Here is a 72,089-nt window from a genome sequence, read left to right as displayed (position 1 = left end):
CAACTGGCCGTGCTCTACATTATCCTGCTGCAACATCATCATCAGTAGGGGGACCTTGCGGGATTCCTTCCTTCGTGGGGACTTCGTAGAGGCATGTGGATTGCACGCACTTCGTCACTTCCCAGAACCATAACCCCTTTTGTTGCACAACTCCTTGTGCAAAAGGCCTACGATTTGGTGCAGAATACGACGAACATGAAGATGGCAGGAAAGCAACACGAAGCTTCATGTGCATGCATAATATGTTATTTCTTATTAAACAACAACACATGCCTGTGGATATTAATTTAAAATATGGCATTCAATATCGGTCGCACATGCGGGACGAGCAGATGTCGGGAGGATCAGAACGCCTCGAACGATTGGCTACCGGACAGCGTATATATTGTTTCGTGTTGCTGGTGAAAGGTGAAAGATTAAACTTTCACTAACTGCTGTGAGTGTGTGTGCGTATCGGTTCAAGAGGGGTATTTGCTCTAGATGTCTTTGGAGGCAGTAGTAAGCTGCTTGGAAAACGATACGAGAGCTTTTGTGGTTGGTAAATACTGAGTCGTGTAAGTGATATTTGATTTAAAATTACTCATCGGTGGTATTCATAAAAATTCTTGCTTTCAATCCAATGCTTACGTTAAGTTATTTTTATTATTTTATTTTGACTTATTTTGTTCACAGCCTTCTACAATGAATCCTACGATAATTCCCATAGGTAGTAGGCTAACAAATCTAGTTGGCATTGGTGTTGGAAAGCTAATTGTAAAATGAATTAATCGAATCTTCCAGTTGTGGGGCTTTATTCGCATTTCGATTTGTTGTGTCATTTGCATTAAGCTTGAGGCCAACGAGCCAAACAACTTCACTTCCGGGAACGCTGCAATCGTCAGCTCAAAATTTTCACCCTGAAAATGCCACCCACCAACGGAAAGAAGCCAACGAAACTGTGCCGCCGCACTTTTTTCCTGCAAACCGGTACGGCTCCAACAATTGCAGAAATACGTTCCGAGCTTGGGCCCGACCTGGCGGACATCATAATCAACACGCTGGAACCAAGCCAACGGTCGGCAGTGCAACCGGAGCGTTTAGTGCTCGCCCACGGCGATATCAAACCCACAGGACACGATCCTGAGACCGGTCGCGAGCAAATTCATGAGCACATCCTACAGCTTGGCGGTGGCATTTCGAAGCGTGTCGATTGCTATTGGAGAGACCGCTTGAGGCAGGTCGCGTCGGCTGGAGCTAGCGCTGACGAGATGTCCTTTTTGCGCTTTGAATGTCAGCAGAAAATCAGCATCGCTCGCGAGGAAGAACGTAAGCGATACGATGCCCTGCTGGAGCGGTTGCAGTTGAACCTGGCGCAACATTTCTGGGAAGAAAAAGGAGATCTTCACCGTTCGTACGCGAAAGCCCGCGCATTGTGGGGTGAGTTTGTGTGCCGGAAGGTTCGAAAACAGGCCAAGGATATGCTGCGGAAGATCGCTGTCCACTACAGGGCCGAACTCGAGCGAGAAGTCGAGATTAGGACGCAAATCGAAAAGGACCGGATTTCGGCGGAGATGGAACGAATTGTTAAAGCCGCAGTAGAGTAAGTGTGCGTGCTCGTCGGTCGTATGATTTTTGTTCGTTAACCCACGTTCAATTTCCATTGCAGCCAACAAAAGCGAGTAGACGAACGAGCGATACAATGGCTGTTTTATCAGTATGAAGAGTTGTTCAAGTTTACTAGCGAGTACCACGAATGCCTCCAGACAGTGGAAATGATTCGCGAACTTTGTAAGTTGCATTCCGATCAGCTGGAATGTCGCTCAACGCAGCTTTCGGGCCATTCGTTGTCATTTGAGCAACCAATTGTTGAGCAGTCGGAATCAAGCTCCAGCAGTGTGTCGTTGACGGATCTCAAGGATGGCGTTGTTATGCCATCATGCAGCTTATCCAAGTACAACGTGTTCGTAGTGAGCCAATGCTTGCCTGAGCCTGAATGCGAATCGATTGAATTGGAAAGAGAAAGTGTGATCGAGTCCTCAGCAGAAGAATCTTTGGAAGCTATAAGCACCTCTGAAAGTGAATACACTCCAAGTGAGGATGAGAGTGCTCGATCTTCGATCGAGAAAATAATCATCGGAGGATTGACTTATGCTCAGCCCAAGGTAAGTTGCTCTTTATTAGCTTATTATGCATTTTTTTTCAGGTTTAATAACTTAATTTTTTGTAATTATAGTACTATACAAAAGTGTACAACGAACTTTTTCGGGATGTTGTCATGAGCTGGCAAAAAACGGAATCAACGGAAACAGCAGACGTTCCAAATGATGTTTGTTGTGATGGGGGTTTATCTTCCAGTACAACTACTGCTAGTTCAGAAAAATCATCCTCCAGTACGACACTTAAAAGTGAACCGAGCTATCGGGAGAGCTACGACGCTGCGGCTGAAATTCAGCTAATTTTAGGACCTACGGAAATTATTCCATCGCTTGATCCGTGTGCGCACGAGCAGTTTGGTGGACTGTTTGATCTCTCGAAATCCGAAGAAGAGCTCTCTTTGATCTCTGATAGCATAACGGCACAATATATTCGTGCTACAAGTGAGGATTATGAATCTTTGTTTCAAAATTGTAACGACTTTGAAGAGCTAAAATAGAAATCAAATCAAATAATTATAGTGTTTTCAAATGCAACAGTATTTGGCAAACAATTTCCACTACAATATGGAGGAGAATATCGCTATCATATTGAATAGGATACACATTGCTACTTTCTTGTGTTATGGGTACAAAAAGTTTACTTAAAAATATACTCTGAAGAGTAATACGTACTTCTTTTGAAAGGCAAATATGTTATTTAAGGAACTACAATAGCGTGGAAATGCAAAATAACTTCTTTCTTTCTTTTTTAAGTAACGACTTATGAGTTGTTCTAGGCTTTGAAGCCGAAAATAGATTAATGTCCTGTATATTTGTTCCTTTGGACTATTCTTCTTCACATGTGGTGATATTAGATGTAGAAAAGCTTATACGAAAAAAAGTTATCGGTTAACAATACACAAGAGTAAAGTGAACGTAAGAGAAGCACAAGATGTCAACATAGCACAAATAGAAAATATTTGGGCTCGATGGTATCCGGAATACCTACAGCAGTTACAGACTCGGGCCAAACATTGCAATGGCGAAAAGGTATAATTAAAGGAAAATCAACTTTAATCATCGAAGGGGAATGAACTGGATATATTTATGGGCAGTAGGAAGCTGCATGGAAAACGATACGAGAGCTTTTGTGGTTGGTAAATACTGAGTCGTAAGTGATATTTGATTTAACACTTTGTCTGCCAAGTGTTATTTAAGGAAATACCATTCAACGCCACGATTCAAGCGTTTCTTGCTCATATTATCATCATTGCTGTTAGCAAAAGTTGCGACCCGACTGTCATTTTTTACATTCTAGGTTTGTGATAAACTTTTCGTATTCCTGTTTGGTCATAAATTTTATACTTGTGAATAATAGCTGTTCTAAATAACTCGAAATTGCATTTCAAAATCAAGTGTTTTTGCCATCATTCAAAGGTGGGTGCCGTGGGTTCATCGAAAAAAACGTGTTAGAAACATCGTTTCAAATCATTGTATCGATTATTAGAAAAAAAGAAAACAATTGTTAAACACTTGTCTAGCGACAAGAGCCAAAATGCCTTCATCGCTTTTCCTAAGAGCAATGAAAATCTGAGAAGATGCGCCTCCCACTATTATAGCATATTTTGTCTACAAACAGCGGTGATTCCCGCACTTGCATTGGCCCGCACCGAGAACTAGGCCGGTATAATTCAACGTCGGCAATATTGCAGCTCATAGCTTCCAATCATAACCGATCCTCGGTGAAGTGTTGTTTCCCTACGCGGTTCCCCTTCACAAAATTGCATTCGATTACGATTCGTGCTGCACACGATGCAGTGCGTGCAATTGTGTCTCCACCAGCGGACCTTGCGATGCCATTCCCCGGGGACAGCGATAATTATTGGTGTCAACATTTTCTACTCCTCCCCCACGTTGGGGTGGCGCATTTTTCCCAACACCCTGCCATTTGTTCGGGCGCGTTCCACCCAACACAAAACGCAGCACCATGAGCGGTCCTTTTGATGGCGCTGATGTACCTTTTAACCGAGCGCTTTGGGCAACAACATCCCCGAACCCGGGCCAGTAATGGGCGTTTGGTTCGCAACGGCGCACCCCGGGAACGCAACATTGCCGCCAGCGACAAATGCAATTATGCTGGGGTCTTGTTTTACTTGCATCGCCTGCATCCGGTTCGCTGCGGTGCCACACCGATCGACCGGCGTCGACCAGTGGGCTTTGTCTGGAGACTGGCGCTTCATCCAATTATTTGCTCATTTGCAGATCTTCCATAAATGCGTTCGCTCTGTGCGGTGCGATGCACCGGACAGGCCCAATGATGCAGTGTTTGCGATGATGCACTTGCACGCAGGCTGCAAGGATTCGGGAGGATTCGATTTAAGGCACGGTCATCCGGTGCATTTCAGGGTCAAAACGTTACGGTTGCAGCTGAGCCTGGCTGGCTGGGTGTGCGAAAAGAATAGCGCCAAGCTGGGAATTTATTCATTAGATAAATCTTCATACGCGTCCCATTTATCGCGGGCGAACAATCGTCGGCTTGGGGCTGGGATGGCGTTCGTTTCGCCGCAGCCACGCTCGTTTGATGGTTTTCTAGCATCAAATGTAATATGCCGTGCGGCAGTTGGGGCTGCATGCATGAAGCATAATCAGCGTTCAACGCGCGAAATATATGGAACCCCGCTGTAACCGGAGGGTGATTTGGGGATTCCGGCCATGGGCAATCCTTCGGAAGCTTTCCCGGGAAGAATTTTCCCGGGAGAAATATTTTCAATAACAAAAGCTCCGCGATTCATGCACACAGCAATAACGAGGGAGCGATTGGAACCGTTCGAATCACCGGCACAATGGGTCCACGTCCTTTGATTTCGTCCTGCAACGAGAACCCGGCTCGAACCGCACACACGTCGTTGCAACTGATTCTATCGCAAATTATAATTTTCCGCTTGGATGCACCCGATGGCAAATGGCGCTCATTGAGGCGTTGGAGTTTTTGTTTGGGTTTTTTGCTTCCAAAACTGTTTCATTGGTTAATTTGTTGAGCACGGTTAAAATTACGGATGTTCATCTCGTTTACGGATCGGTTTAACCGGTGCTGCGATTGACGGTTCGACCGATGTTCACAGATGTCCGAAACATGTAGTCGCTTTCATTTTACGGCACAGCAGAAAATGATAAATTGGTTCAATGCGTAAAAGTACAGTTCAGAAATTTAAACGCTATTAAATGGATAAGGATTTTCAAAGTTAATTTACGCACTTAAGGAAGCCTTTCATGGTGAACACAAATTAATAAAGGGAAACGTATTTGATGTGTACTTTTTTATTAAAGGGAATAAATATTTTATTATTTTTTTACAATGGAAACATAACACATTTTTGATCATTATTGTGCTTTCGTTTTCAATTTCAGCTACAAATTTAAAATTTTTACGCTGCTTAAATGTCATTAACATAACTATAAACATAACCCCATAAGAAATAAATGTAGAATGTCTTTAAATATCTGCATGTTAACTGTTACGTCCTGCATTTACGTGTGAAATGAGATCGACCTTGTTTGTGATATGGTTGATATTGACTAAGAAAAAGGTGAAAGGTCACAAAACAAGGAATCAATGCGTTAGGAAAACTCACATAAAGCACATGCAAACAGGGGAGGAATATTGGTTTAAAGGAAATTTAATTTTCTCCTACGCCCCCACGTCGTACGCCTTTTTTTATGATGTATTCATGCAATTCAATTATAGTAAGTTCGAAAAATGGCTCAGTTGTAGTACTTCCACTGCTGTTGCGTGTCTAGGATACAATGTTACAAAATTTTTTACAGATTGATTGGATCGGTGTTGTGTTTTGTTTGAGCCGGATGTTCATGGAATTGGGATCATTTCTATGGATGTTTTGCGTTGTTTTGCACATACTACGGGAAGCAGAATAATTTCGAAGATAAGTTATTTTGATAGAATTGAACGAAATTGCTGACTATTTATTAGTTTTGTTCTCATGATAGTAAATTGTTTATGCTTTTAATTAGTTGCTTGTATTTTATAACTTCATTTTGAAGCAAATAACAACTGTTTCCCCTATTGTAGGATCGAGGTATTCAGCGATTCGATGCAGTTCGATGAAATATAAGCAACATCTATAAAACTTTGGAAAACACTATTCATGCTAAAGTAACACTACACTTTACAGTGTCTTCGAACAAATCCTTTCTGCCTAACGATTTTATTACCTGACTTTGCCGTACTGTGCCTGAGAGTGGTATGGTTATTTTTCCAGCCGCTGTGATTAGGTAGTACGAGAAGTGGAAAATATTAGTATGCAAGAATAATATGCGCTCATAATGTGCTGGTCCAACATCATCATCGCCAGCCATCGACGGCAGCGGGCGGAACAACATCGATGAACGTAGGGTCAATTTTTCACCTTCGTTCGAGCTGAGCGTCACCTAAATTCCTCACGGCGGCACATGGTAATAGATATGTCGATGAATGCTGGTTTTTCAATGCGTAGCTTTGGGGGCGAAATATTGGACCGAGGCAGGTTCTAGCGACGGTACTAGCCTTTTATGAGCCGTTTTGTGAAAACACCATGACATGAGACATGTTTTCTTGTAAAACAACATCGTACATAGCAGGGCAAATGTTAATTTTTGCGTAACCCATGTCGATGCTGCATAGGTCGCATGTAGGTGCCCATATAGGTGAGCTTTTTGGAAAAGTATTTTATCACTTATCAGTTATCATTTTGTGAAGTAATACAAAATATGGGAATTTTATTGCCTTAATTGGAGTGTAGGTTCTAGTAAGTTAATATACTGTTTAAGTTCATTTAACAGTTGCATCTCATTTTTGTTAGCACATATATTGCATTTTGTAACTCTGCTTTCTTTTAAAAACGTGTGCCTGTTTCGAGGCATCGGTGCTTGGCATCGGTACACTAGAGTAGCAGAATAATTTCCCCCGGTTCGTTTATTATTCATGCAAACTTTAGCTTCTCGTTTTGGCGCTCGGACCACTGGCTTTCACTTACCGACTTGGCGACATTCTGACACTTGCAAATGGCCCACCCAGCAACCGGTGGACGAATTTTCGCACCAAAGTGAAAGTGCAGTAAAAAAAAAGGAAGGAAACAGCATCCCAGACGGGGAAACCGTCATCACGAGACACGGGTTTATTTATTCAGCGCAAATGTTGCTCCCTTGCGGACTGACTGCACGTGAATGGAACGCGCGAGCCAGGGTGAGTGGATCACTTTGGTTGATTTCATAATGATAATGACCGTCCGGGAAGGCGTTTTACGGATTCGCTCAAATTAAAAGCGTATTATTTTAACACGATTTATACTCGTCACCAAGCGAAAGCCAAGCGAAAGCGTAGAATGGTAGCACCAGTCTACCTGGCAATCCCGATCCGAACACTGGACCATGTCGCCGCATGACTCGTCAATGTGATCCACTTTGGCGGAGGAAGGTGAACTGTGAACTCATTATTGCTGGCTTGGTGCGTGGGATCAAGTGAACCGGCAAAGGTGATATAATTTATTGCAAACGAGAGCATTTAACCGTTCGCATGCTCACTTATTTGGTTGCGTTACTTTTCGTACCATTTTCATGTCACGTCACAATTTGCCGTAGGCTGGAGCGATGGTGCGTGTGTTTTTTTCACAACAACTCCAACGTGAATGCAGCATGAAAAAGGCGAATAATCAATCGGTTTAAAGATTACGAAGTCAAAAAAACAAATAATATCAAGCACTTTCGAAACATTTCATAACGATCAACAGTAGTGCAACAAAATGGAGAGGTTGATTACAAGACTTAACTTTTGTTAGCTGAAAACTTATAATATTGCAATTTTTACGTGTCCGTTCAATGCCAAATACCGTGAGTTCTCATCTCCTGACGATATGAACAGTAAAAAAAAACTGACTCCGTTTATTTATGATAACAATACAAAATGTGTAAACTGTACCGCTGCTTTAACGTTCGTATTATGCTGTCGAGTTGCCCTACACGACCGTTAACACGACGGTACGGCGATGGCGTGCTTCCTCTCGACGAGACCTCAGTTTAACGGCCCTTCCCCATGCAAACACCATATCGTTTGGGTTTTGTGGCAACGATCAGCACGGATAGCACCAATGCACCGTTGCGGAAACTGCCGATTGGAAGGATGCGAACGCCGACGAGCCACCGTTGACGTTTGACCCAACGGTTAAACGCTGGTCATTTTTCCATCCTGCTGCCTTTGCGGGGCAATTAAATTTCATTTTCAGGCTTCCACACACACCCACACGCACGCACACACGCACACAACCGATGCAGTGCATGCAGGCGGAGGTCCTGCGAGGCGTGACTCTTTTCCATGCGCAACCTTTTCACCATGCAGCTCAGCTATTTTTCCAACTGATTGTGTTCGGGTTTTTTTTTTCGGCTGCCATAAAAAACGAGAACAATACATGTGTGTGTGCGCTGTTTTTTCTTCTGTTTTCATTAAAGGTGCACGCGTGGCGGCTTTTGTTGGTGCGTTTTTCGCATTGTTGCGTTGTGAGCCGGTAACCAGGCGACAGAATGCGCTTAGTGTTTTTTTTCGTTTGGCGTGCCGCGGGTTTGCGTGTATCGGGCCGGGGCGAGAATCAATTTAAAACGCGCATGTGGTGCGAGATTTTAAATAAACTCACTCGATTGTTTTGCGCACTCGGCGTGTGAGAGTCGAGCGCAACCGTTATAGTTTATGTTATTCCTTATTGATTGAAAAGGACACTGGCGACAAGTGTGCGCCATTGAACGGGCTCTGCTACTCCAGCGAATGGTTGCGCTGCTCGATTTGCAAAAGGGCGCGAGGTCAAGCCGGCACGAGCCGGGGCGTTGTTTAACCGGAAACCAGCGACACTAGTGTTGCCACCGGTTAGGTGTGATATGAGCCCAAACGGGTACCGCACCCGTGCGCGTGTGCTAAAACAGCGAAGCACGATGAAACGAGCGATAGTGGCACGGGCAGAGTGGTAAATAGTTTTGAGGTTTCGAAATTAAACCAAAATAACGTCGGTTTGCGTATGGAAAGTGTTTTAGCCGGGTGATGGCGGGCGTTGAGGGTGTTTGCGTGTGGTTTGTAGTGGGTGGCAGCGTGCAGTGCGTGGGGGAGGGATTTGTATCCTGCTTGGAGCCAGCACGGTACGAAACGCTCGACGAATGCAAAATCATCGTGAGCGAGCGGGCCCATGTGTGAGTGGGCGTATGTGTCGTTTGACGGGTCGAGTATGGGTGTTCTTTGGTACCTATTCTCGTCCATTTGAACGGTTTGCCGTCCATCGGTGCATACGAGGGACTGGGCGCCTCCATCCGACTGAGTGTTGAGGCCATTAAAAAGAAGGGGCTTTTCGTTTCGATGTTTTTTTTTGTCTGCATTCGGTTTAACTTGACATTTCCCGAGAATGCCGCAAGAGGGCGCTATTTGTGTGATTTCTCGTGTGAGATCGAGCAGCAGAATTTTTACGATCAATTTGTCGCGAAAGTAATGCGGCTCGAAGCCTTTCCGATGCTTTACGGAGATGCTCCATTAGGCAATGTCGCTTTGAGTTACGATTGATGCGGTGAACGGTGTTAAAACTCTGTTGCGAGCCTTGGCAAGTGAATGTCTTATTGTAATGGGCACTCAATCGCGAGTGTGATTGACTTGTGGTGAATCCCTGCCGGCAGCAAAGTGAAAGCATTGCGTTTGGTAATGTGCTGTTAATGGGTGTTTTGGTAATGTGAATGCTGCACATTTTTCTATCTTCGTTTTTGCTGTATTACTTAATCAAATTTATAGTTGCATAATCATCATTTGAGCATTAAAGTTGCTTTGCCAAAAAAGATGTTTGCTAAGTTTGATATTATTGCTATTAAAAATGGAAATCGACATCTTTCATTTGTGGTTATTTTTATCTTTTACTGCATTTATTAATACGTAATTCAACATATCCATATAGTCCTGCAATGTTGCTGTTATCTAACTGATTAAGTCAAAAAGCTCTGCGTGTGCATTAGCCTTATGAAAAGCTCGCCCAACTTACATGTCATGTTTGTCGTAAGCCGCATTAGTAGAACTAGATTATCACGTAACATTCACAGTCCTCACCAAAGTACCTGCATTTCGGCGAAAGGCTTAATAGCTTTCTGACACCATTATACCATAAATACCCACACTGATATTCAGCGCGATGTCAGGTGTAAGTCAAATTACTAGCCTTGGTTTAGTTGAGTGGATTCATAAAGGATTTGTGGCAAGAGTGGCCTATCTTCGTCGATAGAAGCTTATCGGTGGGTGAAAAAAAAGTTTCTGACAGAGTCTGCAGGGTGTTCATGAAGCTTAGATTTGAAGTTGTAACAAAAAAGCTGTTATTGCAACATATTGCTGAACATAATATTCGACTAAATGGTCAAGCTTTTATTTTGTTTACGCTATCCATAGGTTTCCATTTCTCAATATGTACTTAAATGATCCCATTTTCGCTTCCCAACTTTATTTTATCTTTAGGAAGTTAACGTCTAATAGTTCCTTTTGGAGCAGTTTAAGCATTTAGCTTTGAAAACACTTTAATTTCCCTTTGATTTTAAGAATTCGTAACATACGAAATTGTTTTTGGTTTCGTATAAAAAATAATCAGCATTATTAAACAATCCCATTTGGTATTCTAACATGTTTGTGCTTTCTTTCACCACTCATTCTTTGTTGGACAGAACAGCCGTTTCGTTTAGAGATAAAATGATGTGTTTTATGTATTTTAACTGGCGCAATAGCATGAACGTAAAGTCACATAAAATATTGTTCTCGATTGATTTTTGAGTAACTCACGTTTGTTTAGAAACAGTAAAACTTACAATAGCTAAACATAACAGTTAAAAAGTTTATTTAAGGGAGGCTTACGACGTAGGAATGTAAATTGTAAATTTGTAAAGCATATTATATTGATCATCTTGAGAAAAAAAACCATCCATCTCGAAAAAACTAGCTAACAGAAAGGCTCGTTTTAAGTTCTAAGTTGTATTCGAACAGGTGCTTAAATGCTACTTAAATTGACAATAACTTATCAAAAAAGACATGTTGTACCACTAATACCACTTACGTAGCAAAAGATACTTACCTACTGGTCACATTATTAGCTCAACGACATAGCGTTTCGGATATTTATCGCATGCATGCAAAACACGTAGCAGTCATTGTAGATAGCCGTATTTTACTCAAAGCTTGAATTGGTTTGTGTTTTTATTTGATCAGATCTGTTTGATAGCAATGCTCTAATGATATCATTGTTTGACAAAGTAGAGCCTTTTTTTGTTGCTTTGGAACATGGGGTACTATTACAGAGATTTTTTCTTTACATTTTGCATACTATCAATATATCTTTTACCCCCGTTAGGGAACATTTAGCCGTTTAATTTTCTTTAGCACATTGAGTTCTCGTAAGTTGTTAAATAGTAACTGTACAAACAATACTTGTGCCATTTGTTTGTTTGTTTGTTTTTTTTTAAGTCAAACTCAAGTTATTAGCTACTATGGTCCTACCGTAGGCTCTTATCTTGGTTTACATACACCGTAGGTTAAATTCATGTTGTACGTATATCTCGTTGTTGGACTTAACTGTCGCTCGCTAGCGGTAACGCCGTCGGTCACTAAAATGTCTTTTTGTCCATATTAACACACGCCAAATAGTTAGTTTGCTCCACTCCGCCGAAGATCACTACCCCGATTGAATGAGATTATTTATACAATTCTCCTAAGATTCCAGAATTTTGGTTCGCTACAGCCACTTACAGTCTAACAACGTAACAATTAAAAGTGACGACCACCGAAGCGTTGCAACGTTCAAACCATCTTTGAAAAAGCCTGCGTTAGCGCATCAGGCGCATTTTGGCACAGTGTCAGGATGCGTTTGCACATCTCTCTCTCTCTCTCTCTCTCTATATTTCTCTCTGACGCGAGGCTATGATTATGATTGTTTTGTAATTGTAAGCAATTCTGTGCAAGTCATACAAACTCGGTTGGTCTTCGTTTCGAACGAATGTCCACATGCAATCATGCCTAGCTTTGTGTCTAATTTTTTTCTTCCTCTCTCTCTGACCTTTAGCATACTTTGTTACTGGGTTAATTGCGAAACGAAATCATCTTGTAATGGGGTCGTTTATTTTTTATTTTTCATATTTTTAATTTCTCTAAGATTATGCTCAAAAGATTCCGCGGACAAAACATGGAACGAATCGGTCCCTCGTAGTTGTGGAAATTTTTGCTATCAAGCAGAAAACGAAGAAGCAAAACAAAAAAAATACGAACCAAGTTCCCTTCTGAACATGACGGTTTTCCGAGCATCTCAAAAACCGCGCCGTGCAAAAGTTTTCCGTTCGCAAAAGTTCGCGCCCACGAATGGGCGAATGGTGCAGGGATGATTTAGCACCGCACAACTGAAGAAACCGGGGCATTAGTTTTGGGGACCAGCTTTTTTTTTCCTTTCCCCAAACTCGTTTGTGTGCGTGTGTTGGGGGAGGAGAAATCGGAGGCCAAATTGTGGTCGACAATCGCAGCGCATTTGCAAAAAGAAATCCAATTATCGTCCAACGAGTAATTTCGGCTGCACCATTTGGAAGCGCCGCGAAGCATGAGCCGAAGGGCTTCGCATGGAATGGAAATCACATTCAATTTGTTTCACAAGTGCATTTACGGGAAGGAAAACTTAGCTGGCGCCCAAAACGAAAACTGGGCCGATAGACGGATTCCGTGCGTTTTTATACGAAGCTCAAGAGGAATAATGTGCGGTGAATGGTGCGTTTTCGTTTTCTTTTCTATTCTATTCGAAGTCAAACGTATTGTGAGGTTTTTTGGCACAACTCAATTTAACAACAATTATGCTACTGGAGGTCTTTATGGGATTGAATGTCGGTACAACAGGAGAGCGCGCAGTATACAAAACGATGTTCATCATGAATACTATAAACTACATTTTCTCTCTAACAGTAGGTGATCATCATCATCATCATCATCATCATCGTCACCGTCACCTTCACGGTCACTGATATGTGGGCATAAATATGGTTTTCGAGTGCGTTTTTACTACTCATTTTTTTGTTATTCACTGGGGTGGTTAAATAAGCCGCTAGGAGTATGCACATTCATAGCTCACCGTTTGCCACTAGAGCATATATAGATCAGGATCGCGAATAAAATATTATGTCTAAACGTCTTCGCCATTTTCCCTGACGCAAGTGAGCCGGCGTGTTGTTGATGGGTTTTTCGAATGTCCCTCTCTCGCTTGGAGATCGTGGCTTCGAGCTTTCGCTCGCGAACAATTTTAACCTACTCAAGGTGATTAGTTGTGAGTTGAGGAACTCGCCAACACTCGCCTGCAACGACTACTCCGCGAAAAACAGAAGCAACCTCAACACTGAAACCGAAGGGAAAAACATAAGCTCAACAAGTTTTAGCTCGACCGCCAGACCTGCCGAGACCAATCGATGAGAGTTAAATGGGTTGCACCAATGGGCTGCTAATTGTGTGTTTGTGGGTACATTCTTGAAGCATTCCGCTGGGTTAGCTAAATCGCGTTCACTGTGCGCCTTCCAGCTTGGTATACACGTTGTTTGTTACGATGTGGGCTTCGTACACCTTCAGCCGTTCTGTCGAATGTAGGAATGTGGCGTACGCCAGTACTGCTGCAGTTGACAACTAAGATATGCTCGTAATCAGGACTGATTTTTTTCTCTTCTTAACCTGTCGTTCATTTCACCACCATCCAGATGGATTGTGCTGCTCGTTTGGCTATATGCTGCGCGTGTAAATGATTTCATTGATTCCTTCATTATAGTATAGTTGTATAATTAGTATATGTTTTCTTGTATATGTATATATATATATTTGTTATTAAGTATATATGTTTATAAACCCTGCATTCAGTTATACATGTTGAAATAGTTTCCTTTGTTGTGTTGGCTGCGAGTGCAACTGCTCTTGCTTTTGCAAACTAACTTCACTACGCTTATCAAACCCTTTAACCCCCTGCAACCATGCCAGTACACATTGTTTTCTATCACTTTGCTGTGCTATCGGTTTGTGGAGAGGAGCCTTTATGTTTCGCTTACGTTTGATGCGCTCCGTGCTTGAATTTACATTATAGCGCGCACCGGTGCAGCTTCCTTTACAGTATAAATTTTGATTTTCTAGTTACTGTAAGCTAAATCTTGCTAAAAATAGCAAACCTGTGCTAAAAACAATGGACAGAATATTGCGGGTAGTAGCTGTGGCACCTGTGGAATGATTGGGAAGCATAGAAGCACAGTTTGCATTATGTGGATGATTAAAATTCATTTATGGGTAGCGTAAAATCTACTCATAAACATATGTATTTAATACAGTAAACTGTTAAATGATGGGTTTGAAACGTGCACTTGCTAAACATCTTAAACACGGAAGGTTCCGTTTTATGAGGTGCTTACCTTGATTGTTCCGATTAGTTTCTGGTGGCCAATAAATGTGATTGGTATCGAAGGACTTTTGTTCCGAGCGATCGATTTCATTTAGATTGGAAGAGTACTTAGAGTCTGTATGAACCAGAAGAAGAAAAAACCACACCCATGTGAGAAAGATGCAGCGAGTTTAGTATTATTTTTTTGCCAGGCTTTAGAAAGCACATCGAGACCTCACATCGCAAATTAGGGTGAGATTTAATTCAATTACTCGCTCAACACCCTCAAGAACGCTTGAAACCCGGCAGGAATAAAAAAAACGCCAGAGAACGCAAGAGCCTACACCGACAAAGGCCTCCACTCCTAATGATGATACACTTTGCACATACTTACTTTTATCAACCGCGTGCACGGAATAGGAATTCGGATGCTGCTGACCGTGCTGGTGACCGTGCAGTCCTCCAGCGGTGGAATCATTCGTGTTCCGGTTGGCCCAGTGGTCGGCGTAGAATTCGGTCGTCGGCGGTCCGGGTGATGTCGTGGGTGGCGTGGATGCTGTGGGGACGTTAAGCGAACACACACACAAAAGGTTTGTGAGATGCGTGGCGTGCGCATGTGGGTGGAAGGATATGCCGAATAAAAAAGATAAATTGAACGGATGGAGAAAATACGCAACTTGTTGGTGTGCGGTGTCGGGAGTCAAGTGTAAAGGTATATTTCATCTGCTCAAGTACGGACCGTAAGATAGTGGTGGGTGCACTTGTGCGTTCCGGTTGGTCGTTTCGACCACTAGCGGTTTTTTGTTCGTTATTGAAAGTCCACTGGGAAAACTTGAGGCAACATATTGTGTTGCGCCATTGTTGTGCGTTGGTGTGGAAGCGGCCGCTCTCCAGGATCCTCTTCAATCCCTACCAATACTATTAGCGGGCAAGTGTGCTCGTTAGGGGCAAAAAGTTTTCGTATTTCGCATCTTGGCAGTGAAAGTGCTTTAAAATTGAGAGTTACGGAGCTAGACCGTTGGGCACGTGAAGAGTCGAGGAGTTTGAAGACATTTTGTCAACGGGTTTTTCAACTTAGAAGCGGAAAAACATCAATTACGAAAATGATGAGTTCGCAAGTTTGGGATGGATACAAATTTAATAAAAAATAGTGCATTAGGGAAATTGATTCAAATATTAGTGAATCATCTTAAAATGAGGAAAATATAATTACCAGCTCAAGCTCTACTTAAAGCTTTTAATTTTCACATTATATAGGTTCTATTCAGACGTTTATTAGAAATATTTTGTAAAGAGTGTTGAGGTTTGTTTTAAAACAATAAACACCACTTTATATTATTTTTATTATTTCTGTTTTGTAATGGGTTGTTTACAAACAGAAATTGATGATGATTGATGTTTGATAGAAAACCTTAACAAAGCAGGCCTTGATTAAACAAATGGTTGTTGGGCGTTATATCAAGAATAAGAAATTGATCGTACAGGATATGTTTTTATAAAAAATACTACAAAAACAAGCAATTTATCCCTCATAATATGTATAATAAGAAGTTTTATTTTTGTTGAGCTAAGCTTGAAATGTTAAGTAGCTTTCGTATGCGGTTCGTTTGCTCAGAGATTTTGCGTTGTTGAAATGCACAAGTCAGTGATACAACCGTTGTGCGCTTTGCTCGAGCCCTACAAACGGAAAGGGCCATTTTTTTGTTATACACCCGTACCCTGGCCATAACTGTATTACGAAGGTATTAGTGACGGGTCATTTCCTCTCTCTGCAGGTTATGCTGTCTCAGTGCCGGATTAGGTAGCATTATAATGTTTATTTTTTGCCCAAGACGCTGCGCTTTACAATGCGTTTGTGCGGGCCGAAGGAAAAATTTCAAAATTTGTGGACGAAACAGAGCGATCGTGAAATCGGAGGGATTTCCTACGGGCGCACCGAAACACGTTTTCCTCTCCAGCGAACGGGACAAAGTTCAGCGGAAATACAAATGATCCATCCATCCGTCCCGTACGCTTTGTCGGTGGTGGTAGCATCATTTGAATTTCCGCTTACGACGATATCCTGGTCCGGAGATTTGTTACGGCTCACCGGTATGATATCTTATTTTATTTATGATTGGTTTTTGGGGAGGCTACAGCGAAGTATTTGCCAATGCTTGCTGGTTGTTTTTTTTTTTTTTGGGATTCATTTCTTGTCTCTCCCTCCGTAGGTGGGTGGGTGAGTTTTGGGGTGGAATTTTAAAATAACTTCTACTCCAGTCAAGACGATACTCCAGCCACGAATAGCGCTCATTTCGCGGATCCGCTCTAGGTACAGTGGTACGAATTTTCGCGGGACCCAAGCGTGTTAGATAATTTGTAGCGCCAGTGTCAACGCCCATCAATAGCGACGAAAGCAGCGAAAACGCCAAACGCCGGTAGTGTGGGAACGGTTCAATTATTTTGCCATTTTCGCTAATAAATCAGCCACCGGTGACTTGCCGCTTTCTTAGTGCGATTTGACACTGTCTCGAAAAAATGCTGGCTCTCGCAGCAACTGTCGCAATAGCACGGTGATGATGACGATGACGAGGCTGATAATGGGTGCCATCTCTTTGGCGATGGTCTAGTAATACGGTGCGCTAGTTCACCTTGTTCCCGCGGCATGTGCGGCATTCGAATTCGTGCTTTTGCGTCCATGGTCCATCTTCTTTCTTCTTCATTTTTTTTTGCCAACCACCCAACATTGCGTAAATCGCTCCCCTTATTTTCGGTTTTGCTGTTTCTTTTTGGCTCTCGGTTTGGTTAGTCTCACCTGCTTGGGGGTGAGTGGGTTGGTTGTGAAAAGCAAAGATGAAAATCCAACGCTTTCCCGTGCAGGATGGTGGTGCCTCAAAGAAAATCCTGACCGGAACTGAAGCTGCTCCGTGACAACGTCACCAACCACCCTACTCTAGGTTCAATGATCGTGCAAAGGTGGAGGAGGTTTCCCTTTTTTTTCATTTGCGAGGGTGAATGGATCTTTTTGGGTATTCGTTTCAAAATTACCCTCCCCCGGTGTAGTAAACGATGGAGGCGGGAGTGTGTTTCTTTCTTTTTTTGCTCACGCTCGCCATTCGTCTGTTCGCCACTCCCGGCAGTTTATCTGCCATCGTCACCCGTCCAGGGTGTGGATGTTTTCGGTGGAATATTTATAAGCCAAACCGAACCCACCGAGGCCGTGGCGCGGTTGGTTGCGCTGCTGAAAATGGATAGTCGAAAATGGAAAGGTACGCCGCACGCTCGATGCCGGGATGCTGCGTCCGGAATATAAATCAACTCAACCATCAAGATGTGACGGTGCCCGAGAGGTGTGTGTGTGTGTGTATGTGTGCTGGGAGCCGGTCGGAAGGATTCCCGGCAGGGGTAGATGCCTTTTTTTGCGGGTTAGTGTAAGCTTCCGCTAATCGCTTCTCCGCGCTCGTGGTTCGTTTGATTGGTGGCCTTATGAGCTCTGACGTGCCATTTACGGTGTAAAGGTTTAGTTGTCAACCGGTAACAGCTCAGGAGGTGTTATAGGTGGTGGAAGTTTTTACTGTTCCATTGGAAATGTTTCCTTTTCATCTCTCGATCACATGTAATAGTGTTTTGTGTTCGTATTTACACGTCTATTTTATGAAGCTTATGTATGAGTTCTATCGGATAGATAGATTATATAATTAAACTGAAACTGATATGATCGGAAATTGGTGCCCGGTTAAGATGAAAAAGGTAAAATGAAGTCAGTAGTTTCTTGAAGTAAGTTCTTCTACCTATATTTTTTAACGATTCATTTATAAACTGGCATTCTCTCTAGGCGGGTAGTCAGTACTTAAATACACCTTTGAAACATGGACTCCGTTCAAAGATCACAAACCTCCTTAACAGCGTTCAAGGGGAAGGTGCATTGAAGGATTTTTGCTCCTGCATATGTGAGGAAGGACTATGAAAGAGCAATCATAAGGACGTGCAATCGGAAAATGTTTCTATTTGTACGATAGCCTTACTGTTTCTTAGTGAATTAGACTCGCTAAAGCTTAAAGGCTTTGTCGGGTAATTAGAGTAGTATCGGCCTCTCCTGAAGGATGTAAAGTCCACTAAGCTGTTGTAGTATTTCATACATGAGTATGTATGCTTCATAAGACCAAATCTTGAGACTTACAAAAGAATCGTTAAATCCGTGATATCACATTAAGGGTATGAATGATATCAATTCTGGTGAAAACTGTTCGATCGTGCCTGAATTTCACTGGATGGTTGTTCATCCAAGGCGTGCCAGCGGTAAAAATTAATGTTTTTCTAAACAGATAGATGACAGGGTGGCTATCCGTTTTCGCAATGGCATATCCACCCGAAACGCTATCCTTCAGCCCGAGCAGCCCGAAGGTTCACCAACGGAAGGACTCCACGCAAGATGACGGCAAAAAAAAAACCTCAAGAAGGGTGGGAAAATCCGCAGCAATCAGCGTCAAAAGGACGACGGGTGCAGACTGGGTGTGCACGAAAAAACCCCAGAAAAGCAGACAGCTGTCGAAACGAGCGGGGATGGGTTCGAAATTATCGACGCCTTGACGTACTAGGGCGTGGGGCGGACTTATAAAAAGAAAAAAGAAAAAGAAAAGAGAAGATCAGATCGCCAGTGACAGCTTGCTGGTTGGAGTGAACTGAAATTATCCTTTCGTTCGTATTGTTGTTGAGCAGAGCGGCGAAAAAGGGATGATAGCTCGTGTTCCATTCACTTGTTTAGCATTTTTCTGCGTTTTTTGTTCGGCATCTTGGCGGTGGGGAGTTTTGGGGAACAATTTGAATGAGAAAAGAAAAATTGTACCCCTTTCGAGCATCTGTGCCTTACGGTGGCTTTTGACCGTAGCTCGAATTACGGCGTAGCTGGGAGATAAGCATCCGACTCAAAACGGCTCTCGTATCCTGTGCGCGTGTGGTGCAAACTTTTCCTCCACGTTTCGTGCTGGGAGCAATGAAAATATCGAAGTTTCTTCACCGCTTCCAAAGAGCGTAGTCCAGACGGGAGTAGCAACGTAAATGGTAGCTGTTATTAGATACTTGGACGTAGGCAATCAAGACCGAAAGTATCCTTACAAAAAAAAAAGCAAATGCATATGCTTTACGGCGTTTGGATGTTGGTTGTAGGAGATGATGAATTTCCGCTCGTAAAATGTTTAGCTTGTACGTAAATGTTCAGTGCTATGACCTTCATAAATCACGAAAGTTTTTTCCCCCGCAATTGCCATGGAATAGATAACAGATTGAGACAGCGGATTTTTAATGACAGTAAATGGAAAACAGCTTAGATTTTGTAGACTTTTAAATACCTCGTGTAGTGAATTTTATAAGGATTGCCGCTGTAAGATATATGGATTTTAAGATATATGGAGATATATGGATAAGAAATAATTTGATTATATTTTAGTAGGTTTAAATTTAGTAAATTTTCTTTTTTATTGTGTACTAAAAGTACTTTGATGAAATATAAGAACCTTACATTTGAATAAATTTCATCAAAGTACTTTTAATACACGATAGAGAAGAAATTTACTAAATTGAAAGCTATTAAAATACAATCAAATTATTTCTTCGAAGAATGAGAGAGATGTTGCTGTTGAATAAGATTAAACTATACGTTCTCTGCAGTCAGCTGTTTAAATCGAGCTGTGTATAACGATGTTTAATTGATGCTAAAACAATCAATATTTATCAAAATTCTGACAGTTATATCAAGAAAATGCGTCCGAATGAATGAGTCAACAACAAATATTGGACGTTCTTAGTTTGTAAATGTGATGGTTTTCTAAATTTTGTTCAATAAATAACATAGTTAAGGCCAGTTCAGGTGAGCCATATTTAATACATATAAGACACATATGTATCACATGGTTCGAAGGAAGACATTTAATGTAGTGCATGAACGATGATTCCCCGTAAGACGCTATTAGATGTTGACTACTTCCGGTTAACATCTTGTGCGCTCTCGAGAGACCGGAAGTTCCATCATATGCGTCATCATCACTGCAGCTTTACGCGTACGTCCATTGCCACACTGCTCGATGATAAATCTAGTAAACACTCAACGTGTAATACTGAGTGCGGTAGCGGTACTCGGTAGACACCACGGAATGTTCATAATAATCATATTACATCGTCTACGAACTCGAACGGCTCGTGGAAGCTGGAAGGATGCTATGTATGTTGATGGCGCATAGCGTTTACTAAAGGCTGCCGCGGTATACGCGATCCAACGCATTTAGCTGCGGGTGCGCTGGATTATGTTATGAGTAAAAATGTAATAAGCTCAATTAAATTGTACCACGCCAGCATGCTAGCTAACGGAGCAGCTTGGTTGTGTTATGATCTCGCAAGAAGCAGCGCGTTACGCGAGAGTTTGCACTCGTGTGGAGCTTGAGCTGGTAGTAAACGCTAAATACCCTCACAAAATCTGATAAAACCATGCTAAACCATGTGCACTAATAATTTGTTGTCTTGTTTCATTCTAAGAAGGATAGGGAAAAATCACGGTGCGCTTGTGTTATAGTTTTAATGACATATTTTCCATGTATAGCTTATAAACTCGAGTCTGCTCAATAAACAAACTTTTGATAAACGAACATTAGTAAAAGTTAAAATGGCTGCTACGATTTCATTCAAAAAGCACAAATGGGCCATAATTTCAAAAAATTGCATGTATTGTTAGACTAACTGGCCTTAAAGTGGCTTCAACACAGTATCATAAACCGTAATTTCCCCAGGCTGTGCGTTTAATTTACACATCTACTCATAAAAAATTACCATTCCAGCTTCGAAGCACACCCCTTAGCGTCTCTCAATTAATGGCTTTTCATATTTGATGACTAAATAACAATATGTTCATTAACATCCCGCCCCGTTCCGTGCGAAGCGAAGAAAACCTCCCGCCAAAAAGAAAAAAGCGGTCTCGAAAGGAAACTTGAAAAATCTCTCAATAGCGGAAGCATCTTTTGTCAATTCAATAGAGAACGCTCGCTGTGTGTGTGGGAGGTCGAGTAAGTCGAGGAGTGATAAATCATAAATAAAGCAGAGCGACGAAAAATGAAGTCGCGCAAGGAAGCGAGATAAAAAATTTAAGGATCGAGGCTGCGAAAGGCGTCACAACAGACTGGCCAACCCCAACGGCCGGAGGTATAAATTTCCGTGGGGATGTTTTTGGGCCGGTGGTCATCAGGAGCTTGGGCAAAGGTGCGCTTCTTGATTATGGGGCCTTAATGATGCAAAATAAGGTGTTCATTCGACCGTCAACGGCGCGGTTTGGCCATAAAAATTGGTTAGAAATGGTGTGGTGGTTTTTGTTGCCCAAAAAAAAGTGAAAAAAGGCAAAAGACATTTCTGATTTTCTAATCAAGAGTTCTCACCAACACACCGTGGTATTTGTCAAATTTGCAAAGCAATCGATCAGACCGGAAGTGGGTGCTTAAAATTGAGCTGACGTTAGTTTAATTTTCACGCCTGCTGGGTTGCTTTAAAGCAAAAAAAAAAGCCCCAAACCACGGAAGCACCACATCGCGCGCGGTTTCGCAATGAATACGAAGTTATGAATTATGTGCACTGTCACGTTCACGAAAGCATCGGAATTATGCTATCAATATGCCAATGGTATTTGCACGAAGCCAAGCGCCACCCTGTGCCAAGCGGAAGGTTTATGCAGGGAACGTTTGAGCCATTTTTCTTAAAACCTTGGCTTGGCCACCGCGATTTCTGGTTGGCCTGAAATTGCTCCCCCAACCAAACGGTGCTGCTACTTTATTCATGTCCTCCAGCGAGCGCGAGCGAGAAGATTGCGATTCCGTCACAGATTGCAGGTTCCTTCCCGGGGCACGGTGCAGCATACCGGAAGCCTGGGTAATGCGCTGGAAAAACATATTTTTATTGAAGCAAACAATGTGCCGCACAATGGTTGAATGAAATATGATTATTAAGAGTAATAATGGACCACCCAGACGACCACGATGACGACGCCAACGCCGCCGGAGACGATGGTGACTGCGATGATGATGATGATGATGATGATGATGGTGATTTTCGGGTACTTGTACGAACAGGCGGCTGAGGACGCCAGGGAAATGGATGGCCGCGTTGGAATAACTAAAGCACGCTTCGTTTGAATTCCGCTCGAAGGCCAACCCCTGGGGAGAAGGGTGCTTGCAAGGGGCCAGCCGGAGCAAGGGAATTTTCCACCACCCATTTTCCGAGCCAAGCAAATCAACGATAAAAAGGCCATCGGATGACATTCTCTCGAAGGTTTTCGCGGTTCGCCAGCGCCGCCGGCGGCATTGTCGAGGTTTCACAAACAATGACTTTCGGTGGGCACCTTTTACTTCTTCTCTCTTTTTTTTATTCGTTTGCCCGCACCGCACGATGTTTTCCTTTGCTTTTCATCCCCCCTCCTCCCCCAGGAGTGGGTGGCACTTTTTCTAAGGTACGCGGCAAGTTGCCCGCTTTGTTGAGAAGTTGTTTGCGAGCGCGAGTTTTAAATTATGTCGCCATAATTAATTGATGCCCCGTCCGAAATGGATTCGATGGCCGATGGCGTTGTGGCAGTGAGCGGAGGTGGAACAGGGTGATTTCCCCCCCATCGGAAGGTAATTATTTATGAATTTTCTACGTTTCGCCAACGGAGGTTTCGCGAAATGAAACGTGAGCAATCATTTAGAAAAGTTTAGCACGGATGATGGTATGAATTTGAGCCGGCTAGTTAATAACTTAGCTGTAGGCCTTCACTCTTGAGCAGTAGGCCTTGATTTTTGTTTGCATTTAAAATGTTGAAATAAACATGTCAAAATTGTATTCACCTTTGCCAGCGTGAGTCAGTGGAAGATTTTTCTAATGCTAATGCGATAATGAAAACAACACATTGCTTAAAGCAACACGTCGTATCGGTAGCATAAAAGTGCACAAAAACCCAACTCACCAGCGGCGGCCGGGGTTGTCAAAAGCAAATTCCATTTTGTTTCCACGCTCGAACGCACTCGAAAGCAACCTGCCACTGCCGGGCAGGTTCACCTTTTCTAATGAATATGCACATGCAGCCCGGCTGCAGCTGAAAGCTAAGGTTTAAGCACTTGCTGTAAGATCTTTGATTCCGGCACCGGTGGCCACCCGGTGGCACAAATCACGCTCGCTCCGGCCGGTTTCGGCATATTTGGCCATAAATAATGATGTACCTTTCGCCGACTCCAGGTGCGTTCCGGCACCAGAAGTGTGCTGCAAACCCCCTAGCGACCTGGGGCAGCCTTTTGTGTTTTTGTGTTGAATAAATAATTACGCCTTTGCCGATGTGGCCAGGAAGCGCTGGCGCAGGCACACGGCAACGGGGTTTTTGATTGTTCTACCGGCCGTTGTGCCGGAGCCAGAAGGTGCGCGTGTCAGAGGGAAGAAGATAATCTAAAGGCTTCGCAGAACACCCGGAAGAAGCCAGAAGGTGTGCTGTTGCACTCGGTGAATCTGGAGTTGACTTGAGCTCTTCCTTGTGGCCCTTGCAAGCATTGCTTTAGGCTCTTGCTTCGAATGGAGCATTCTTCCGGGTGAGATTCATTTAAGAAAACGTTTTCAAAGATTCAAACCACAAAACCATCCCCGTGTATCCGAGGGGTGGGTTGATTTTTCACCGGGAAAATTCGTGCCGCTTCGGAACGGTTTGCATCTGCCGTCGGACGTCGAACGCGACCGATGGCGTTGCGTTGCCGGCAAAAGCGATGGGAAGCGAAACTTAATGAAAACAATCTTCGATAATGGTTCGGTGGCGTTTCCTCACGGCACCACGGAACCCGCTCTTACACACAAACTGCACTCAACCGAAAGATGTCGGGATCTGGGCGCTGGGATTCGTCGGAATGCATTTCATAAAACATAATAGCTTCCATTATTGTGCGCTCAATGACAGGTGTTCGGTGCGGCCCCGTTGCTGGCCGGCTGCCATTGAGTTCAAGTTTTAATTTATGATTTAATAAGTGTAATTAAAACTGTCAGCCAATAAACGGGGGTGTGATTTATGGTGCGGCTCCAGCTCAACATGCAACAATGCATCCGGGGGGGTGCGTTTGGGGTTGGTTTCGGGACCAAAGGTAGAGCGTCGAGTACGGGACCGTTGTGACGTTAAGCATTCGCAGAAATGTTAGGTTATGTTCTCGCAAAGACTGTGTTGGGATTTCTAGAGTAGCTGCCAAGGCAATATGTGGTTGGTTTGTGCGTTTTGAAAGCTGAACGTATGCTCCGCTGAGACGCTTGACAACAAACGAAAACGTGATACGAAACCGTGACTCGCTAAAACACGTGTACCGCTTACGAATTTAGTGCTTAGGACGTTTTGTATGGTTTCGCAAATAAATGCCACGCGAGTTCACGCGCGTGTTGTTAGCCTGCGGTGCGCAATCTACTCACTGTAAAGTCTAATTGTTCCGTCCGTTTCGCCGCGCGGATTCTTGGCGACACACTTGTACGTCCCATAGTCCGTCTGCTGAATGTTGTAGATATGCAGGAGCATGTGCGTCTTGTAGACGGGCATTCCGACGTCAGATTCGGTCCTGGCAAGCGGTGAGATGAGAAAGATAACGAGGCACATTTGCTTGTGTGAGATGAGTGGTGTCGTACAAACCGCTGAGTTTCGTATTCGCAGCCGTTGATTACCTGTACTTCTTGGAGTCATGAATCATGTGTCCGTCATCCCGGGTCCAGTAGTTCAGTGACGTTGGGTGTGCCTCGGTGAAGCATTCCAGTGTCACGTTGAAGTACAGCGGTACTCCGACCAACTGATGCGGTATCCACAGCATCGGAGGAACTGCAAAAACACGTCGAGAATGAAGCAAAAAGTGAGGTTAAAAATAAATCAAGCAAAAGAGAAAATAGAAGAGAAAGAGCGAAGGAAGTGAGACTCCATTTTAATGATCTAAGGATGCCATGAATCATCGCTCATTGCGCTGTTGCTGATCGTTGTCCTGAGTTAAGGTGTATGCATTGCTGTGCCACTGACGGATTTGATTTGAAGGATTAAAAATGTTGGTGAAAAAGAATCACATGATTTTGATTTCTGAAAAACAAAAACAGTCGCGGCAGAAATTTGCTCACGTCCATCCAATACATCAAGCGGTGAAAAACAGAGCTTGGAGGTATTCATGTTTCATGTTTCAGGATATTCATACAATATCACTCATCCATGTTGTGCTTTATATGATTCTTTATTTTGATGAAACTGATAGCAAGTCTCTCAAATTGCGTGCAACTTTGCTGCGGGACGTGGGTTGATTTATCATCAAATTTGTCACGCCACGTTCACTGACTAGATCATAACGTTAATCAAGACTTGAACAAAGTTAGAACATGAATTTATATTTGCAAAAATGTTTGATATAAAATGATAAATGGATTTGCAAAATAAAATAAAATTAAATTAAATAAAGTTTCTAATTCGATTCAAGCGTAATTATATTATCTGCTAGTTCAAGTTGATGAGTTAGATTTTTTCTGTTTGTTCAAGTTGACGATTTATATAATTAAATAAAACTTATTTTAAAGACACGAAATATTCGTTGTAATGCATTGGAAAACAAACGTTGGTAGGTTTATTATTTGCCCAGGATAATTTAAACATAATAATAGACATCAAAATTTGAATTGATAACGCAAAAATGAGCATATCGAACATTAACACCTGATAAACACCGTCGCCGATACTCGATTTGATGACCTGTTAGTCATAAAACAAACAATGCGGAATAATGACACGTTTGAATGGCCTGTTAATGGGCCGCGTTTGACCTCGTAAATAAATAAAAGACCTCGCACTCTCAACCGACTGTTCGTGGTCGGGATAATTGCGTGTAATAAGGCGTGATGATTGATTAATTGTGCCTTCTGTGCTCTCGCTGGGCGCCGAATGCCGAATGTGTCAATTAGTAATCGAAGCGACCATCGTAACGGCGTGTTTCCGGTTCGTGCACCAGACAGCGTCAACATTTTTTCGCCAATTCACGTACAGCATTCGCTGTAAATGGGTCCTTTTCAATGCAACAATCTAGACCGTGCTCAGTGCAAACGCTTGCAAAAAGTCGTATGTACTGATCATCCGGTTGCCTAGGATACCGTTAATCATTCCGGGAACAAGAAGAAGAAGAAAAAAACCTCTCAAAATGAATCATCAGCTAGAAATATAGCACGCTTATGGAATGAACTTCCGGTGGAGATTTTTCCTGCTCGTGGTACAAATCGAGAAAAAAAGAGAAAAAAATAAATTTCCCGAATGAAAATTTTCTTTTTTCTCTCTCATTCTACCCCCGCCTTCTCATGAGCTTTCCCACGGAGCACCAGCTTTAGGGTCGAAACGTTCACCAACACGCTGGGGGCCGCGTTTCGGTAGTCGAATGAATGAATTTTTAATGCCATTCACGTATTTTATTACTTCCGAGCTGGAGCGGAGCGGGCGAGTTGTGAGCCCCACCGGGGGCTGTATGAAAAAAAATGGGGAAAAAAAAACCTTCTGCTACCAACACCGGCAACCCGTTTTTTACACCCCATTCTCTATGGGCTTCGCGCGTCGTGGGGACACTAGACTCCGAAACGAAGAGATGACAGTGTGTTCATGTAATACAGGGCCATGGGTGCTCCTGGGGCGCTGCGGTACATTGCTCATGCAGGAATAAAAAAAAAACATCCGATCTCCAAATAAAATCGGACAAAAAACGCGTTAAAGCATTCGGTTGGGTTTTATATTTCTAGCCACCGGATAGTCAGCGCGTTCTTTATGCTTAGCACCTTTACATTGGATTAGCACTTGAACATCATCAACTCGAGCGCATCGTCAGAGACGTGTTTCCGGTGGGAAATGCCAGTGGCTATACATAATTTAGAGTTTTCACATTATCACAGTTCTCTTTCCAAATCTTATCAAGTTAATTCCAAAGTGTAAATGGAGGTTGTATATCTGCTAATGCAAGTAGTATAATATTTTCGTTGCTGCAATTCGGTGCATTTTAGGAAAATGATTATTCATATATTGACCAGAAATGGCTTTGTTTGTTGTCTAAAGCGATTCCACCCTCTAAAGAGAGTCCATTTATGCCGCGAAATCTACTCGTTCATCTGTCGCGTGACGATTCGCTTCCCCATTTATCCGTAGCTATGACTCCAAAACGGATACTCGCCAGCAAATGAGTAGAATCGACAGACAAACGGCACTAAAACGTTCCACCGTGGGCCGATATTTGTTTAGTGCTGCCGGAAAAAGGGGTTGATTGCCGAGAGCGCACAGATGGAAATTGAATTTAAATAAATCCTTCCAACCTGTGCCCCGGATTGCGGACTCCCTGTGGATGACTAACACCGACTGGGTCCGTTTTCCAACCGGCATTGGAAGGCAGTTAAGGGACGGTAGGAATTTGGTGAAATGTCAGGTACGTAGGGACATGGGCCGAAACCGTGTCTGGCTCGACGTCTGGCAGACGACCGTGAAGCGAAAGGTTAAAACCCGGGGTTTTTGAGTGGCTTTGGAGCTGAACTGATATGGTTGAATTGATTGGAATGTTAATAGTCGGTCGTCTCCAGTGTGTACTGATCCTGCAGTTGAATCATTGATTTGCGATGATTAGGTACTGAGTAGAAAAAAAAGTAACTGCTCTCCTTTGGGATAGAAGTATAAAATCTCGAACGTGGGAAACCCGGTAGATCGAGGGGGTCCGGAAAGGATTTGTTAAGGTTCGAGAATGTTTCGTTAAAACAATACCATAAATTTTATAGCCCGCTTGAAGGTTTAGAAAGACAAAGGGAGAAAAAAGGATTTAAATATACCGATTGAGATCCCTTTAACGATTATTCAGATTAGATTGTAGCGGTTAAGTATAAATAATAACATTTTGAAAAAGTTTGTTTCTTATATGGATTTAATCTTCTACATTTTTTCTCCCATACTTCTAGCATCGATCATACTTTGCGATCGAATCGATATGCGGCTTTCTTCAAACAATCAACTGATGATAAAGCGCTTGAAACGCACTATTTAGCGTAAACATGGTGACACTTAACGGCTTACTACGACGTTGAGAGAGTGCATTTTTTGTTGTCGTTGAATGAGCTAAAAGGGTGCAACCGTTTCATCTAAACGGTCGCCTGGCGTATGCATAAAAAAAAACAGGGTGTCTTAGGCTGTGTTGTATAATCGCATTTTGTCACTTTGCAACATGGTTTGCATGCACGCTTGCCAAGGCTCATCGGACGTTGCGAACGCCAACTCGAGTGGGCGTAGTTTTTGTTCCATTCAGTCGAAAGTGTGCGATGAAAAGCGACCCTTGGCCATGAAACGCTTGCCAAGGGGTTGGATTAGTTTTGGGAGGAGAAAAGTACGCTGAAAAAACTGTAATACGTGCTGAAATTTTCGATCGTCCTGAGCTGGCGCGATGTGTGGTGAAATGTGGTTGTAGTTGTCCTGGCGAAATGTCCTTTTTCCCCATTCGTTGTAAAGCCCTGAATAATTTTAGCATACGTTTTTAAGGTATTATTTTTTGTTTTTTTTTTAGATATTAGTTTCCGAATGATGTCTCGTTATTGAATTAAAAATTAGTTATTTTTTACTTCAACCTTTTTGATAGAATTCTCACTTAAATGCAATTTATTTGTTTGGTATACTTTATTTTCAATTTGTGTATGCAATTTAAGTTTGTAAAATACATAAAATCAAATCTACATCCTCGTTGAAGCTCCCATTTGCCACTCACTGTAGATGGGGCGGGAAAAATTAAAACCATGCTGTTGCTAGCTGAAAATAAACGCGTTGACCACCGTCAACGGTGGTAACACCACAAACGCCATTTGGTTGCAACATTCGCTGCGAGTTCGCCGAATCAGACGTGGTGTTGTGTGCTGCCCTATAAAGCATTCCTTTCAAAGGGCGCCACGGTTCCAGCACTCGTTGCACAATCGATGGAAGCATGTTGCCCTTCATAGGCCGCTAGCTCAGGCTAGCTCTTGCTAGGTGAGGCTTAGTCCTGACAGCGAAACCGACCGAAACGCGCAACGATTGCGATGGGTGGGCTATTTTTCGCGTAAACCTCACCCACACCCGCACACACAACGATAGATGGATCACTCGATACGGAAACAGGTGCGTTGGATGGCTCCTCGTTCGCCACCAGTACTTCCGGAACCGGCGGGATCGTCACTCGAGCGTTGGCATTCATCGACCGACACTTTTCAACGGTATGCGACCGCAGAACGCCGGGACGCCAGGACGTCATGGTATGAGATTTTCACCACCCCCCAAAACGGCTGGTTCGGGCGATCAGATGAATGCTTCTCGCTAGGAATATGGCGTGGGTGTGTATGGGTGTGTGTGTAGAGCAACGCTTTTCCGAGCACCAGAACCCTCTGGGCGGAGAGATGCCACGAACGTGCCGGGACGGGCATCCGTTGAGTGCTTTAATGGCTTGTTGGCTTAAGGCTTGTTGAGAATTTTCGCAATGTACGACGGATAAATCAAGCTCCTTCATTCGTCATGCTGATGAGCCGTACACCGAAGGTGATGCGCTCATCGTCGAGTGCGAAAAGTGGGAAATAATCGGGATGTTGTGTGTTCTTTTTTTCCTTCTTTGCTTCCCGCTTACGGTGAAAATCCCCAAATGTGTGGCACGGTATTCAAATTTGGATTTGTGTTCCTTCGTCGATTGGCGTGGGGGAGGCTCAAGATGAAATCGCATGTATTGTTTATTGAAGTGAGGTGCTTTAGGTGAGCCAGTTGTTGTTTGGAATCAAAGCCATTTGTTGGAGATGTGCATTCAACGTGCTTCTGTAGCTGTTCTATTTGTAGCTCTTATGCATGCTTTTTCATGCTGATTTGCATAAGTTTTCTGTTATAAAAATGGCTCTCTTTTAATCATTAAATCGGACATCTTTTTTTTTCTTCTATCAACATATTCCTACAATAGCACTGAAATTAATCAAACGTGCAACGAATTTTGCGAAGCACAGAGAAGACTTCAAACGACCAGCAAATATTAATGCACGTTCATCCTGCATTTCGAGGGGCCTCTTTTCAACTGGCGCACTTTCAATCAGCTGCCCGGCAAATGGCGTAGACGAAATTTAAAGTAAAATGTTGTACAAGATTCCAAGCTGGGGAGGCTTTCGATTTTTTTTCTTTTTTTGGTTGCACTCATTTCCATTTTCTAATATTTTTGTCTCGTTCTCCCGCACATTACCATTCGTTTGCGCTGGCTTACAGCAACATAAGTACATGCAATTTCTGAACCAGGCTTGCCCTTTGCTTTTTTTATTTCCACGTTTGCGCGTAACGATTGGTGTTAAAAAAGAACTCACCCCACCAAGGGAGTAGCACAGCTTGCCAAATACTGCGAAACTTCAAAAATCAACGGCTCCTTCAGATCCCAGATCCGCTTTGCCAGGCGGGGGCGAAGGAAAGCATGTTCATAAATATTTTATTGCTTCCTTGCGTCAGCCTCGTCCCAAGCGCGACCCAAGAGCCACGGAAGAAATTGCGAGAATCTCGCTCCTCGTTCAATCCCAGCGCGAGATGTGTAGGATTTTCCGACCACGCTGTCCGACAACCACAGCTTGGGCAAATAGGATCGCTTGAAAAGTTGTCTGTTTTTTTTTTTCGCTGCTTCTGTTGCCTTCATTTCTTATTCCCCCCTGTAGTACGGGAGAAAAAACTTCATCCTTGCCGCGATGGGTTGTGCAGCATGATGGTTGTGTTTTCTCTTTTGATGGGAATTCAATTTGTTGGGCGTGATGACGGCGATGCAGAGGAGTGCGCTCTAAGACGCCGCACGGTCTTGCAACCGAGTTGCCAGAGGCTTTCGTGTAAGGACTCGTTTGACGAGTGTCTCAAGGCCGACGTCGGGATGTGAAAAGCGTGTGTTACGAGCCCCCTGGGGAGGGTCATCAAATCAGTGGAGAGAACCGGGAACCACTCGATGAATCCATCCCCCGAAAAACCTTCGTTATCATTCTGGGCCGAGTGGACGCGAGTCCTTCGGCCTGATCTGGGACCGTTTACGACGGCGAAGACACTTTAAGTGGCCACATCATCAACACTTTACGGTTCGGTTGCTGCGTTTCTGCGGTTTTGGATCGGGTAGGGTTGTAGGCTGGCCCTTGAACTGGGTCCCCCGTTGAATTTGTGGTTTCGAGTGCTTAGAATGGGCGTCCCGCTTTATGGCATTATCAAATCGATGAGGATTGGATTTTCATGAGCCGCTCGGGGGCTATTGGATTGTCGCCTAATTGCGAGCGGCGGATAGTCGTGTTCGGACGATTTGGCCCATTTCAAGACGTTCAAATTAAAAGAAGGTCCCCTCGCTGCTTTTTGCGCCGGAAAACGGTTCCCGAAATTATGCGCAAACTAGGTTAAAGGTATGATGCCGCCCGGTGGAAGGTCTTGAAACGGAAATGAAACAATGGAGGCTTCAATTATGCGCGCACAAAAACAGACTAATGGAAACGGATGCCTTGAAGCGTCCGTTAGAAATCTCATCGTTTTGCCCGCGAACCATTGAAACGTAACGGCCGAGCCGCGATGACATGGCGATGTGGAGCTGTTTGAAGGAGGGTGAACAAAAAGAAAAAAAAACAAAGCTACAACAACCCAGCGGCAGCTGAGAAGAATAAGTCGAATGAAACATAAAATAGCTCTTCTGCATCGCGAGCGGGAACGGTGGCAAGATATGCCGTGCCTGGAACCGGAAGGTATAAAGCGTGATTTTTCCGCGATTTCGTCTGTTTGGAAACTTAATTTCATTTCTGCTGCGAAATGCCTTCCGGAAATGGGAAACTTTTAGCATAATTGGAGTTTTATGCCGAGTGCCACTTATTTCATTTAGAATGTTTTACGAACAATCGCTACTGGGTTTTTGTTTCTGCCCCCTTTTGTTTTTTTGGGGGCGCCGTTTGCTGAGCGGTTCGGGCGGGGTTGGGAAGGGGATAAGAAAATGCATTCGAATGCAATGAAAAAACGGTGCTGTGAATATGAGATGCTACGAAAATAGAGGGAGCATTTCGGAAATACACCTGCGAAATGCGAGTTAATAATTCATTCATGCACTTAGGGGATATTTTTCGCACAATATTAGCTCATTTGAGGAACGAAATGTGTTCCAATTTTGATAAAACGATACATTTAACTGCATATTATGAAAAAAATGTAACAAATTGTATGCAATCTGAGCTATTTTAACGTAGTTTAAAGCAGCCAGCAGTTATATTCATGTTATGTTCTAATTTAAATTCAAGAGGGTGATCCTTCCACGTAGGAATGAATATTTGGCTACGTGAAAGATTTCAAGTCATAGAAAGCCTTTACAAAGCAGGCCTTAACCATAAAGTGGATGTTGAGTTGTTTAAGAAGAAGAAAAACAAGAAAAAGACGTATATATTCCATGTTTTGGTTCGAGTTATCGTATTAATCATCGCATTAAACATTAAACTTTCGCGAAAAATTCAGACATAGTGCTTTGGATATTTTGGGGCCATTTATGAAACAGGATGTTATACAGTTAGCAATGCGCTATTTATGTACTATAAATTTTACATTTGCGTACACATCATAGTATTAGCGGTTCAAGCCTACATTTAAAGTATCATATCAAATCATGTTTACATAATCTCGTAAAATCGATAGATATTTTTTTATCACGCCAACACGCTCATCGGATACAAAAAACTGATTTCATTCCAGCCCTCACGAACGCAAGTGCACCATCTTCACTAGTTAGTTACACTTTGCTTCTCAACACCGCAAAGGGCTTCTTAAATCTCGATCGCCCCCACACGGCAGGAAGCTGCAGATGTTATTCGAAGAAAATCTTCACCAACAGCAAAATCCACCCACAGCTTGCCCAGAGCTGGCTAAAGTTCGAAACGGTTTCGCAGTAAAAAATAAAGATTAAAGAATTTTCAACACTCATCGCCGCAAGTGAAGATTAAAGGAAACGCTCGGTCCACCTCACGGCGTGAGGCATCCACTTGTGGGGGGCTAACTTTTCGATCCTCGCAGCAGCTGGTCCGAAGGGCGAAGGCCTTTCCGGGTTCGGGGCGCGAAAAGCACGAAAGGTCGAGCAATCAGCGGATCGAGAGAGAGAGAGAGCGAGAAAGATGCTTTTATTTCAAGTAACACACAGTAACTTTCAGTAAAGGACGCAAGATGAATCAGACGGTACGGTAGGAAACTTCGCATCTAAATGCTAATATTGCCCGCTGCGTGTCACATCGGTGCCGGTTGTGGGCGGAAAAAAACGCACCAAACCCGAAACCACAAGACATTGACACCAAGCTGTCAGCGTGACAAGAGGCCACCGTACCTGAGGGAACCGATCCTGGAAGCACGGCGAAAGAAAGGAAGAAAAAATTCTTAATTTATATTCAATCATATTCCCAGGGAGCGCACGCCGTCCGTTCGGGTGTGACTTCCGGAAGTGAGCAAAGTTAGTTACGCCCGGAAGGACGGATACCGGCAGCTGATTTTCGGTGTGCTTGCTGCATAATTTGCTTTTAATAAAATTGTTAACAAACATAGACCGGAGCTGCCGATGACGGCGCTGCGCTGGTTGGTTCGCTGGGGACGCAGGACCGATTCGTGGTGTGAATGTGTTTAGCTTTCTGTCGCTTTGCCACCGGAAGGAAGGAAAACATAAACTACTCCTCGTGCGCGCTCCTTCCACGCCCTCGCCAGTCGCCTTTTGAGCGAGAGCGCTGGAAAATGGGTCGTATTCAAATTTGAACACACTGCCTTTTGGGTGGGATCTCGGGGTGGCGACCTTCGGGCTGTGCAACAGTTGGCTGGACGGGACGGGATCGTTTTGTTCGAGCGCCATAACTGTTTGCCAGGTCATGGCGTATTGCAATCGGGCGTCGAGTGCTATTGAACGGTTTCATCTGGTGTCCCTTTGGGATTGGTGAATGGAGACAGGATGGTTTGTTTGATTGCCTGCAGTGCGTCGGCAGTTGCGATTGGCTTTTGCTCACTTGTTGCTTGTTGGTTCGTGTGTTTACTCACGGATTTGCCCGATTTGGACGATGTAGATTGTCACCGGCGGCAACATAAACCCAGCGGTGCAGCATTTTCGGACCGGTTTATGGGCTTAAAGTGCCAATATTTGCTTACGATTTAGTGGATCAGTTCAAATCTCTCGCCGGGTGGGACAAGCTGCTACATTGTGAGTGTCCTTTAAAGTTTGTTGTCGCTGACGAGTGTTGGTGTACGAGTTGAGGTGATAAATATGTGTACGATAGTTGCATATTTGAAGAATAAACATTTATGTACAACAATGTGAATTTGGTAGTATCAATTACGTTTCGGTTTCAAAAGGGTTTGAAGGATTTTCTTTGGTTGGAATAATTATGATCTTTTGAGATGATTTTTAAGACGGAATTTGATAAAATGAAGCTCTTGAAACGTTATAGTGTATCAAAATTCAACACCACAAATTACAGGGCTAGTGAGTTGTTGATATTGCAGCTTTAACATATTTTATAAATTTGTATGCTTCATTAATTACCTTTTAATACTTGTAACGAAACCGTCGATCTATCAGATTAAAAAGTGAGGTTGAGTTGAATTTTATTTGCTTTGACATGCACAAAAGTAACAGCTCTGATTCATGCACTTTGCATAACGAGAAGAATTTGAATGTGTTGTCACATCTTTCCTCACGGTGGGATTTTTTTTGCCACGACGCTCTTTTGCGGTTGAATTCCCACACCATATTGATGGCTTTAAAACGAGTACTCGCGGTCCCATCCCAAGTACTTGCTAGTGCCCACAGAAAAGAGCCATTTATCATTCCACTTTATCGTTACCGATTGCGGGTTGTCACTTTCGATTGGTTTCATTTATGAACAGCAGCGGGAAGCGATTTTCTCTCTCTCTCTCTCTGAGGGCTTTTCTCACTCAGGAAAAAAAAGGGAAAGAAAGCACGAGTCAAGCAAAGCATTCACACAACACACAAACAAATGATTTTTATCGTCGGTCCATAAAACTGTTTGACAAAAATCCACTTTCAAGCTCCACAAGATGCTGCTGCTCAAGAGCTCGGTCGGGAAAGTCGCCACGCCGTTTTCCTCATCATAATCGAAAGCCACAGCCCGCTCGGGGTGGGTTGTTTCCTGACTTTTCCTTCACCCCAAAAAAAAAACGGGCTCACTCAACACGCTCCAGCGACACGTTGCGTTCGTGTGAAGCAACAAAAGCAGGAAAACGCGAACAACCCGGAACCACAAACCCCCCCATAATGCCCAAAGCCGACATAAAAACCGTCAACCAAAGTGGCAAAATCATGGTTATTGCGCCCGCCCGGTTCGTCCGCTCGAAGCGTGGAGAGTTTGCCTCGGCAACACTCTTTCTTTTTCGCCGGCATCGTCGTCGTCTTCTCCCCAGGATCGTGCTTTCGGTGGCAGAAGAAACACGGAGCCTGGCATCAGACTGGCGACATGTTTCGGTGGGATTTCTTCTGCCACTATAGTGCGTTCCTGGGAAGCGTTGAGTAGCGTCGTGCTGTCGGCATGTTGAAGCTAATCCAGATGTATAGGAACGGGCGCGTTCGGTCGCGTAGTTACGCCAGCAGGAACTGTCACGAAAGCTACCAGACGGCCATGGGAAGGTTAGCCATCCACCCGGCAGTCCTTTTCATCTCATGGATGGCGCTCCAACTTCTGCCGACTGTTTTTAAGTACATAAAATGTCATAATATATTTGCGCTCCGAGTTCGGGAGATTTCTCGCTCGTCGCAGATTTAACGCCGAGAACGCCCAGCCACAACCAGACACAGTCGGCATCCGGATAACGGATCGTGGCGGAAGAACCGAGACATACGAGGGTGGCCATGGCGTGCGAGTTTTGTATGTGACCGTAAACATAAACACGCTTCCGCTTTTCCGGCGCCTTACACGTGACACCGACCACCGGCGGAAGATGGCCCACTTGCCGGCGACTTTTCCGGGTTTTCCCGAGCCGCCCAAGAGGCGCTGACAGCACCGAGCTTGAGATGAAGTTATGACGGGTGGTAGACAAATATGAGTCAATTTTCGGTCCTGGAGTGGAGTGGCCGCCAGTGGGGTGGTGGGCTTTTCCGGTGGCAGAAAGAGTGCTTTGGATATTGTTTCGAGATTAGGGTAAAGTTTTGAATAATTGCCACAAACACTCGGTTGGAGGGCGTGATTAATCTGTTGAATGTATTAGAATGCCGCTGGAGCATGGCGTTCCAGTCGCATAATGGAAATCTAATTTACGTACCCTGCGTACGGTGATGGATTGGGGAGTTTTTCGGGGGTTGTGGTTTTAGCTCGAGCGTCTTAATGTGTGGCAGAAATGCAGTGAATAATTTGATAACCAAATAAAAGTTCCCTTTCGTGAGATGTTTGTGGTTATGTTATTTCACTCACTCACTGTAGAATGTCACCAGTGTGAGCAAAACAAATGTAATAAACGACGGTAATTTAGACGTTTAAAGTCATCTAGTGGGCTTTGAAATGTCTTATGTTTTTTCCGACCCATTGACAGTTCCACTAGTCACACCTGCAGCTTGTCAAATGGGTGAACAAAATCGTTCTCAGATTAGAATGTGGTACACTGTTTTTCTCTTTATAAGATCGATCGATCGGATCCATGCGGCCCGAGTTGATTATCGTTTTCTTTCTTTCCTTTCTATTCATTATCTCTTCAGATGTGCACCACAGCACTAACTAGGGATGTAATTAAGGGCACGGTTTGATTGGATTTGATTGCGGGCGAGCATTCCCGGTGATAATGAGCTCGTCTTCGCGCGAAGACGCCCTGGCGCTGGCGTGCCTAATGCCGAGTGCGTCAGAATCTTCTAATTAAATCAACTCCATCGCCGTCCGTGCGCCCGTTGGGTAGGTGAATATTATTTACGTTCGCAGCACACACAAACACACACATACACACATTCGGCCGCAGGAGAACAAAGTCCTAACTAGTGCCGCTCGTTCTGGCGGCTAAATGTGAGCGGGGCTCATATTCGAATCTACGCACGTACCAGTTCGTAGTTCGTGGAAAAAGTTTGCTCACTCGGGGTATTTGTGCTTGCCAAAGGCTTAAGTTCGAGGCTCGATCGGTGCTGTGCTGGGACGACGAAACCTTGGACCGACGAAAACCCGGTGATGGAGTTTTCTGCGAAAGAATAAAACCCGCCCGGCATTCCCGCCGTTTTCCCTGAGCGTGTTGGAGCGTTTTTCCTCCTCACACAAACGTCCGAACTCAAAACATCACCCCGTAAGGATGCAGAACCTACCGAGCATTATCCAACCATTTTCACTCGCGACTCATCATCCCATGGAAACTGCTGCAATTCATTGCAGATTTTCACGACCAAAGCAATCGGACACATCGGAGCGCTTCCCCAGGGCAGGTTTGTCGACAGAATCGTCCTTGTGGTGGGAACGAACGAGCCCAACATGTCCGCCCAAACCCAAACACAGGCTGGCTACACAGTGTTGATTTTATGACTAGCATTAAAATTATTATGCGATTCATTTTACGATTATGTCTACATCGTGCAAACATTTTCGTGGCCGGATTTCGGTGTGTACGTGTGGGTGTGTGTGTGTGCCGGGGGGAGGAACCGGAAGGGTGAGATAATGATGAGGGATGGGCGGGCAGCTAACAAATTTTACATTTGTTTTTGGTCAAACCGCCACCCGGAAAGCCGGTTCTGAATTTCGTACCACTCAAGCATTCCCCGACCGCGTGGTGTCGACCGTCGTTGGGCTCCATTGGGTTGTTGAAAGTTGTTTTCCCACTCCCATCGGAAGTACGCTCGGTTCCGGGATGGGAAAAATGGGCAACAGAAGGCCGCGGCCAGGGGGTTTTTGTTCCGAACGCATCACCACAAAGTATGGCAAACACGGCTGAGCGAGAGCGTGAGTTGAGGGGCCCCTTGGAGCCAAATGGAACAAATTATTGTAACGGCCATTATGTAAATTGGGGCTTAGACAGTTCGCGCTTACGACTTTGTCTGACACTCTTTTTTGGCAAGGGTGGGCCAGGAAGGCCACTTTAGATGGGCGTTTGTTTCGCGAACTTTACTCGGAACTCGGGGAGGAGGGAGTTGAACCGCCCAGCCAGTTGTTGCTGGCCACCCCTCCCGCAAAGGCAGAAAGAAGGTAATTAGTTAAGCCGATTGCAAGATAGCGCAGTCATTTGGTGGTTGGATGGAAAATCACCGGCACAGTTAATGGTCGCCGTTTGGAGAGGCGTATTGTTGGTTTTTCTTTTCTTCTACCGGCACTGTTTTTGCCACCCAAAACGGGCGGGGAAGCGAAAAGACGACGTTAATCTTTGGTGTTTTTCTTTCGGAAGGGTTGCAATGGATCGCGCGAGGTTTCGGTTGCGGAATCGAAACATTTACGGTGTGTTCGCTGGAGTGGGCAGCTGTCAGTAAGGATATTGCGTTGATGGCGTCTTGCTAATGGTCCCGTGGGTGACAACATCTTCAATGGTTGTGAAATGGTAAGAGAAATTAGGGCGTTTTGAGATGTTAGGTATTGAGTTTGTATTGGAGTTTTCAACGTAATGCATGTGGAAAAATTGCAAAATTATTCTACACTGATTTTCTTACGTTCTATCATTTTCTCTCATCCTATTCTTCTACTTCTGCTTCTTCTCCTTAAGTGGCTCAACCACCTTTACCAGGTCAAGGCCTGCGTTGTTAAGGATTTCTATGATTTGGAATTTTTACATGGTTTGACAGGAGTAGATATTCTCTGATCCCTCGTCTGATATGGTGAGTCTGATTTTTGATAGGATTAGCAGTTTTCACTTCACTATCTTTGACCTGATTGGCTTGTTGTGTTGTCTCCCAATTAATGAGATTAATGAGAAGGGTTGAATTGTTTATACTTATTTAACAGGTACTTCAACCATTTAAAGATCTTAATGCGTCAGAGAAAGCAGTCGGCAGGAAAAACGGTCAATGTCCTGGTCTTAGAGGTATATAAATGTTTTATAAATGTTTTGTATAACTCCAGTTTCAACCGTTACAACAGGTAACTTTACTAGCGAAGTTTCTTGAGGCTGTAATTCGAACGGTTGGTTGCAGCATGCTAGCGCATAATTCAACTTCTGTCTGCCTTTTCACCCACGATATTATTAAGCTGAAGTTATACTGATAAGGCGTTATAATACTGATACTATACCGCTTTGTCTTCCCGTAACATTGTGCAAACTGTAACGGAAGCAGCTCATGAAAATGTTGGCATTAGTTTAGAGCATTATATACCTCATCTCCAGTGCTGTTCAAGTGATCGTACGGGCTCGAGCTCATAATTACATCAAAATCCTCCGCTTTTGTCAAGATACGCCAGTACACCCACCCGATCAAATACCTCATCATGCATCACGTCCGTCGTTTGGCGTTTCGATTCTTCCGACCGAATCGATTGACGACGTCTGAAGTGCCATTTAATGGTCAAAGCATCAAAGCGACACCGTCAGGGATGTGACATCGGTGAGTTCGCTCGCCCTATCCCTTGCAAGGGGGACCGTATTTATACAAGCCACACTTGAGCGGCATCATAAGCGGCGCCGGTAGCACGGACACGGTCCCATCGGGATACCGGCTCCAGGTCAACCGATGCCCGACCGGCCATCAGTAAATGATGATTGTCTTCATTAGCAATAATCGTTATCCCACCGGTGCGGGGGTTGGATATGCTGCATCATCAATTATGTTGCCTCAGGATGTCGAATTGGCCGGTTTCGTGGTGTGTGGGTGGAAAATCGCGCTCGGAAACCGGCTCGGAAGCCCCCTACGGTGGCACGGAACGGGTATAATTTTCGACACCATTTAACAGGTTGACTACAGGATCGATGCTGGTCAACCTTTAACCACCAAACGGTGCTGCTGCTGCTGCTGGACACATCGCACGAGACCATCGCGATGTGAGAATCATGCAGGTGTGCAAAAATTCAATCCATAGCCGGATGCTGGATGCGACAAAACGGAAGAAAAATGCCAATTTACTTGATTGCAGCCAGCTTCCTTTGGCCGTTTTTTTCTCTCTCTCTCTCTCTCTCTCTCTCTCTCGCTTCTTCTTGCCATTCTTGCTGTCTCACGATGTCCTTACACCGTGCCAACACAACCGGTCTCGGTCTCAATCAAACGTGCCCCGAAATTGTGTAATTTAGATTATTAAGCCACTGATGGAGCCAACCCGATAACGGCTTCACCCTCCCGAAATCCTATTGCCGGTGAACCGGAACACCGCCTATTGGTCCCAAAATTTCAGTGCCCCTGGTTGACGTGCCGTTTCCGGCACAAATTCGCCTCCTGCACGTCGAACGTTGGTTCGAACCACCTCACGTACGCTTCATCGGAAGTGTCGAACCTGAACCCAGGCGTTACCAAACATGCCTCACTCGTCGTGGTGCGTTACGGTGAGCCTTCGTCTCGCGTTTGGCGTTGTGGAGATTCTCCCTTTCAGCAACTGCTCCTGCGAGATATGGCTCGCCAGCCAGAACCTTCCCTAACCTTCTTTTGGGGGGATGGAATAAAAAAAAAAGGAGACAACGGCTTCCTCTTCGTTTAGTCCCTTTTGTGCCTGCCCTCGGGCGCTCGGTTGGGATCGCGCAGCATGGAGAGCAGTCCCGGAAAAACGCCCGCACTAGGAGCGCAGTTGATTTTCCCTCAAATATTTATTTTTATTATTTCGTTCACACCTTCACCCCAAATCACCCACCCAACCGTGAACCGGACCGTACACCCACCGATGGTTTGGGTGTGTTTCCTTTTGCGCTGGTGCCGCGTGTTGGAAGGGATTATGGAGGCATTATTGAGTATCCTTCTTATGGTAACTCCCTCCCCGGGATCCTGGGACACCTGGGCGCCTTGGTGTGTACGCCTTCGGGCGGCGGAATTTCTGTTCCGTAACAATTCGCACCAACTTAGCTGCTGCGGTTCGTTTTTGCCCGTGCCGTGTTGAAGTGCCGCAGATTTCGGTGGCAAACGGTCTCCTGGGGGAGCGGGTGCCATGCTGGGTGGGGACAGATCAAGCCTCCGAACACATGTGGTGGTTGTAAGGATCTTAGCGCTAGCGTGGTTGTGCAAATACTACTCGTGGTGGTGTAGCTGAGAGAGAGAGTGAGAAAAAAAGCCGACACAAGAAAACGCCTGAAGGGAAATCCGGAACAAGATCCAGCGTTCGATTCCCGGAGAAGTGTAGGTTTAATTTTTTATCCCATCATCATGTTACATTGTCCCGGCATCCGGCCCCGCTAGTTCCGGCTGTCATTCGTTGGCAGAAGTTTCAGCGTTCGGAACTCCGCCGTCCGCCGTCAATGGATTCCGACAGTTTACGTGCGGATGCGAGAGATATCGTAATTCAACTGCTACGTTGAATGCTCTGCCTGTGCCACAAATTTGGGACTACTCGCTGTGAGCCGGCTTCCCATAAGTGAGGCGTCGTTTTTGGTCTCGGATATGGTGCCGGTTGTGCGATGTGCCTTTAGCGTTTCTTCTGCCGTGATCGATGCGCCAAAATCGTAGTCGCTCTACGGAAGCCGGTGGAGCCCGATTTCACGACATTTGCCAGCCATTTTTCTTCGATTTCCGTTCGGTAGATTTAAATTTTTCCTTCCGACATTGTTCCTGATCCACTGCAAAGGAGTCAGGGAAACCAGAGCGGCAACGGCTAGTAGCGGTGGTGCAACAGAGTTAAAGTGAAAGTGGAAGATCAATGACGACTTTAATTCGGGAACGTTGTTCGCCTTGCATCGATTGAGTCGCACGTCGCTTTTTTGCCGGTCGGTAACGCGTGTCATTCTTCACGCACGGAAAGGATGGGGTTCGGTTGGCGGTTGATCACACACACAGCTTGATTGATTAAATCCATTGATTGGAGACAGCATCGATGCAGATGGGAGCGTAACGATGGCGTTTTAGTGAAAAGATCGCACGTACATTTTGTGTGCACACATTTGGGTTAAAAGTTAAAGCAGCGGCTAAATTGCAGCATGTAAACATTGTTATGTTGCTATATAGTGATATTTTAAAGTTGTCTAAACTTGAAGATGAAACTATACTTTAAATTGTTTTCTTTTGTGATAAGAGATCATGTTACATCATCATAGAATAAGGTTTATTTTTAATACAAGATCCTTAGTATCTTCAGAATTGATTGTTCTTGTAAGAACCCTGTCAAGGCTAACAGGTTTTTACTGTTTTCATTAGTTGTTCAACTTTTAACAAAAATAGCAAGAAAACAACAAAAGTTCAACAAAAGTTTCAAAATATTATGGTAAGCCGTACAATATGAGCTCCTCGAAAGCGAACGCGTTTAAGATGTTTCCCATTTAATCTTAGAATTCAAATCAAACCTAAAGCCAAGCCTCCAACCACAAGGATGTATTTTGAATACACGTAATGCCTTAATTAAAAGTAGCAATAAAAAGCTGTTCACAAACAAATTGCGACTGGGTATCCATTTTTAATCAAAATCAATAACAATCTCATTTGTTCTCACATTTTTTCTTCTGTTGGTTGCGAAATAGCTTCGGAAATGGCTAATAAATTATGTAAACAGCACCAGCACCACCCGGGAAAAGTGATATCGAACCCTCGGCAATGGTAGTTTTCCTTTCGCGGTTTAATCGATGGCTGATGAGGGGAGGATGAAGAAAAAAAAAACAAAGGCAACAAAAAAAAGTCACGATACCCGCGGACGCCAGCGAAGGGCGATCGTTTTCCAGGCGATTGACATAAGCCACCGATGGCGATGGGCGAACGAACGGTGCAATATAAAATTCAAATTAATCCCCGTCAAAATCACCTATCCACTCGTGGTCAGGGTTGTTGGCTTGGCGCTAACAACGTAGCTGACACCTCTAATGGTTTTAAGTAGCCGATCTCTCTTCCCCAAAACAGCGACACGGTAAAACCCCGGTCGGTCTGGACAGGCAGGAATGGCCGATTAGTGTTTTTAATTTCCATACTTCCTGCAGGATTACGGTCACCGCATTGGAATGGAATTATTTCCGCGAACGGTTGTTGCTTTCGCTTTTCTACCGCTTTTCTGCTTTGGACCGCGTGATGTTTTTTTTTTCCCGGGAGCCCTCCCTAGGGCTAGTGATGCTGGAGACGATCGTTGTTGTTGTTGTTGTTTTGTGAGGGTGTATTGTTCTACACTTTTTTTTTGTTCGCCACCAACCACCATCCCATGCTGCACGAGAACGCTCGAGTGTAATTTAATGGTAAATGTAAATTGGTTTTAATTTAAGCAGTTACACCACACCCATATCATCGACAACGACAGCAACAGCGACCACGTCGGGGGTTGTTTTTCCGCGCGTGGAAAACTCCCGCACCGAAGATCGAGTGAGCTGAAGCATGCATGTACCATGGCAACCGTACTTACAGTCAACGCTGACTTTAATGCGCTTCGACACAGTAGGCGGCACACCGTTGGATGCGATGCAAAGGTATGCGCCCATATCCAGGCGGGAGATTTTCGTAATTTCGATGGAATTGCCCTCCCACTCGAGCACTGTGGGTGTCCCGGGTGGGGTGTTCGTGTCCACGGGGGGGTCAGTTTTCCATCCAGGCGGGTTTTCCGGCGACACGAGACGGCACATCGGAAAATGGAAACAGGAACAATTTATGAATGCAGGCGCGCACGGCGTTTGCAGCCCGATAACGATGCGACCGTCAGACACCGCAAGAGGGTTTTCTTGGGGGGTTTGTCGGATTTTCTAGCGCCCAGAGCGCGATGGCGGGGCCCGCGGTTCTGCGGTTTTCGGTGCCGTGTTTCGACGCATACTCACCGTTTAACGATCTATTAATGGCTATTTTGGAGTTGTCGTCCCTCTTCCATTTAACCGTGGGTGTTGGGCTTCCCGTGGCTCGACATTTTAGAGTCACGTTAGAACCCTCGCGGACGATGACGTCGCTCGAGCTCAGCGAGTCATCGATGTTTGGTGGAACTGTATCGGAGAGAAGGTGAGTAGGAATAAAAGGCAACCATTTAAAAGGTGTACTATCGATAAGAGGAAATGAAGTTATATAAAAGGGTAACGGGAATTTGACTAGTAAATTTTGCCTCCATTTTTTGTGCACTTCAAACAGATAATAAATAACCTACAGCAATCAAGATCGTACATCGTACTCAACAGCAATCGTCACGCATTGTTATGTGGCACGAAGCGCACGAAAGGATTCCCAACATTAAACGCCCCACGAATGCGTTCACGAATGCCATCTGTGCGGCTTAAAAACTTCATCCACAATTCCCACACAAAAAGAGCTGTTGCTGGTGTTCGGGAAAGTTTTGTGTGCGCAAAATAAAAAGAAGAAATAAAATAATCCCCACAAAACTACACGTCAACAACACGGACGGGGGCGTGAACCGAGTGTCAGGAGCAACACACGAAAAAAAAAGAGAAAAACACCACACAAAAATGAAGTGTTGAATTTTTAAGAAGAAAGAATACTTCTTAGGGAAAGTTTCCTTTTTATTTGCTTTCACGACACCACACATCCTTCGGCGGATGTTTTGGGGGTTATGTTGCTTTCGTCCTTGCGCCGGCATACGGCGGATTACGGCGTGGAAACACATTCGACCAGCCGAAGGATGAGACTTGCATTTTTCACAAAACATTTCCTCCCCCTCCGCCATGAAAAACCCGCCTCGGGCATTGTTCCCTCCTCTGCATCCCGACGCACTTGGCGCGGCAAAGTGCTTCTCCGTTGGCCTCGCTCCAACGGGTGGATGCTCTGCCCTTTTGCAGCGGCTTCACGCTATGGGAAATGAAAATAAATAAATGTTTATTTTGAAATTGTTTTCATTTCCTTCGCCCGATGCCTCAGGTCCACCCACACGCTGGAGGTAGGTTCGCCAACTAGACATCCTTAAGGATTCGAGCTGGCAGCTGGTTTTGGTGTTGCCAAGCCTGGGCCATGGAGATTTTTCCTTTTCACCTCAAACTCGTGCAACGGGGGAACGGTGTTTTTTGCGGCGGGTGTATTTTTCTTGCATCAGCCATTCAGGATTGCCGCGCTGTTGCCGGTTTTTGGTCACATCCAGCGGGCATTGCGCCTGTCGTCAATCGCTTGGCATGAAGACGAACGACATCTTGGCGGCGTTAGGCGGCCTCAGGGCGCTGTTGGAAGAATGCCTGTATCCGATGACGGTGGCTGATGATCCTAATGTGATTTGAATTTAAATTGATTTCCGTTCTTCATTACGCCTATCGTTTTTCATCGGCGTAAGCGACAAAAGTGCAAAATCGAATCACTTTCTTGCGCCAGTTTGGTTGCAGCACCGGGATCGGATCGGATTTGTGCAATTGTTGCGAAAAGGCAAGGGCGTACAAGGCGAAATGGCCTTTGCCAGGGTGGGTGGAATCGAAACAATACCGGCCCGAGAAATGCTCCGATCGTTGGCGTCGATTCGCGGCGGAAATGACGGCAGACGAAGGAAGAATCTACGCCGGTTCCGAACGGAATGGTTCCGCATCCGTTGCAGCGGTATGCAAATGCAGTGCGGATTCGATTTTTCACTGCCACTGATGTGCTGCCAGATTGGTACGGCGATCAACAAGCATTTGTTCCCGCGAGTGGAAGCAACGCGACACACAGTGTTTATTCTGCAGGGAGGGATTATTTTCACAATTAATCTTTTGAAAAGCTTCCCCCGGCCATCGACCGACATCCTTTCGCACAATCCATTAGCAAAAGGGATGAAGCAAGAACGAGGTTTTCGTGTTTGATAAAATACAGTAATTTGTATTTTGTTCCGTGCAATCCCAATATCACAGCTAGGGCTGTGGAACATTTTCCGCTGCAACAAGAGGCTTGATTGTTTCAAATGCCATTCAAATGGCCATTCTTGCAGCGAACTCGATCTGCGAGCCCAACGCCGCTACGTCTCGGGTAAGTTAATTATCACCGTTTTGTCGCAACGGCAATTGTGTCTCCGCTTAAAGTACGGCGAAGGCAATTTATTTCAACGCTGGGGAAAGAAAATTAAATTTTACCGTCCTCCCCTCCTCGATAACGCTACGGATAACCAGACTGACTTTTCCAGGTGCTAAATTGTGCCGACACATCGGTCGGGAGTATGCGCGAAATCTCTGTTCCTAATTTGATTCTTCCGCCACGGCACGGTAACGGATGGGCTGATGGGTAATAGATAGACGGGAAGAATATCGATTTCCACGAAGGGTGTCGCTGAGCTTTACTAAATGGCTTTCCCGAGCCGGCTGGAGCACGTGATTACGAAAATCGCTCGTACGAAATGTGATCACGTACGGAGGAGAGACAGTACATAACGTTTACCGCGTTTTTTTTCGCTTGTTTTTCCGAGACCAAAGCTACTAAATGGGTGTGACAAAAAGTCATTATAGGGTTTGAGTGTTGAGGGTATAAATCCCGCGTCTTTTTTTCCGTGACAACGCGTGCATGCATTTTCAAAGCCTACTAGGGATACTTACCGACCACATGCAGATAGCCAAACTGCGTCTTCGCCGTGACCGTGTTGATTTGGCACATGTAGCGGCCCTTGTCCTCCTCCTGGACGTTTGATATGTGTAGGAACCAGGTCTTGTGCTTGTCATGCTTGTCGTGCGTGACGCTGATGCGAGGATTCCTTGTGATTACATGGTTATGTACAGTAAGGATCGCGGATTGCTCAAAGTGCATCCACGCTACCTGTGATAAGCCGGACGAAATGCACGAAAAGGGGTTTGCGTTAATAAATAGATATAGCTGATAGAGGGATGGTAAGGTATTTTAAAATGTATTTTGTTTTTAATATCGAAACTAAAGCAAAAATATTTTATCATGTGCTAGATTGTGTATCTAAGATAATATTTTATGTACCAATATTTTGATTCCTGAGGTTGTTTTTACACAAACGTCATGCACTTTATAGTATTTTTAAAAGATTTTAGTTAAAGTAAACGCCCACGTTGAAACGCTCGGATATCGTTACGAAGTTCCTAGCAATAGAGTTTATGTAACATATCACATTACTATAAAAAAAAACATTCAAAATGTGATGCGTCTCCATCTTGAATCCTGCATGATCTACGGAAATGAATGCTACAACTTTTTGTAAGTAGTCTAACTCGACATGTCTATGAAGCCATTTCAAGTGAATCCATAATCCGATATATCTCTGCCATAGGGCAAACATTGTTGGCACTTGTGTTTTTCGGGTGTCTCCAAACCGAACAAACTATAGCCCTTACAAAATGGAGGTGTTAAGGTCGCACAGGACAGAAGGTGGCATCCCTTAAGGGAGCATTTTAACGCCATGGGAGTTCCTTTGCATTCATTGTTCATTTGCTGTTAACGCAATTTGCCCGCCCGAATAATCCGATCGGTGTCGTTTTGTTTACCATCGTTGCAACTAGCGTTGAGAGATGTTGCCCCTGGGCAATTGAACCGGTAGCGATGAAATAAGGATATTCCCAGCCCATGCATATGTGGAAGCCTTTTTGGAGAGCGCGCAGGAGGGTTACTCGGCACTTGATATACTATATATGCTGAGAAGCATCAACCCCTCGCAGCTTTACCAGTGGAGAACGATGCTTCCTAGCTCAACGAACCGTATAATATACTTTCACCTTGATTTTCGGTCTTTGGAGGAATGCCGGAATCGATACGTGGAAGTTGTGCAGGATTCTTGATACAGGATCCCGGCGTCGTATCATATACCAAAAAAAGCGACCCTTTTCATATCGGTCCACGTGAACCAACCGGAAGCGTAACGAACGCTGAAAATGCACTCCCACGTGGAGGAATTTATCTTTTTTTTTTGTATTACACCTGTCTGCAGCGTCCCGTTTGGTCGTGTGAGGATTTTTTGTTGTAGGAATTTCACTGTTTACTATGGCGGGATTTTTCCACGCACACCGAGGAGCTGATCGCTTGGGTAAATATTTACCACCGGCGGCCTTTCGGCGAAGGGCTCAACAAAACCTGGAAGCTCGCTATTTGCTTTGGTTACGTTTGTGCACGCATAATTCGAGACTGGATGAACGTCTGGTCGCTTAAATGTTTGTATTATCCGTGCAAGCGTGAGCCGCCCTTTTTTTCTTCATTCGGCTTTAAACTCGAAAGGATTGACAAAATGTCTCTGGCCAAAGCGCACAGTGATAAAGTAGCTTCAAGCTGAAGCTCAAGCGGACGAAGCAAGCAACCAACCATCACGTATCATTCGCTTGCACCCAAAAGCCGCCCGAATAATAACGGAAAAGGATATGATATGATGGGCACCCTTTAGCTGATCTCTGCCTCTCGAGACTGCCTATGGGAAGGGATCGTTCCGTCTTACTGTCGTGGCAAGAAGGACGCTCGCGTATACGCCGGCAGCGATTTGGATGGATGGGAAGCAGAAATCCCGGGGCCCCCGGTAGAATGCAAATAAATGTGAATTTTTATTAGTAAAATATTCATGATTGCGTGCGCTTAGTGTACGCCGTGCCGAGCCGAGCCGAAGAAGCTGTGTCTCGCTCGCGGGCAAACACGTCGGTTTGGAGCTGTGACGAGGCCACATTGGGCACGATTAGGGACGATATCTTTTTATTAAAAGATAACAATTTTAATAAAATCAGATTTGCACACGTTTCGTGCGAGCGCGCGCTCTCTCTCTCTCTCTCTGTCGATTGACGCGTGATGGACGACGCGTGGTTTCACGCCCGAGCGCGTCCAATGCCGTATGTTTTGGTGTTGTTTCTGTATCTCGCGAATCGTTCGCCACGTGCGGAACATAAATATGCTGAAATTTGCCTACGCTGTAGCGAAGCGAAACGACTGTTTGATAGGCGCGCGCGCGCGCCAAAGAACACCATCAGCGTCGATGGGAATTGTAATGCTCATTGTAATGGGGCGCTTGATTACGCCCAATCGCACTTACTTTATATGATCCTAGGTTTTTGACGGAACAAGCCAGTTTGACGTTCCGCCCGGCAGGCACTGTAACATTTTCTATAACATCCGTAAATTCTGGTTCCTCGACGACAACTGCAAGGAGAGAGAGGCAAGCGCAAACATTAGTTGGCAATAAAAATCAAATTAAATCGTTATTTGTTTTATCTTATGCTCTTATCTTGAAAGATGGTATATCAAGCTCGGTAAGGATTTTATCTATTACCCATGAATATATAAAACAGATTTTAAGAATCATATAAGCTTAACAATACGAGTATGAGCAATCGTCTATACAGGAGGAACAAAGCCTCAAAAAGAATACTAAGGTAAAATCGTGATAAATGATATATTAGTTAATTAATTGAAAATCTGTCATATCTTTGCTCTCATCATGGTAGATGGTATGTCAAAGTTATAGAAGGATTTTATCTTCTACATGTGGATACGTTAAACAGATTTTAGGAATTATTTAAGCTTAACAATACGAGTATGAGCAATTTCTTTGACCAATTGGATTCGTCTATACAGAAGATTCAAAGCCTACTAAGCAAAGCAGAGAATACTTAGGTAAAATCGTGATAAATGATATATTATTTAATTAATTGAAAATCGGCCGTATCCTTGTTCTTATCATGGTAAAGAATTTTTTTATCTACTTCTACCATGGATATTGCTCATACGATTAGACAAGTTTTATTAAGATTAGACAAGAAAAACCATTTAAGCTAAAAATTTGAAGTATATGCAATTGCTTTCATTTGTAGAGCTACTTTCCGTTTGTAGAGCCGTGGCTTTCAAAAAACAAAGCCACGCAGAAAATGCGAACGTAAAACTACTCACAAAATAAGCCAAATGTAACATAAATCAATCAATTAAAAAAAGGTCATTTTCACTTCCGAAGCAGTTTCTATTTTTGCGCGAACAGGTTCAACAAGAGCGCGTTATTTTTATTACAAGAAACGAGTTTTCTGACAGCAACCAAGACACTTTGTCGCTTGCAAAAACAATTCATTCTGCTTTATCGCGGCTCTCGCGCTTTTTCGTCCTTTTTTTTTGTGTGCCGCCGACACTCCTAGGCGAGTGTTTGTTGACCGAATTCCTGAAGTCCCATCCACCACGCAACGTTCATTTTCGAACTTTCAACTCGCTCGCTCGGTACTCTTGAACGCCTGCCAAACGGTTGGGCGGGGGAGACAAACGCGCTTTTACGTTACGCGGGGGCGGTTTTGTCTTTTGTCGCCCAGCCATTTTCGGGCGGCTGTCGAAACCGCATTGCCGAAGATAAATGGCTACAATGGTTATCAATTTCTTGAACCAACGGTGCAGACGCTTTCCCACCCGGAACTCGGGAGATTGGCGCCAAGACGCGTTTTGTTCTACGGCGCCTCCTGGCGGTGGTTCAAAGGAAACGGCCAACGAAAGATCCCGCCAACGACGATGTGGCCGATACAGCCTCCGGTTCACGACACGGCTGGAGACAAACGGGAGGTTTTTTTTCCCTTAGTTCCCGGTTCGCACTCGGCGGGAAGTTTAAAAGTGCTGATGCTAGACGTACGATAGCGAAAAACAAGGTCTTTAGCGAACGCGACAGACTCTCCTCCTGGCTGGGTGGGTGGGAAAATCGGTGGGTTGGGTTGGGCAGGTTTGCAGGAGGAGCAAAATAAAACCCCAAACTAGTGCAGAAAGTGCAGCAACCAACGCCACCACCGGATCGAACTGCGACACCGAAAACGGGCGATGCCAAAAAGTCATTCGGCACCAAATTTCGGTATCGATCGCCTTTTTGTCACCAACGCGTGTTGGGGGATGTTAAAGAGAAGGAGCGACAGTAAAATATGTACAAATAAATATTCTTCCCTCCCCCGGCCAGTGATAAACAAGTGCGAAGGTCGAAGTTGTCGCGTTTGTCAACCGGATGTGAACTGTTTCGACCGCGACCGTGTTTCGTGCTTCATTTTCAAGCCATTCTCTCGGTGGCATCGATCGGAAAAAGCTTCTACCGACGGAGCAAACAACACAGAAGAAAAAAAAACACACCCACAGAGAGAGTGAACTGCAACGCAAAACCGTGCAACCGTGTTGGTTTTCATTTAGTATTCGCAACACGATTTCTTACGATTCCGTTTTACCTTTCCTCACGCAGTGCTGGAGGTCCTTCAGGAAGGTCGCCGTGGGCGTCCTTTTGGGGTAGGTGTTTTTGTGTTAGTGAACGAACCCACGACCTGGCACCGCAGTCCCGACGTCAAGGACTCGTTATAGGTGGCGCAGGACATCCTCCTGGTGGCTTTGTGTCATTAGTGCATGTGGCAAAAGAGGGAGAGAAATTAAATTGGCATAAATTGCCCGATCGCCACTGCACCAGGACAGCTGCAGTCAAAACGCATCGATTGCATCCAAAAACAAGCATAACCGGTCGATCTTTAGACACTCCGTCGTGTGAGTGGGATGAAATGTTGACGGATCGATTGGGATTGTGGTCGAAAGGAGCTGTGTTTTTGGGGGAGTTATTTTCGTTCTCTTTTTCCCTCCATCGCATGTCGCCCTTCGCACGTTCGACAAGCCAGGAAACAGCTTTTCCTTCGTGATATAACAAACTTCTGCCAAAAAGGTCGGCAGCTGCCATCGACGTCAGTTGGTTAGCCGTGAGTTCGTTCGTTGGGTTAATGTCGGGAGGACAACGTTCTCCGGTCTGGCTTCCGACCGATGGGTACAGGCCGACCGAAACCAGGCAATACATACAGGATACACTGACGGCGGGGATAGGAAGCGGTTTTCCGTTTTTTTCCCCCTATCCGATGCCGTCAGCGTGAGGTGGCCTTTTTCTGAAGACATCTCTAAAGACGCTGCTCTCAGACGCTCGGGGGTTGATGGAAAACTCCGTCGGGAAGCGCGGATGGAGGAATGTGATGAAATGCTGTACGTGCCACGTTCGAGTTGTGTCGGTGTCGGTTTTCACCGAGCGTCCCTGGAGCTGGAGGACACTGGAACGCAAACCCGGGAAGCTACACGGAGTTGAAATTAAATTAACGGTGTTTTATCGCCGTTGCCAATTGATTGTTGTTGATAAACTTGACTTTTGGCTGATTTTAAATGAAATTTCATCGTCAGCGCCTGCTGGGATGGTTGGGTTTCTCCTCGGTGCTACGGGGGATTTGGCTTTCGCAACTTGTTTGGCCCCTTTTCCGGAATGCCGCAAAGTTTTCTCCAATCGACGGAAATTTTCGGTGGAAACTTGGGCGAAACTCCACCGCGAATGAATACCAATGAATGCTATCCAAACACGAGCGATTACGTGCTCTTCATTATCGGCTGTTGGCCGCTGGCCGGATGCGTGGATCTCTCCCAGGTCAAATATGATGTAACGCCGATAAGGACGACAGTTGCATCAAATTGGTATTACATGTCGTTGAGAGCGAGAGAGGGGAGGGTTGAAAAAAGAGACATGTGAGTTTCTGATTTGGGTTTGTTTGACTTTTGATGTGACTTTCCCGGGCGGATGTTTCTGTGTAAGAGCCGTACGTGCGAGCGCTCATTTCGCAAATTGCACAGTTCGCGATCGATGCGAAACATCGCAATTGGGGGTTTATTCTGCGAGTTTAATGATTATTAGTTTACTGGTGCTAAACTTACGTAAAGCACACACGTAAGCTTCTTCATTCCGCTCGGAGTGGCTTTACATTAAAAAATCGAGATCTTAAGAGCTTTGATCAACGATCAACATGGTTAAATAGTTTCTCTGGTAAAATTGAAATGTAAAATGGAAGTAAATCAATTTACATCCTTCGCAATTTATGTTTGAATTGATTATTTATTACTTTATGTATTGCTAATCCTTTTTTGAATCTTATGCTATGAATTTATATGACATAAATTCATCCATCTTCAGTACTGTGTTTCTTATAGATGGTTACATTCGTCAGGCATAACTTTTGAAAAAATGCTCATATACCTAAAGTACCTAGTTTAAAATTACGATTTTGTGTTATCAAACAGAACAAAAATATGGTATTATAAATTGAAACATATATTTTATTCAAAAGATTTTTTCTTACGTAATGTTTTAGAGTAATTAATTAATTGCTTATACATTAAAATGTATTTTTACCATGTCCTGCAAACAAATGCAACGGAGAAAAGGGAACCAAAGAAGCAAATCAACGCGTGGGACTATTTCAAGAATGCGCAGAAAGCATGAAAAGTTGAAAGGTTGTAAAGCAACGACTTCTCCTGAAGCTGCTTTGCATGGCCCCCCCGGGGAAGGTGTTCGATCATTAAAAGCGGCAGTCCCGATTCCATTCAATGGCTTCGAGCTGACGTTGACGTACTAATTAACCAATTAAATCTTAATTACATAAAGCGATAATCACGTCAATGTCGCGCTGGGTGAAGCGCGAAGAAAAATGGTGCCCGTCGACAGGCGTGGGCCCACAGATGGGGTCGACGGTGGGCGGTTTCCGTTACGACATTGAGTTCCTCCTGTTGCCTTCGTCCTTCCCACCAGCTGCACTCTTTTCGAGGCGAGTCTTCAAAGCGGTAGGAAAGAGCACCCCATGCGTCCCGCAGCGAGGACGAACGGTGCCGGAAATCAGGAAATCCGACCAGCTCACCCGCCCTCACTCGATGGCTTTTGTCAGCGAGACCGTTTTATGGGTTTCTTGTGTCACAAAGCTGATCCGAGCGGAGGTTCGCGGTTGGCTTCGTTGTGGTTGGAGCATTGATGTAACGTTTGCTACCGCTTAGGCGGATTGGCACGCTTTCCGGAGCTTCCGGTGGTGGTTTGTGGGCATTAGCGAGGTGTCATGGACGGTCGCAATCTGTCGTGGGTGGTTTGAGCAACAAAAACAATCTAATTGAATGTGTATAAAAAGTGGAACCTAATTCCCGAAAACCCCACCTTCGGCTTGCTTCTCCACCCGCCTTGCCGGCATTAATGGGAATATTTGTTGGAACGTTGGTTCTCCGCCGGGGGCGTTTGTGGCTGGGTGGCATTAAGATAAATGGTTTCCTGTTTCCGGACCGAACGATAAACAAGGCGATTAGGCGGGGCTCATTTGGGGGTTTTTTGGTCGGGATCCTTGGGCGAGCTTTCGCTAGTTGACGAGATCGTTGAAGGATGCCATTTTTTTGTGTAGCGTGATTTGGTCCCCCCATGGACAGCTATTAGCGGCGGGTCTGGTGAAAGCGGGTCTTATAAGCGTGGGAAAATTGGCTCCCTGACCGGTCCTGTTGATTAATTCGGCTCTGTGCTGGTGGTGGAAAAGTATCTATTAGCGTAATTGATACGAGCAGGGACGAAATGATGAGGTAAATTAATGTTCGCTTTTTCCGGTTGTGGTTGTTCGCTACTTTCCGGACGGCATATAGGGTATCGAATGGCAGATAATGAGTTTATTCGATTGACGGTAATTCGGTATTTAAATACATTGTAACTTTCGTATTAATTAATGCAAACTTCACGCCGATGTGCGATAATGAAATATCATCACGTGAAACATATTTTCCCGTGTATAAAGGACATCCGTTTTCCACACGAAAAAAAAAATTAATAAGCATTTCTCGCATCATGTTTAAATAACATATGAAACATGGAAAACTGTAAAAATAAGACTAAATAACTATAAAAGTAAAGCGTATGCTTGAGGGTTTACTTTTACTTACAAGTAAACTGTAAATATTTGACGGATCTTTCACATGACAGCTTAGTTGACAGCTACCAAAGTAGCCTTTTTTTTAGTAAGACATGTTTATCTTGTAATGAACTATTGTTGATCATGATCAGTTTTCATCTTATCAAAGTTTTGCAATGACAAATAGTGTTTACCACTTTGTAATGGTTAAAATATGAAGCAATCTTACGATAATGTGGCATATCCGTTAGTGGTTGTTGTATTGTATCCCGATAGTGTTGTGTTTATGCAATGGATCACAGACAGTAAAGCACGAGGTTTCGAATTCTAAGCAGTTCAGTTTGCTTCAAACCTACTGACAAAGGGTTGTGCATTTCGATCGATTGTTCTATCGATTAAAGGGCTCGATATGATATATTCTGTCTGGTGTTGGCAGGACTAACATCTAAATCATACCTGCGGTAAAAGGTGAGTATGCTAAGTTCATTCATTACACCTAAATGACTGGTTACACACAAATGCAATACTCCCGGCGAGCTGCAACCGGGGACACAACAAATCCATCGTCGGCTATCAATTTATTGCTGCTCTATCATCGTCCAATCTGCACGCGGTGACGTACTATTTCATTACTGCTACGCTAAGGTTCACATTCACGAGGCTCGTTGGCGAGTAGTTCCGGGAGGCTTTTTGGGTATAACGATCGTACCGTGCGCCTGCCGTGCTTGCGTAGCGAATTCGTTGCGCCTTTGTTGATGCAGGATTCAAATTTCTTGCCGCACACGGGGCAGCCCTGGTTCGGTGCGGCTTGTTGAGCCATCTGAAATCAATTACCATGTTTTCTCTCTACCTCCAGCGGTTCCACTGCCACGACCGGACCGTCACGCCACGTCGTCAAATAGGCCACGTCGCCCCCCATGGTGGTGATAGCGGCAAAACACTCATCTGACATTGACACTCGTCTCCGTTGTCACTCTGGGGGGCTTGGCACCGGGACACCGACCGCTCGGCCGACAAAGTTCATATTCGTTCATTAAGTTCCACCCGTCGAGTTCCGTTCCGCCGGAGTCAATTTTGTTCGTCCGAGCTGCACCAGCGAGCCCCGTTCGCGAGGCCACCGGTTGCTGTTTTAACGTTTGATTCCGGGTTCGCCAAACCAGGGCTCGTGGGCTCTATTTCATTCGCGCGTGCGAACGCGAAACTCAGCGGACGCGAAAAACAATTTACGGGCGCACAAATTAAAAGCCACTCCTGTGAATGGTTTTAATCATTTAATACCCCCGGTTGTAGAGTTTAATATTTTATTAAACAACCATTCGAGCAGCAGCAGCAGCAGTAGCCGCTGCATCAGCAGCTCAGGACAGATTTTTTCCAGCCATTTTCGGACGCTTTTCGAGTGTTTAACGAGTTTGGCACGGCGTGTGAGCTTATGTTGCCATCACGGTGCCAGAAAGATGAATGGCATTGCGTGCCGGCGAGAAAGGGTTTCGTTTGCGCGGAGGGACCGCTGATAATTGCTCGTTTTACAGCAAAAAACCTCCCATCACCATTGTGGCGCATGGTGCGGCCTGGCTACGTACCGAATCCTGGTTGTTAAAATAATCCTCCAATATGTTCAGAGATTGTCTTTTTGAGTGCATCAATGCTTTTAGCATACGGGATTTGTTGCATTTCTGTGCGCCTCGTGAGCACGTTTTGGGTTGTGTAAATTGTTTCAGGCATTATCTTACATGAACGAAACACCTGCATCACGTGAGCTGTGCTACTTCAAACGAAAAGAGCTATTGAGGATGAATAATTCTTACTGAAATAATTTTTGATTGCAATAGCCACGTCTACTGATCGGTTATAGGTTCCCAACGAAGATGATAATTGCGCAAACTATTGCAATTGTTTCCGTGTTGGGATTGCTTCCAAGCCACCCGTTTTGTTTGTTATGTTCCTTGAAAGTATGCATTATTCTGACTCCAACGTTCATAATTAATTGGCAGCATAATTATACTCGGCGACCGTAGGCGAGGTTTATCATCCTTAGCTCAAAGATATTGGCTTGCTTTTCCACACCACCGTGCAAGGCCGAGGAATGCGGGATAAATTTTCCCAACGGTATCGCGCATTTTCATTGATAGCACGAGCAAAACAATAGCAGAACGATATAACACCCGAGATAAGCATAATTGGATCATCTGTTTTCCATCTGAACTTTCCGCACACCTTCCAGGCGAACCCGCCCGTTTTAATACGCTTTATTCATAACTTTGATTATCTATTATCACGTCCCATAAATCTCTAATGAGTTTTCGCAATTCTCGAAAACGGCTGTGAATGAGTTGAATTAAATTCACACTGCACGTTTCGCCTCACGCTGCGCAAGCCCAGCGTCTCTGGCGAGTTCGGTTCGGTTCGGCTGGGATTGAGTTTCCAGTGCGGATACTGGCAGCATGCAGGATTTACTACAATTAAGCATGCTTTTACGCCATCCCGTTTTGGGTAGAGAACTTGTGCATATGGTTACGGGAAAATTGTTACCAGTGGTTCATGCAAATCACGACCTATAATAGCGGTTCACTTTATTGATTTTAGAATCGGTTAGGCCGTATTTGCATTTTGAAATAACGAACGAAATGTCGTGCATGTAAAAAGGTTTATAAATGTTGCATATTAGTTTTTTTTAACAAACATGAGCAAACAAAAACACTTCCGGTATTCTCAAAAAGGGAATTTAAAATGCCTTTTTAAAATGATCATTTTCTTATCAATCAATATTCATTCCCTCTGATATTAAGATTCATAATACATGACACTATATAACACAATAATACCTCATAAAAGCTACACGATAGCTTGTAAGCTACGATTTGTAAATGCTTTTCAACGGTCTTATCCAAGCGTTGCTTAAAATAATCATTTTCAAATCATTTTGCATGCATTTTTACATGCCATTAACCAGCGGCATTTGTGTGGTTCTTCTCGGATTGGAACTCCAGCACGTTTCCTGCCGCCTGATTGTGGCTATTTCAAAATCCCAAGGAATTCGGTTCATTACCACGGTTCCACCGGCGTTCCCCTGGCAAAGACCGATTTTGCAAATCGAGACGGAGAGCAGACCGTGACCGGATGATTAAGATGGCTTTCGTTGGCTGATGCTCGTTCGTTCGATTACTACGTGCGACCACAAGACTGAGGTTGATTGAATCATCGTCTCGTGTGTCTGCTCCCTCCAGGCCCATCAACATCCACCGAGCGCTGGGTACCGACTCTTAAAAGCTACTCGACGGTACGGATGCAGCGTATCATTTTACACCAACACCGACTAAACAGGACACTCTTCCCTCGAACCCCGAACGAACATTGCATTGGAGTACTTTAACATTGCACCCCCGGTTCGGTGATTCAAGCTCGCCATGCCACACCATGCGCAAAGAAAGACGATGCAACGATTCCGTGTGGCGGTTTAGCTCGTCGTTTCGCCACTGTGTTTCGTAACAAAATCCCTTCAACCGGGATTCAGCGAGCGCACCCGAAAAAGCCACATGTTGGTGTGTCGTATTTATGTAAAACATGACCGCACAGCATCGTGATAATCGCGCAGCCACAGGCGGGCCGTGGAAACGGTGGTACGTGTCCTTTTCGGTGTCCATGGTGGGGGGCGCAGAAAGTAAGCTCGACGCATCAAAGGGCAATGAACGGCGCAGAAGGATGTACTGGGAGACCGTCATCGATGGAGGAGTACGCCCTGGGGAACGTATGTTTCCGAAACGTGGCGCGAATGCCTGCTCGCCACGGTCTCGATCGGGAAAATATTGACCAAGGACGTAGGCCTCCGAGGACCTTTACGGCGTGGGAGGAAGGTAGCAAAAATTCTCAATTGCAAAATTCAAAACCCCTGCGCCACGTGTGCCGTGTAATATTGGAAGGACATTTTTCTCCCCTCGGGGCGTTCGGGTCGAATTTGGTCGCAAAGGACGAGTCAAACAAGGTGCCAGCTGCGTGTGATGACTTTTCCATCGACACACGGTTGCGGCGGAAGTTGGAGTCGTTTCGGTCAGCTGATGAGAGATAGCGAGTGCGTCTGATTGACGAAGCGTGCTGGAATTGCTGCTGCTGCTGCTACTGCTGCTAGGTGAAAGGATAATGTCATACGAAAAGAGAGCTACAACAAAAAAAATAGAGAACAGCACCGGTCGGTACGTGGTGCTTCCGTACCGAGCCGCGCTTGTGGAACGTCGAGATCTGGTGCTATATTGACCGTCACATCTGATTATTATCTATTGTGGCAGGCAGCAGCTACCGTGCGCAGTTCCAGCCCTTCGTGTGTTTGTGATTTAACATGGCAACATACGTCGGAGCCGGTGTGCGATGCTAATGCGAGCAAAAGGCAGCTGACCTGGTTGCGAACAGACGTTACAATTGTGGCCATTGCAGATGGTCACGCAGATTGATCCATGTTCACTTTTGGGGGCTTCAAGATATCATATTTTTATACAAGTAAGCTCATTTGTCAATCGCGTCTCAAGTGAATGATGCAAAGCTGATGTTTGAGGACGAAAACATACCGCTTCCTTATGAGCCATGCTGAAGGATTCATCAAAAATGCGCAAACAAGCATAGCCATTTTGAAATGCAGGAAACCAAAAGAAGCGAATAGAAAACAGAGCAAACATTTGGTTCGATTCTCTCGATATAAAATTCCGACGGCATGTATTTCTCCGAATCGTAATTCAATTTATTCGCATTCTAAACCAAAAACCCATCCCCACGCAAGGGTACCCAAATGTTTGCGTATCGGTTCGCATGAACAGTGATTTAAATGAGCATCACGCTTAAACAGCCATTCCCCAAACATAATTATGTAGTAATTATTATTCCGACGATAATTTCGGTTGCTTCACAAGCGAAGGTACAAATTAATGTAGATTACATTCGAAAACTGCGTTGCAAATGAGTCCCTGCGCGCATCGACTACCGATGGTGTCTTCAAGTGACAGCATCAGTTTGTATGAATATAAAATGAGAGACTCCCTTTCGAGAGCGAGGATTTCCGTCGCCCTCGCACCCATCGGCTTGGTTTGGTGGAAATTTCCGAAACCTCTCGTCCCACGTTCGCGCGTCTCCCAGCGGAATAATTACAATTTTCCACCGTTTCCGGCAAAGGGCGTCTCGCCGGAAGGGAAACTTGTCGAAAATTACAACACCACCGTGTGCCTTCCGGGTCACTTACCGTTTGTTGCAGGTGCCGTCCCGGTCTTGCTGGTCGTGTTCGAAGAGACCCCCGACGTTGCTAGAAGCATGAGGAAGAGGGCCTCGAGTGTTTGTAGGCCGCTCATCAGCTGTTCAGTGGTAGTGCCCTTCTCATAGCACGATGGCTATCGATCGCACCCCGAGCCGGCTGTTCCGGTAGTGTCGCTAAACTTTCCACTAATTTGCCCGCCACGCGTTCCGGCGGGACCGTTTAACCGTTGTTGCGCGCGTTCGGTGAATTTGTGGGGGCGGGTTTTGCCTTTTTGGCTCTGCACTTCACGATCTGTACACTTCACTTGATTACACTGAATTTAAAACTTGACCTAGAAAAGCATCATCTTGGGTCACTTTAAATGTGCCGCCCAAAAATCACTTCGTAAAAATAAACCCCCTCCGTGTTGGTTGTACACTACTAGGCATTCTTATGGGTAGCATCTTGCGAGGATACATTTAAAATGTGTTATTCATCGATCTCGCATCGAAAGTAATGACACTTTTAATATCTTGATCTTATTAGTTTCTTGTGCATTATTACTTCACTACTTTGAACATAGATGTGATATTCTATTGTGCATTCGTAAAACTCTAACATTAATACTAATATGACAATTTTTATACAACAATTTGTGTTTTCAGTTGTATTTTTTTGCAACAACGTTTTCCTCAACTGGCATAAATGGGTTTTGAAAATAAAGATAATATTTTACTTCAGAGTCTTTCGATATTGAATGCCCAATCAACCATTTTCAACTATTGTGCGTTAGCCCAATCAACTATTGTGCGTTAAATCACAAGCACAGCATAATACACTCGATATAATTGTGCATATTGATTGTAAGATAATGTAACTCATTGCTTGTAAAAGAGCAATTACCAGCAGAAAACAGAAAAACGATTCTTAAAATTGCACTTTAAATAGAATTGAAGAATAGCAATAAATGTTTCATGCCGCGGAGTGCATCAACATTTTTAATTATCAGCGCATATTCTCTGGAGAAGCAATGAATCAGCTATCATGATAGTTAAAAGTTGGCTCCCATTTTTGATAACAAATATAAAATCAAATTTAGGGTAATATATTATAAAATATCGCCAATTGTACGTTGAACTCAAACTCATTGGTTGTGCTCCTTATTTAGGGCTAACATTGAACAGTTTTGAAATCACAAATCATTCATTATAGCATCAAACATGGCTGCGTTTTCAATAGTGGCCACCCAATTCCGGATAATGCAATGCATGATTTTAGTGTAATTTATTTCAATTTACTGTCACATGTCGCTAGGGCGCAAAAAAAAAAGAAAGAAGCAAATTAATTGCCATACTTTTATGCTTTCGCGCGAAGCTGTCAACACGCGTCCCAAAACCGCGACCAATACCCGGGCCGGTGCAATTAGGTTAACACATTTCTACACAACGCCACCGTGCGCACTCATTTCCGGGTGCGCATTTTCGATCGCGCACGGTTTTGCCGCTTCCGTTTCGCCATATTCATAGATTAATTAGTCCGAGCCTGGAATCGCCGCGAGCTCTCAGCCCCCGGGTGGTGCGTGCGTTGACGTGTGGCATTTTGCTGGCATCGGTTCGGCCTTTGCGGTCTATATCGCTAACGCGTCGAAACCGAGTATCGTTTACTTTCTGGCTCCAGCTCGGATGCGATGAGGTTTTTGAGGTTTCGTTTCGGGAACACACACACACACATTATGCTCCCCACATCAGCGCGTGTCCTGGGGTTGGTATCGTTTTTACACACACACACACGTTTTCCACACACACGCACTGAGTTGGTGGGTTTTGGAATGGGTAAATATTTTCCCAACACCGGCCAATCGATGGATCCGTCCGGGTCCGAATCCGTGCCCATCATCGTATCGTTGCCGTTTTAACCGCATCACCGGGCGAGCGTTACTCATATGTTAAATATTTACAGCCAAAACAACCAAAAAAAAATCAACCTTAATTAATTACAACCAACACCGGCACCGGCACCAGAACCATCACCCGCGCTAGCACGCCCCCGCCACACGTCGTCCGCTCGTCGATCGATTCCACGCGAAATGGGTTGTGTTTCCGGTTTCGATTTCGAAGGGTGTATTTGCATGCTAATGGGAAAGCGTCCTCTTTATCGTCACTATAATAAACACCGGCCGCGAGGCGATGTAACGCAATACGCCACTGCCACGCGGGGTGTGTATGTTGTGGCGCTTATGTGTCGATATTTACATTAAGATAATTAGATTGTTTCTGCTCGAAAGTGACGCGCCACCGGAACGCACCACTTCCGGTGGTGTGGTAGAACGTTCTTCCAACCTTCGAACCGTTGGCTTCGACCCCCGATACACGCTGATAAATCATCTGTTCGCGTGGTGTCGATTTGAGGTGAGCCCGATGGGCACAAGCAACGAACCCCTTCGAAACGCGCGGATGTGACGAGGCAACAAACGGTCCACCGCGTACCGTGGCTTCCGGACAGCGCAACTTTTGCGAACCTTCGCTGTGTGAGTCCTGTCGAGTACTGAGCACGCCAGCCCAAGTCACCAGCCGATAAGACCAGCTGCTCGCTGGCTGGCGTCCGCCCGGTAGTTCTGATGCATCCGTGTCCTTGCAGTGGGCGAGAGCGAAAAGGGTGGCGATTGCAAGCGCGTTTCCGGCCGTCCTGTGTGTGTGTGTGTGTGTGTATGGCTGGCAACCGGATGCGACCGGATGATTTCCCCAGCTGCGTCACGGGAAGAAGAATATTGCGTTCGGGTTTTTGCGTTCGCGCCTCCCCACTGGAGGGGATGATTCCATCGCGGTGGGGGTTGCCGCTTCCGAGTTCGCGTGAATCGTGGCGTTTTTTCCCCTTCGAAGGATTCGGGTAGCGTTCGGAAGGACTCGTTAGCCCGTCGGCATCCTGCTGACGGTTGCTGACGCCGTCCGATAATGATGCTAGCGATGATAGCGACGGTGCGGCGGTCATGATGATGGTGATGCTGATGATGAGATGATGATTTTGCTGACAATGATAAGGAGGCGTTCTGACGGAAGCTCAGCCATGAACCCTCGGATCTTGGGGTTCGTTAGTAGGGTGCGTTGTTTACAAGCCCATCGGTCTTCGGTTCGGCAACACCATCTGCTGGTGGAGGCTGCGTAAAGGCTTTCGAAGCGATCTTAAACACGATATATTCGTTCTCAATCTCGGGAATACGCACCACGGAAACCAGCTGGAAATGTACTGAAAATTGTTAATGCTGGGAATCCCTTTTTATTGGACGAACCATGTGATCTTGAAATTATATTCAATGTTATATTTTGTTACCGTTTGTTTTGAAATTGTTTGATGAAGTAATATTTAATGAGGCTCGTTGATGAGAAAATACAAAAATCTATGTTTTATCTGGACTTCTGTTGCCATTTTTATTGTTCTTTTGATTTTTTAAAATTTAATTCCAATTTGTTTATATGTCCTTTTATTTGTTTTATATGAATTTGATTCCATGCCTTATGATGCAATAAGTATGTAACTAGTCCTATTTTTTTAATTTAAATTATTCATTTAAATATTATGTGATACTCTACATCGATTACTGTGCCTTTTTTAACAACAAATGATTAGATGCGGATAAGCAATTAGTATTAGATATATACTTCGGCCGAGAAAATCATTTAGTCGTAATATCAAGCAACAATGTCGAAATGTTTCACTTCATTCGCTGTTTTATATTATTGTATTTATTGTGATAAATTCACGGTATGCGCATTGCGGTCCCTGCGTTATATCTACTACAGCATGGAATGCTTTCTAAAGCTTCAAATGTTTTATATACTTCATTTATATATGATGGTTTAATTAAAATACAACTAGCATATTTCATATACCGTTTCATCACATTCATTGTTTGATGTGTGAAGAGGGTAAATCTACCTGAGAATCTGAAATCATATGGTTTTCAAGCTTTTTTCCCGTGCAAGAAAGGTCATTGTTACTGACCTTTGATATACGTTATTGTTCCTATTTTTTATTAACTTTTGAATTATTAAAAGTCTGAAACATGTTTCAACGAGCAATTCTCACCCTATTAACAAGAGCAACATAAAGTATGTGTGTGTTTCCCCCTTGCATACACCTAACAAAATATCCGAACGCAACAGTACATCAATTCGTCCACTAGCGTTCTAGTTGTGCTCCTGCAAAAGGCTAATTCGATCTTCAACGCGCGAAACTAACTGACGGCGTCTCGTTCGGCGTAAAAATGACATAGATTATGTGAAACATTTTCACTTTCCTCCGGCCACCGGGCGACGCTGGCCCCCGCTAAATGCTCTGTTTATACACAATTTGTCAAAATCATAGCAGAATTTATTATCTCCAGGAGCACACCCTCGGAAGCAGCTTCTTCGGGCGTGCTCGTTCCATCGACGAGCTCGAGCTCGAATAAAAACATTCCCGAGCAGATTGGTGGGTGGGCTGGAGCGAAATGCCGAAAAGAACAACTATAAATCAAATTCAACCAGCATCGACTCCAGGAGCAGGAAAAGGCATCTTTCCATTCCGTCGGCACACACTTGGTGCCGTTTCGACTTTTCGACCAGCTAAGGCTGGTGCCCGTGTATCTTTGCATCTTCCCTTTGCGAACGCGAGGCAGAGAAGATTTCCACCAACCCTGGAAAACCCGCCGGAGGTGGGAAAGGAGACCACAAGAACAAAACGCCGGTGGCCGGTGGGAAAACATTCCCAAATACACAACGAATAAATGTTACGTTCTGCACGGTTCGCGCGGTAAGGCTCTCTGCGTTTGTTGGGCTTTGCGTCTCACGCAAAACGGATTCGTGTCCATTCGATCGTCGTGTACACGTGTTCCTGCGGGCGTCCCAGCGAACGTCTTCGTTTGCTTATGCGCGCCATTTGTGGGGTTGGGAGCTTTATTTTTCAGACCAATGTTATTGCCCGGCAGCGTGCGCTTGTTCAAGCGTGCGCCACTCCGTCGCAAGGAAGGTCAGCATAAAGTCAACCGTATCCTCCATCGAACCGTGGCCATACGTGGTAGGATACGCATGTTTTCGCCGATGGAGACGGCTTCCTTCAAACCGACATCATTCATTTTATGGAGCCGCCTCCCCTCGAGGGCCTCGGACGGAGCCCATCAAAAAGCAACAAAGGATGAAAAGCGAGCATAAGGGGGGGGGGGGGGGGGAGAAGCAAAAAAAAAGTCCCACCCACATTCCACCGTGGCTGCTGCAGTAGTTCTGGTGAATGTGTTGCGGGGCACAAAAGGGGAAAAAAAACTGAATGGCGGATCCACTGCTGCCAGGGTTTTTGTGTGACTTTTCGGTTGGTTTGGGATATTCGATCCAAGAAAAAAAGAAATAACCGACCGAAAGAATAAAAGGTTAAATTTAAGATTCATCCGCAAGATTAGATTACTAATGCGATTCAAATCGAACGCGCCTTGGGAACAATCGGTTGGCCTGCGTCTTTGGTTAACTGCCGAGGAAGTAGCGGTCCCGGTGCATGAGGAAGTTTTTATTAGTTTATTTGTTTCCTATTAGCTCGCGCACATTTGCAAGCGTTTTATCCTTCTGTATCAGCGAAACAGAGGAAGCGAAAGATGTTGGGTTAACCGAGCGGCGGTAAGTGATTGAAATATAAAACGGTTTTCAGCTCCGTGACCTATATTTGGCAGCGGTTTTATTCGCAAATGGACTCTTGGAGCGCGGGAGAAGCTATGTGGTTGTTGAAAACTAGTTCAAACCGTCCATTATTAGGGGCGTCAGCTCGTACGTTTCGTAGGAATGTTTCGGGTTGATAATTACAACGATATTATCCAGGACTTAATTATAGGGATATATCGTTATCATATTGGTCAGCTTGTAGGTCTAAATTGTATTGTATTTATTTGATGGCAATTCGTTCAGTTTTATCTAAACCTGAAAATCAATGAATATTTTTCTATCAGCACCGCGTTGAAACATTCCGAAGAAGTCAGCTTTAGCCAATCGCTCTTCTACGGCAGCAGCCTGCCATTACCATCACATGTGTGTGGGTACCGATGTTCCGAGCCGAATGACGAAAGTTTTGTTTCATTCCATCATTAAATGGCATGTGATAAATAAGTTTTTGTGATTACGTTTGGTCTACTTTGGGAAAGTTTCACGTTCCGTTCACCATAAACTTTGCCATGCCGCAAAGCGCCTCGGCCACTTTACGCACATTCTGGCAGCACTTGTGACGGACGCACAGAACCAGCCGGCAGGGAATTAAAGAGTCGTGACAATTTCTAGCCTAGCGGGTAAGGATTGTGGGTACATTTTTTTGGTCCTAAGAGCGTGCATAGCAGATGCGGATGGAGAATTCTAAAACATTCCAATGTGCTTAAGGAAGATCGCTTCGTTTTTGATGCTGTTCGATATTAGGATCAATTTTACTGTGGTCTTGGTTTAGCCATCAACACTGTTGAAACTTGTTGATCAATATGATCCATCCGGAAGGGCACTTGGTTTTAAATAAAAGTCTGCAAACTTAATGTAGCTGTTTGAAACTGCAACTCGTTGGTACAACTGTGGTGAATTGAACAAATTTATATAGCATATACTAGCGAGTATCTGGCAACAGAATTGCAAGGCGCAATTTTTAAAACATGTTCCCGTATGACTTGGTACAAATTTGAATGGCTTTATTATTAATTTGTTATCATATCTACTGACTTGAATGGCTTTAGTATTATTTTGTTATTAAGAGCCCTCGCAATGTTAATGTTTGAATACAATTATTGCAAGATTATAAAAAAATATCAGCTATCATTTATGATTTGTTCTAGATTCCAGATGATGCAATCAAATTTTATGGTTATTTTTTGCATGGTGCTTGCACGATTGATTCGTTTGCCTCGAATAATTGCGCTAAAAGTACTCATTTTCTCTATCGAAACAGAAATACCTAGATTTGCTGGTACGCTCCAGCTAATAAGCAAATGTGGAATTTGAATCATGGAATGACAGATGTTAGGATTTGAACAGTATGTTTTAAATATACATATCAATAAGAAAGGTGATTTACCCAGCGGCGTATGGATCAAATTAAATCATTTATAACTGTTAAAAACCATTTATATAACAACATGTAGAATCATGTTGCATTCTAAAGCTTCATAGACACGTCTAACTTATAAAACGGATGTTTTTTTTTAGAATCTTTAAGCAATGCTTGATATAATCTCTCATGCATGAGCACTTTTTTCAACAGCTTTTCTTAGAATGTCGCTGAAATGGCTCTTATTTCTTGGAAAATACAAATAAAAGATGTCCCCGTCAAGCTGATTCTTGCCGTACCGGAAGCAGAAACGCTGATCAAATGTGACAAAACAGTGATGCAGAAGTTGTACTTTTCCTTCACCTGTATCTCAAAAAGGGCTCTGATTAGGCGTACAAGTGAGAACGAGCGGAGCACAAGCGCAAGCATTTCGCGAGCATAAAAATGGAATAAGATTCGGCGAATCGCAACCGTAGCGTTTGCTCGAGAAGCTATGCCGGAAGCTGAATTATCGTTCGGCTGTTCCAACTGACGTACGAAATAACAATAAACAAACTGAGGCAAAGGATGCCGCATGCACGACGACAATATTGAAGCTGCTTTGGCATCCTGAATACAATATTTCGTTTCCGGTCGCTGCAGAACGTTCGCTAGTAGTGAATATTTGCTGAAGGCTTTAATATTTAGAACAGCCACGCTTGCATTTTGAATTACAGTTTAAGCGCAATGGCTTTATAGAAAATTTGCTACACACTTGTTGTACATGATAGTTTTTGGTTAAAAAAGTTGTTTCAAATGAGATAAAATTCTCAACAAAAAAGGATTAAAGAGTTGAAAATGTATAAATTCTTCGCCAATGTTGAATTTATACTTACGTTTGAGTTCGCTGTGAAAATGGTGTTGATGATGAACAACGAGAATAAAACAAGCTGTTCGAATTGTTTTCCTCCGGCGCAATGGCGGCTTTAAAACGTATAGCCGCAATTTGAAAACAGACGGCGTAGTCTCTTTCCAACATCAGTTCCCGAGTCACTACGGAATGCTGCTATGAGGCGAGTCTTGTTTGCCGGCGAAGGTAGCTGCGATTACTGTGCAAACCGCAACGGTAAATGTGTAAACAGCTGATTACGAAAAAAGAAGAAAAAAAAACAAACAAACAAACAGACCACCACAGCTGGCCTTGCCATCGCCATGACGCTGGACTCCGAGGGCGATGCTCAAGCATCAAGAGTGTGAGCATTATTAAAAAAGCTCATCAGCAAATCGCAACAATGGTTCATCGTCATTGCAGCATTTTATGCCACGCTGCCTCGCTGCCGGCCGAATGCCCGTTCTCATCCGTCGTCACGGGAGATCTTTCCCAGCCTACTGCGGGCGTGCTTTGGAGATGGCCTGCTGAAGATGTTACCACGATGCGGTACTACTTAGGCGCTAGTGGATAGCATAATTCAGTGCCGCTTGCGTCGAGTTTCTGAACCGAAGGGAACGTTCCGGGATGGTTCGGGAGTGTGTAGTTTCGTTGCTGGAACCTTGCCAAAGGCACCCGGCACCAGGACGGCCATTTGAGTGGAGAGTTTTTCCCGCTCCGAGTCAGCCAGCTAGCCGGGAGTGTGTGTGTGAAGAATCGCTCGAAACCTTTCGAAAGCCCAACGGTAAGCAATTGGCCCCGGGTGCTTAAGGGGCCCGTTTGCTTCATCGATGGCAATGAAGCTTATTCTATCGGCACACACACACACAGGGCGGCGGCCCACCTGATTGTTATTCAATAAGCAACCTCGATGTCTGATCTGCCGTTCGAAGCCAGGGGGCCGATCGTTTGAGTCGAGGACCCCCCTGGATGCGCCGAAGCTGCACTGTGACATAACCCCGCAATCAAATGGCCGGCGGCTTTTTGAGAAAAGTTCGCGAGCCGCGAAATCCTGCTAATGCGGGCGTCCACGCGGGCCACTTGGGAAGATGCTCGAAAAGTCATGCAGTGGCGCGACTTAGGCGCCATTAGAAATTGAACGCGCACGAATCGTTGCGAAACGTTGCGGTGCAGCATGGTTTTGGGGAAAAGTCAATCGGTTGCATTGACTAGCGCCGCAGCCTAGATGTCCGGGGTAATAGAGTTAAACAAAAAAAAAAACAAACCATCTGACGAATCTGCCGGATGCAGTGCAGGATGTGTGGCGTAAGGCTTTCGGTTGGCACCCAGTGCAACCCGTTCGTGGCGTTCGTGATTATCTTATACATAATTCATGAAGACTGCAATAAAATTGGTAGTGCACTCTTTTTTTTTTTTGGGGGGTTGGGTTTCCCCATTTTTCTGCAGCAAATGCGCCTAAACGAGGCGTGCGCTACGTGACTAACAACAGACTGCTAGTTTGGTGGCGCTGGGAGTAATCGTATTCACTGAGCCCAATATTTTCGGCTGCTTAAATAGGCAATTGAATTAAATTTATTTTCCGATATTATCAAGACACACTGCTTGTCTGCATTACAGTTGCGATCGCTGTTGCGTGGTGCTGCTTTTGTGGTGGGAAAGAAAATCAAATCTTTTTTCTTTGTTTCGTGGTTTTATTCTTTACGCTCTTTGATTTTTCAGCTAATTTCGTGCTTCGCTGAAGTATCGACAACGAATCTTTGAACTTCCGTGGAAATTGATTGCATCGCGTTTATTTTGTCAATTTTTATTGCATCTGTGTGATTTTGATTGCATCGCTTTGAAAACAAAATCGCGTTGAACATATCGTAAATGTAGCCACATATCTTCTCCTTTGCGTTATACGTTTCTACTTTGAATTTCATTTAATTCAATAAAAGCTGTGTATCTAAAATGCGAGTAATACTATTCATATATCAGCATTTAAATTTGCAGATAGTATCAATTATATTGTGTTAGAGTTTTGATAACTTTCCACGGCTGCAAACCACAGAGAAAACTTTGTAATCAGCACAGCAAAACGTCAAAATCATCGGTAATGACTTGAAAAGCCAAGGTCATTTAGATTAATTGGATCAATTAATTTATCCATCGCGCAGCAGCTGGCTGGGCGCTCGGTAATGTTTCTTTCCGTTCGATTCACTGCTCAAAATCCCGAATTTTATGCAAAGCATAATTTATCTCCCGAGAAATCTCTGCGCTGCTGCTCTAAATGCTGCTCCCTGTTAAGGTGCCATTAGCTCCATCCGCTCACGGTTCCGCTCGTCAGCGCAAGTACACGAGTGTAAATTTATAAACTAAGCATCATTTACTCAGCCCCCCCGTGGGCGATCCTAGCCCTCACGATCCCAGCACGACGCGGCTCATCAGCGCGCAATCTGCATTTCTAACATAAATTCTCATGTGTAGTGCTTCTTATCGCAAGCCAAGCTCGATGCGCCCGCCCAAGGCGTTTGCTCCGTGGGAGGCAGCATTACCAAAAAAAAAAGTCTCTCCACAGGCACCACCACCACTGGGGGAGGCTGGTTTTCTTTTTCGCCGTTCGACTGCTCCTTCACCGAAAGTTCACCGAGCCTCGTTGGGGCTCGTTGGGGCTCGTTTTGCCACGAACCGTAACTAATGATGCTCGAGTGCGATCTCCATCTTGCGCGCGTTCGGGAAACTTACGCGGTCACGCAAAGGCGCAAGATATGGCAAAAATGGCGCCCGAGTCAGAGATACCGTCACTGGCGCGTGGATCGAGTCGCCTCGAGCCATTGCCCGCTGCGACACCAACGGTGGCCCAGCTGTTCTTTGCTGGTGGAGCGAGTTTAAGAGAAGAAAAGCATGCAGAAGCTTGTGCAGAATTTAATTTAAAGCACGCCAAACCACCCGACGAGCCTGGAGGACGACATCACGATTCGGCATTCCAGCGAAGGTTTTTCCACTGGCGCCCGTCCTGTGTGCCAACGCCGCCTTACGCACGCCGAATGCCCAAAGGTTGGGAGCAATTTTTAAATCTGTATTCAAAATTCGTGCCCATATCCCGGGGCGATCGCAAACGAAAACGGCAAAACTTCACTTCGCTCATCAGCAGATCGCGAGTGCTTTGGAGAGGGGGTTTGTGTTTTAATCTGTTTCGGTGCGACACGCGCAAACACCCATAAAAAGTCAAACAGAACCCCAACGACGGACCCTTTCGGCAGGCGAAAGATGGCATCGACGCCTTGGGCCTTGGGCATGCTCGAAAACGATCCCCAAACCAAAAATAGCCCAATCGACCTGGAATCGACAAATGGCGGTTCGATTTCGGGCAAAGTTTCAAATGTCCCTCTTATCAGTTTTCAATCCTCGAGCGTGATGCGACGGCTCCGGTTAAACGTGAAGCTATCTGCTCGCGTTTCTCAACAGAGATAGCACAACGTAGGGTGTATTTTTTGGTGTTGTTTTATTCTGTTCATTTGTTCCCTTTCCCGTGAGCCGCCCTTAAATTTCGCTCACATTTATAATTGTTTACGAGCGCGACCATTTTCCGGCGTGTGACCTTAAGCTCTCATCTGCCGGGCGGCTAATTCCGCTTCGAGCTTCACCTTCGCCGCATCGATAGCGCATCAGCCATCGAGTCATTCGTCACCCGGTGGTGGGCGACAACCTTGCGGCACCCCAAAAGGGAAGCAACACCAACCACCAACCCCCCATCCATGCTGCGGAGGCTATCAAATCTCTTCTGCTTCAATCTCATCCAAACCAGAGGCTCCCTTCGATGCCGGAACGCGGACCCGTCTGCCGGAGGGGGCAGAAAAGCCTGGGTTTGCGCTACCGTAATGAAATTCAAGAA

The 72,089-nt window shown here is 44.7% G+C and overlaps 2 protein-coding genes across 2 annotated transcripts; one reads left to right on the top strand and one right to left on the bottom strand.

The window, feature by feature from the left end:
• The first annotated feature begins 902 nt into the window (after positions 1-902).
• LOC128724051 (uncharacterized) lies at positions 903-2,632 on the top strand. The gene is made up of 3 exons (XM_053817816.1): positions 903-1,579; positions 1,646-2,141; positions 2,213-2,632. The coding sequence occupies exons 1-3, from the start codon at positions 903-905 to the stop codon at positions 2,630-2,632; spliced, it is 1,593 nt and encodes a 530-aa protein (XP_053673791.1).
• Positions 2,633-14,307: 11,675 nt separating this feature from the next.
• LOC128727441 (lachesin-like) lies at positions 14,308-60,424 on the bottom strand. Its single transcript, XM_053821356.1, has 10 exons — positions 60,319-60,424; positions 49,457-49,563; positions 47,028-47,244; positions 44,361-44,519; positions 43,955-44,083; positions 25,217-25,367; positions 24,971-25,113; positions 14,943-15,104; positions 14,580-14,684; positions 14,308-14,390 (listed from the first exon to the last, which is right to left on the bottom strand). Exons 1-10 carry the CDS (start codon positions 60,422-60,424, stop codon positions 14,308-14,310), a joined length of 1,362 nt encoding a protein of 453 aa, XP_053677331.1.
• Positions 60,425-72,089: the final 11,665 nt, after the last annotated feature.

The sequence above is a fragment of the Anopheles nili genome, chromosome 3, assembly GCF_943737925.1.
Source record: "Anopheles nili chromosome 3, idAnoNiliSN_F5_01, whole genome shotgun sequence".
Classification (NCBI taxonomy): domain Eukaryota; kingdom Metazoa; phylum Arthropoda; class Insecta; order Diptera; family Culicidae; genus Anopheles; species Anopheles nili.
This window is presented reverse-complemented; position numbering and strand designations above follow the sequence as displayed.

Bases quoted from the DNA above. Each gene is read 5' to 3' on its own strand.
- LOC128727441 (XM_053821356.1), bottom strand. From the start codon at position 60,424: ATGAGCGGCCTACAAACACTCGAGGCCCTCTTCCTCATGCTTCTAGCA. The intron at 49,564-60,318 runs GTAAGTGACCCG...CTCTCCTTGCAG, and splicing joins GACGGCACCTGCAACAAACG to TTGTCGTCGAGGAACCAGAA. The intron at 44,520-47,027 runs GTAAGTATCCCT...TCTCCGATACAG, and splicing joins TGGCTATCTGCATGTGGTCG to TTCCACCAAACATCGATGAC.
- LOC128724051 (XM_053817816.1), top strand. From the start codon at position 903: ATGCCACCCACCAACGGAAAGAAGCCAACGAAACTGTGCCGCCGCACT. The intron at 1,580-1,645 runs GTAAGTGTGCGT...TTTCCATTGCAG, and splicing joins ATTGTTAAAGCCGCAGTAGA to CCAACAAAAGCGAGTAGACG. The intron at 2,142-2,212 runs GTAAGTTGCTCT...TTGTAATTATAG, and splicing joins TGACTTATGCTCAGCCCAAG to TACTATACAAAAGTGTACAA.